The following is a 71,553-nucleotide window of genomic DNA, read 5'->3' on the forward strand; positions in this document are numbered from 1 at the left end:
AGCCACATGCTCACCGGTTTGTCACATGATGTAGGCCTATGGACTGAACAAGAAACCACCAAAAATTTTAACCAGACATCGTTCTCACAACACTGAGGACCAGTCATTCGAAATGACTTCTCCATGCATTTTATGCATTGGTAAAAGCACTATGATGAAAAGTGTGATATGTTTTCAGGTATCTCCTATACTAATAGAGCCATATGCTCACCGGTTTGCCACATGATGTAGGCCTATGGACTGAACAAGAAACCACCAAAAATTTTAACCAGTCATCGTTCTCACAACACTGAGGACCAATCATTCGAAATGACTTCTCCATGCATTTTATGCATTGGTAAAAGCACTATGATGAAAAGTGTGATATGTTTTCAGGTATCTCCTATACTAATAGAGCCATATGCTCACCGGTTTACCACATGATGTAGGCCTATGGACTGAACAAGAAACCACCAAAAATTTTAACCAGTCATCGTTCTCACAACACTGAGGACCAGTCATTCGAAATGACTTCTCCATGCATTTTAAGCATTGGTAAAAGCACTATGATGAAAAGTGTGATATGTTTTCAGGTATCTCCTATACTAATAGAGCCACTTGCTCACCGGTTTGCCACATGATGTAGGCCTATGGACTGAACAAGAAACCACCAAAAATTTTAACCAGTAATTGTTCTCACAACACTGAGGACCAGTCATTCGAAATGACTTCTCCATGCATTTTATGCATTGGTAAAAGCACTATGATGAAAAGTGTGATATGTTTTCAGGTATCTCCTATACTAATAGAGCCACATGCTCACCGGTTTGTCACATGATGTAGGCCTATGGACTGAACAAGAAACCACCAAAAATTTTAACCAGTCATCGTTCTCACAACACTGAGGACCAGTCATTCGAAATGACTTCTCCATGCATTTTATGCATTGGTAAAAGCACTATGATGAAAAGTGTGATATGTTTTCAGGTATCTCCTATACTAATAGAGCCATATGCTCACCGGTTTGCCACATGATGTAGGCCTATGGACTGAACAAGAAACCACCAAAAATTTTAACCAGTCATCGTTCTCACAACACTGAGGACCAGTCATTCGAAATGACTTCTCCATGCATTTTATGCATTGGTAAAAGCACTATGATGAAAAGTGTGATATGTTTTCAGGTATCTCCTATACTAATAGAGCCACATGCTCACCGGTTTGCCACATGATGTAGGCCTATGGACTGAACAAGAAACCACCAAAAATTTTAACCAGTCATTGTTCTCACAACACTGAGGACCAGTCATTCGAAATGACTTCTCCATGCATTTTATGCATTGGTAAAAGCACTATGATGAAAAGTGTGATATGTTTTCAGGTATCTCCTATACTAATAGAGCCACATGCTCACCGGTTTGCCACATGATGTAGGCCTATGGACTGAACAAGAAACCACCAAAAATTTTAACCAGTCATCGTTCTCACAACACTATACCCTACACTCTATACCCTACAATCTATACCCTACACTCTATACCCGACACTCTATACCCTACACTCTATACCCTACACTCTACACTCTATACCCTACACTATACACTCTATACCCTACACTCTATACCATACAATCTACACTCTATACCCTACACTATACACTCTATACCCTACACTCTACACTCTATACCATACACTCTATACCCTACACTCTATACCCTACACTATATACCCTACACTTTAGACCCTACACTTTAGACCCTACACTCTACACTCTATATCCTACACTCTACACCCTACACTCTATACCCTACACTCTATACCCTACACTCTATACCCTACACTCTGTACCCTACACTCTATACTATACACTCTACACCCTACACTCTATACCATACACTCTATACCCTACACTCTACACTCTGTACCCTACACTCTATACTATACACTCTACACCCTACACTCTATACCATACACTCTATACCCTACACTCTACACCATACACTCTATACTGTACACTCTATACCATACACTCTACACCCTACACTCTATACCATGCACTCTATACCCTACACTCTACACTCTATACCCTACACTCTATACCCTACAATCTATACCCTACACCCTACGCTCTATACCCTACTCTCTACACTCTATACCGTACACTATATTCCATACACTCTATTCCATACACTCTATACCCTGCACTCTATATCCTACACTATACACTCTATACCCTACACTCTACACCATACACTCTATACCCTATACTCTATACACTACACTCTACATTCTATACCCTACAATCTATACCCAACACTCTATACCCTACACTCTATACCCTACACTCTATACTGTATACCATACACTCTATACCCTACACTATATACCCTACACTCTATACCCTACACTCTATACCCTACACTCTATACCCTACACTCTATACCCTACACTCTATACCCTACACTCTATACCCTACACTCTACACTCTATACCCAACACTCTATACCATACACTCCATACCCTACACTCTACACTCTATACCCTACACTCTACTCTTTATACCCTACACTCTATACCCTACACTCTACACTCTATACCCTACACTCTATACCCTACTCTATACCATACACTCTATACCCTACACTCTATACCCTACACTCTACACTCTATACCCTACACTATATATCCTACACTATATACCCTACACTCTATACCCTAAACTCTATACCCTACACTCTGTACCCTACACTCTGTACCCTACACTCTACACCCTACACTCTATACCCTACACATTATACCATACACTTTATACCCTACACTCTATACCCTACACTCTACACCCTATACCCTACACTATATACTCTATACCCTACACTCTATACCCTACAATCTATACCCGACACTCTATACCCTACACTCTATATCCCAACACTCTATACCCTACACTCTATACACTCTATACCCTACACTCTATACCATACAATCTACACTCTATACCCTACACTCTACACTCTATACCCTACACACTATACCCTACTTTCTACACTCTATACCCTACACTCTACACTCTATACCATACACTCTATACCCTACACTCTATACCCTACACTATATACCCTACACTCTACACTCTATACCCTACACACTATACCCTACTTTCTACACTCTATACCCTACACTCTACACTCTATACTATACACTCTACACCCTACACTCTATGCCATACACTCTATACCCTACACTCTATACTGTACACTCTATACCATACACTCTACACCCTACACTCTATACCATGCACTCTATACACTACACTCTACACCCTACAATCTATACCCTACACCCTACTCTCTACACTCTATACCGTACACTATATTCCATACACTCTATTCCATACACTCTATACCCTACACTATACACTCTATACCCTACACTCTACACCATACACTCTATACCCTATACTCTATACCCTACACTATACACCATACACTCTATACCCTACACTCTATACCATACACTCTATACCCTACACTCTATACCCTACACTCTATACCCTACACTCTATACCCTACACTCTATACCCTACACTCTATACTGTATACCATACACTCTATACCCTACACTATATACCCTACACTCTATACCCTACACTCTATACCCTACACTCTATACCCTACACTCTATACCCTACACTCTATACCCTACACTCTACACTCTATACCCAACACTCTATACTCTACACTCTATACCCTACACTCTATACCATACACTCCATACCCTACACTCTACACCCTACACTCTACTCTTTATACCCTACACTCTATACCCTACACTCTACACTCTATACCCTACACTCTATGCCCTACTCTATACCCTACACTCTATACCCTACACTCTATACCCTACACTCTATACCCTACACTCTATACCCTACACTCTATACCCTACACTCTACACTCTATACCCTACACTCTGTACCCTACACTCTACACTCTATACCCTACACATTATACCATACACTCTATACCCTACACTCTACACTCTATACCCTACACTCTACACCCTACACTCTATACCCTACACTCTACACTCTATACCCTACACTCTACCCTCTACACTCTATACCATACACTCTATACCATACACTCTATACCCTACACTCTATACCCTACACTCTATACCCTACACTCTATACTCTATACCCTACACTCTATACCATATACTCTATACCCTACACTCTACACCATACACTCTATACCCTAAACTCTATACCCTACACTCTACACTCTATACCCTACACTCTATACCCTACACTCTATACCATACACTCTATACCCTACACTCTATACCCTACACTCTATACCCTACACTATACACTCTATACCCTACACTCTACACCATACACTCTATACCCTATACAATACACTCTATACCCTACACTGTACACTCTATACCGTACACTCTATACCATACACTCTATACCCTACACTCTATATCCTACACTCTACACTCTATACCCTACACTCTATACTATACACTCTACACCCTATACCACACACTCTATACCCTACACTCTACACTCTATACCCTACACTCTGTACCCTACACTCTATACTATACACTCTACACCCTACACTCTATACCATACACTCTATACCCTACACTCTACACTCTATACCATACACTCTATACTGTACACTCTATACCATACACTCTATACCATGCACTCTATACCCTACACTCTACACTCTATACCCTACACTCTATACCCTACAATCTATACCCTACACCCTACGCTCTATACCCTACACTCTATACCCTACTCTCTACACTCTATACCGTACACTATATTCCATACACTCTATTCCATACACTCTATACCCTGCACTATACACTCTATACCCTACACCATACACTCTATACCCTATACTCTATACACTACACTCTACATTCTATACCCTACAATCTATACCCAACACTCTATACCCTACACTCTATACCCTACACCCTACACTCTATACCCTACACTCTATACCCTACACTCTATACCCTACACTCTATACTGTATACCATACACTCTATACCCTACACTATATACCCTACACTCTATACCCTACACTCTACACCCAACACTCTATACCCTACACTCTACACTCTATACCCTACACTCTATACTCTACACTCTATATCCCAACACTCTATACCCTACACTCTATACTCTACACTATACACTCTATACCATACAATCTACACTCTATACCCTACACTCTATACCCTACACTCTACGCCCTACACACAATACCCTACTTTCTACACTCTATACCCTACACTCTACACTCTATACCCTACACTCTATACCCTACAATCTATACCATACACTCTATACCCTACACTCTATACCCTACACTCTACACTCTATACCCTACACTTTATACCCTGCAATCTATACCATACACTCTATACCATACACTCTATACCCTACACTCTACACTCTATACCCCACACTCTACACTCTATATCCTACACTCTACACCCTACACTCTATACCATGCACTCTATTCCATACACTCTATACCCTACATGCTATACCCTACACTCTACACTCTATACCTTACACTCTATACCAAACACTCTATACCCTACACTATATAACATACACTCTATATCATACGCTCTATACCGTACACTCTATACCCTACACTCTATACCCTACACTCTATATTCTACACTCTATACCATACAATCTATACCCTACACTCTATACTATACACTCTACACCCTACACTCTATACCATACACTCTATGCCCTACACTCTACACTCTATAACCTACACTCTATACCTTACACTGTACACCCTACACTCTATACCATACACTCTATACCCTACACTCTATACCCTACACTCTATACCCTACACCCTACGCTCTATACCCTACACTCTATACCCTACAGTCTTCACTCTATACCCTACACTCTATTCCATACACTCTATATCCTACACTCTAATCCCTACACTCTACACCCTACACTCTATACCCCACCCTCTATACCCTACACTCTATACCATACACTCTATACCCTACACTCTATACCCTAAACTCTATTCCATACACTCTATACCCTACACTCTATACCCTACACTCTAAACTCTATTCCATACACTCTATACCCTACACTCTATACCCTACACTATACACCCTACACTCTATACCCTTCAATCTATACCCTACACTCTACACTCTATACCATACACTCTATACTGTACACTCTATACCATACACTCTACACCCTACACTCTATACCACACACTCTATACCCTACACTCTGTACCCTACACTCTATACTATACACCCTACACTTTATACCATACACTCTACACTCTATACCATACACTCTATACCATACACTCTACACCCTACACTCTATACCATGCACTCTATACCCTACACTCTATACCCTACACCCTACACCCTACACTCTATACTATATACCCTACACTCTATACCCTGCACTCTATACCCTACACTCTATAACCTACACCCTATACCCTACACTCTACACCCTACACTCTACACCCTACACTCTATACTATACACTCTACACTCTATACCATACACTCTATACCCTACACTCTACACTCTATACCATACACTCTATACTGTACACTCTATACCATACACTCTACACCCTACACTCTACACTCTATACCCTAAACTCTATACCCTACAATCTATACCCTACACCCTACGCTCAATACCCTACACTCTATACCCTACACTCTATACCGTACACTATATTCCATACACTCTATTCCATACACTCTATACCCTGCACTCTATACCCTACACTATACACTCTATACCCTACACTCTATACCATACACTCTATACCCTACACTCCACACTCTATTCCCTACACTCTATACCATACGCTCTATACCCTACACTATACACTCTATACCCTACACTCTATACCATACTCTCTATACCCTAAACTCTATACCCTACACTCTACACTCTATACCCTACACTCTACACCCTACACTCTATATCATGCACTCTATACCCTACACTCTACACTCTATACCCTAAACTCTATACCCTACAATCTATACCCTACGCTCAATACCCTACACTCTATACCCTACACTCTATACCGTACACTATATTCCATACACTCTATTCCATACACTCTATACCCTGCACTCTATACCCTACACTATACACTCTATACCCTACACTCTATACCATACACTCTATACCCTACACTCCACACTCTATTCCCTACACTCTATACCATACGCTCTATACTCTATACCCTACACTCTATACCCTACACTCTATACCCTACACTCTATACCCTACACTCTATACCCTACACTCTATACTCTATACCCTACACCCTATACCCTAAACTCTATACCCTACAATCTATACCCTACACCCTACGCTCAATACCCTACACTCTATACCCTGCACTCTATACCGTACACTATATTCCATACACTCTATACCCTGCACTCTATACCCTACACTATACACTCTATACCCTACACTCTATACCATACACTCTATACCCTACACTCCACACTCTATTCCCTACACTCTATACCCTACACTATACACTCTATACCCTACACTCTATACCCTACACTCTATACCCTACACTCTATACCCTACACTCTATACCCTACACTCTATACCCTACACTCTATACCCTACACTCTATACTATACACTCTACACCCTACACTCTATACCATACACTATACCCTACACTCTACACCCTACACTCTATACCCTACATTCTACACTCTATACCCTACAATCTATACCCTACACTTTATACCCTACACTCTATACCCTACACTCTACACTCTATACCCTACACTCTATACCCTACACTCTATACCCTACACTCTATACCCTACACTCTATACCCTACACTCTATACCCTACACTCTATACCCTACACTCTATACCCTACACTCTATACCCTACACTCTATACCCTACACTCTATACCCTACACTCTATACCCTACACTCTATACCCTACACTCTATACCCTACACTCTATACCCTACACTCTATACCCTACACTCTATACCCTACACTCTATACCCTACACTCTATACCCTACACTCTATACCCTACACTCTATACCCTACACTCTACACTCTATACCCTACACTCTACACTCTACACTCAATACCCTACACTCTATACCCTACACTCTATACCCTACACTCTATACCCTACACTCTATACCCTACACTCTATACCCTACACTCTATACCCTACACTCTATACCCTACACTCTATACCCTACACTCTATACCCTACACTCTATACCCTACACTGTATACCCTACACTGTATACCCTATACTCTATACCCTACACTCTATAGCCCAACAATCTATACCGTACACTCTATACCCTACACTCTATACCCTACACTCTATACCCTACACTCTATACCCTACACTCTATACCCTACACTCTATACCCTACACTCTATACCCTACACTCTATACCATACACTCTATACCATACACTCTATACCATACACTCTACACTCTATATCCTACACTCTACACCCTACATTCTATACCCTACACTCTACACCCTACACTCTATACCCTACACTCTATACCCTACACTCTATACCCTACACTCTACACACTATACCCTACACTATATACTCTATACCCTACACTATATACTCTATACCCTACACTCTATACCCTACACTCTATACCCTACACTCTATACCCTACACTCTATACCCTACACTCTATACCCTACACTCTATACCCTACACTCTATACCCTACACTCTACACTCTACACCCTACACTCTATACCATACAATCTACACTCTATACCCTACACTCTATACCCTACAATCTATACCATACACTCTATACCCTACACCCTACACTCTACACTCTATACCCTACACTCTATACCCTATACTATATACTCTATACCCTACACTCTATACCCTACAATCTATACCCTACACTCTATACCCGACACTCTATATCCCAACACTCTATACCATACAATCTACACTCTATACCCTACACTATACACTCTATACCCTACACACTATACCCTACTTTCTACACTCTATACCCTACACTCTACACTATACCCTACACTCTATACCCTACACTCTATGCCCTACACTATATACCCTACACTCTATATCCTACACTCTACACTCTATACCCTACACTCTGTACCCTACACTCTATACTATACACTCTACACCCTACACTCTATACCATACACTCTATACCCTACACTCTACACTCTATACCCTACACTCTGTACCCTACACTCTATACTATACACTCTATACCATACACTCTATACCCTACACTCTATACTGTACACTCTATACCATACACTCTACACCCTACACTCTATACCATGCACTCTATACCCTACACTCTATACCCTACAATCTATACCCTACACCCTACGCTCTATACCCTACACTCTATACCCTACTCTCTACACTCTATACCGTACACTATATTCCATACACTCTATTCCATACACTCTATACCCTGCACTCTATATCCTACACCATACACTCTATACCCTATACTCTATACACTACACTCTACATTCTATACCCTACAATCTATACCCAACACTCTATACCCTACACTCTATACCATACACTCTATACCCTACACTCTATACCCTACACTCTATACCCTACACTCTATACCCTACACTCTATACCCTACACTCTATACCCTACACTATATACCCTACACTCTATACCATACACTCTATACCATACACTCCATACCCTACACTCTATACCATACACTCCATACCCTACACTCCATACCCTACACTCTACACCCTACACTCTACTCTTTATACCCTACACTCTATACCCTACACTCTACACTCTACACTCTATACCCTACACATCTATACCCTACACTCTACACTCTATACCCTACACTCTACACTCTATACCCTACACTATATACCCTACACTCTACACTCTGTACCCTACACTCTACACCCTACACTCTATACCCTACACTCTATACCCTACACTCTATACCCTACACTCTATACCCTACACTCTATACTCTATACCCTACACCCTATACCCTAAACTCTATACCCTACAATCTATACCCTACACCCTACGCTCAATACCCTACACTCTATACCCTACACTCTACACTCTATACCCTACACTCTGTACCCTACACTCTATACTATACACTCTGTACCCTACACTCTACACCCTACACTCTATACCCTACACATTATACCATACACTTTATACCCTACACTCTACACTCTATACCCTACACTCTACACCCTATACCCTACACTATATACTCTATACCCTACAATCTATACCCTACACTCTATACCCGACACTCTATACCCTACACTCTATATCCCAACACTCTATACCCTACACTCTATACCCTACACTCTACACTCTACACCCTACACTCTATACCCTACACTCTATACCCTACACACTATACCCTACTTTCTACACTCTATACCCTACACTCTACACTCTATACCATACACTCTATACCCTACACTCTATACCCTACACTATATACCCTACACTCTACACTCTATATCCTACACTCTATACCCTACACTCTATACCCTACACTCTACACCCTACTCTGTACCCTACACTCTATACTATACACTCTACACCCTACACTCTATACCATACACTCTATACCCTACACTCTACACTCTGTACCCTACACTCTATACTATACACTCTACACCCTAAACTCTATACCCTACACTCTATACTGTACACTCTATACCCTACACTCTATACCGTACACTCTATACCCTACACTCTATACCCTACACTCTATACTGTACACTCTATACCATACACTCTACACTCTATACCATGCACTCTATACACTACACTCTATACCCTACGCTCTATACCCTACACCATACACTCTATACCCTATACACTACACTCTACATTCTATACCCTACAATCTATACCCTACACTCTATACTGTATACCCTACACTCTATACCCTACACTCTATACCCTACACTCTATACCCTACACTCTATACCCTACACTCTATACCCTACACTCTATACCCTACACTCTATACCCTACACTCTATACCATACACTCTATACCATACACTCCATACCCTACACTCTATACCCTACACTCTACTCTTTATACCCTACACTCTATACCCTACACTCTATACTTTATACCCTACACTCTATACCCTACACTCTATACCCTACACTCTATACCCTACACTCTATACCCTACACTCTATACCCTACACTCTATACCCCAACACTCTATACCGTACACTCTATACCCTACACTCTATTCCCTACACTCTACACCATACACTCTATACCCTACACTCTACACCATACACTCTATACAATACACTCTATACCCTACAATCTATACCCTACACTGTACACTCTATACCCTACACTCTATACCCTACACTCTATACCCTACACTCTATACCCTACACTCTATACCCTACACTCTATACCCTACACTCTATACCCTACACTCTATACCATACACTCTATACCATACACTCTAAACCCTACACCCTACACTCTATACCCTAAACTCTACACTCTATACCCTACACTCTACACTTTATACCCTACACTGTATACCCTACACTCTATACCCTATACTCTATACCCTACACTCTATAGCCCAACACTCTATACCGTACACTCTACACTCTATACAATACACTCTATACCATACACTCTAAACCCTACACTCTATACCCTACACTCTATACCCTACACTCTACACCCTACACTCTATACCCTACACTATATAACCTACACCCTACACTCTATACCCTACACTCTATAACCTACACTCTATACCCTACACCCTACACTCTATACCCTACACTCTACACCCTACACTCTATACCATACACTCTATACCCTACACTCTATACCCTACACTCTATACCCTACACTCTATACCCTACACTCTATACCCTACACTCTATACCCTACACTCTACACCCTACACTCTACACTCTATTCCCTACACTCTATACCATACATTCTATACCCTACACTCTATACCCTACACTCTATACCCTACACTCTATACCCTACACTCTATAACATACACTCTATACCTTACACTCTCCACTCTACACCCTACACTCTATACCCCACACTCTATACCCCACACTCTATACCCTACACTCTATACCCTAAACTCTACACTCTATACCCTACACTATATACTCTATACCCTACACCCTACACTCTATACCCTAAAATCTATACACTACACTCTATACCCTACACTCTATATCCCAACACTCTATACCCTACACTCTATACTCTATACCCTACACTATACACTCTATACCCTACACTCTATACCCTACACTCTATACCCTACACTCTACACACTATACCCTACACTCTATACCCTACACTCTATAACATACACTCTAAACCCTACACTCTATACCCTACACTCTACACTCTATACCATACACTCTATACCCTACACTCTATATCCCAACACTCTATACCCTACACTCTATACCCTACACTATACACTCTATACCCTACACTCTATACCATACAATCTACACTCTATACCCTACACTCTACACTCTATACCCTACACACTATACCCTACACTATATACCCTACACTCTATATCCTACACTCTACACCCTACACTCTATAACATACACTCTAAACCCTACACTCTATACCCTACACTCTATACCCTACAATCTATACCCTACACTCTATACCATACAATCTACACCCTACACTCTACACCCTACACCCTACACCCTACACTCTACACTCTACACTCTACACTCTACACCCTACACTCTATACCCTACACTCTACACTCTATACCCTACACTCTATACCCTACACTCTATACCCTACACTCTATACCCTACACTCTATACCCTACACTCTATACCCTACACTCTATACCCTACACTCTATACCCTACACTCTATACCCTACACTCTACACTCTAAAATCTATACCCTACTCTCTACACTCTATACCCTACACTCTATACCCTACACTCTATACCCTACACTCTATACTATACACTCTACACCCTACACTCTATATCGTACACTCTATACCATACACTCTACACCCTACCCTCTATATCATGCACTCTATACCCTACACTCTATACCCTACAATCTATACCCTACACCATACGCTCTATACCCTACACCGTACACTATATTCCATACACTCTATACCATACATTCTATACCCTACACTCTACACTCTATTCCCTACACTCTATACCATACATTCTATACCCTACACTCTATACCCTGCACTCTATACCATGCACTCTACACCATACAATCTACACTCTATTCCCTACACTCTATACCATATGCTATATACCCTACACTCTATACCCTACACTCTACACTCTATACCCTACACTCTATACCCTGCAATCTATACCATACACTCTATACCCTACACTCTATATCATACACTCTACACCCCACACTCTACACCCTACACTCTATACCCTACACTCTACACATTATACCATACACTCTACACCCTACACCCTACACCCTACACTCTATACCCTACACTCTAGACTCTATAACATACACTCTATACCCTACACTCTATACCCTACACTCTATACCCTACACTCTATACCCTACACTCTATACCCTACACTCTATACCCTACACTCTATACCCTACACTCTACACTATATACTCTATACCCTACACTCTATAGCCTACACTCTATAGCCTACACTCTACACTATATACCCTACACTCTATACCCTACACTCTATACCATACAATCTACACTCTATACCCTACACTCTATACCCTACACACTATACCCTACTTTCTACACTCTATACCCTACACACTATACCCTACTTTCTACACTCTATACCCTACACACTATACCCTACTTTCTACACTCTATACCCTACACTCTATACCCTACACTCTATACCCTACACTATACACTCTATACCCTACACTCTATACCATACAATCTACACTCTATACCCTACACTCTATACCCTACACACTATACCCTACTTTCTACACTCTATACCCTACACACTATACCCTACTTTCTACACTCTATACCCTACACTCTATACCCTACACACTATACCCTACTTTCTACACTCTACACCCTACACTCTATACCCTACACTCTATACCCTACACTATACACTCTATACCCTACACTCTATACCATACAATCTACACTCTATACCCTACACTCTACACCCTACACTCTATACCCTACACACTATACCCTACTTTCTACACTCTATACCCTGCACTCTATACCCTGCACTCTATACCCTGCAATCTATACCCTATACACTCTATACCCTATACACTCTATACCCTACACTCTATACCCTACACTCTATACCCTACACTCTATACCCTACACTCTATACCCTACACTCTATACCCTACACTCTATACCCTACACTCTATACCCTACACTCTATACCCTACACTCTATACCCTACACTCTATACCCTACACTCTATACCCTACACTCTATACCCTACACTCTATACCCTACACTCTATACCCTACACTCTATACCCTACACTCTATACCCTACACTCTATACCCTACACTCTATACCCTACACTCTATACCCTACACTCTATACCCTACACTCTATACCCTACACTCTATACCCTACACTCTATACCCTACACTCTATACCCTACACTCTATACCCTACACTCTATACCCTACACTCTATACCCTACACTCTATACCCTACACTCTATACCCTACACTCTATACCCTACACTCTATACCCTACACTCTACTCTTTACACTCTATACTAAACACTCTATACCCTACACTCTACACCCTACACCCTAGACTCTATAACATACACTCTATAACATACACTCTATACCCTACACTCTCCACTCTATAACCTACACTCTATACCCTACACTATATACTCTATACCCTACACTCTATACCCTACAATCTATACCCTACACTCTATATCCCAACACTCTATACCCTACACTCTATACCATACAATCTACACTCTATACCCTACACTCTACAATCTTTACCCTACACTCTATACCCTACACTCTATATCCCAACACTCTATACCCTACACTCTATACCATACAATCTACACTCTATACCCTACTTTCTACACTCTATACCCTACACTCTACACTCTATACCCTACACTCTATACTCTATAACATACACTCTAAACCCTACACTCTATACCCTACACTTTATACCCTACACTCTACACTATACACTCTACACCCTACACTCTATACCATAAGCTAAGCTTAAAGCCGGGGCACAAGTGCGGGCTAAGCTTAAAGCCGGGGCACAAGTGCGGGCTAGGCTTAAGGCCTGGGCACAAGTGCGGGCTAGGCTTAGGGCCTGGGCACAAGTGCGGGCTAGGCTTAAGGCCTGGGCACAAGTGCAGGTTAGGCTTAAGGCCGGGGCACAAGTGCGGGCTAGGCTTAAGGCCGGGGCACAAGTGCAGGCTAGGCTTAAGGCCGGGGCACAAGTGCAGGCTAGGCTTAAGGCCTGGGCACAAGTGCAGTGCTGGCTAGGATCAAGGCAGGGGCCACAAGTGCCGGCTAGGCTTAAGGCATGGGCACAAGTGCGGGCTAGGCTTACGGCATGGGCACAAGTGCAGTGCTGGCCAGGATCAAGGCAGGGGGCACAAGTGCTGACTAGGCTTAAGGCATTCAGCTAACTCTTTGCATAAAGGGTTAGGCACCCATAGGGGTGAAGAGCTAGCTTTCACCCCTCTACTCTGTACTTGGACATTTAGGACTAGATCCTTTGTTGTACAGTGCGGAGCCTCTCCATAACCCCATGCTCCAAGCGACCAGGCACTTCTTGTCTGTCCTCCGTAAATGGGTAATGCCTTCTTCCCCAATTACAGTCTTGCATGCGCATTCAGACGGGACAAGAGCGAAGAGTGTAAAGCTGGCCCTATGTGCATAACCAACATGAAGCTGAAGACAAAAACAAACAAACAAGCATTCAAGGGGCTCAAAAGTGCAGGCTAGGCTTAAGGCCTGGGCACAAGTGCTGGCTAGGATCAAGGCAGGGGGCACAAGTGCTGGCTAGGATCAAGGCAGGGGGCACAAGTGCAGGCTAGGCTTAAGGCCTGGGCACAAGTGCGGGCTAGGCTTAAGGCCTGGGCACAAGTGCGGGCTAGGCTTAAGGCCTGGGCACAAGTGCGGGCTAGGCTTAAGGCCGGGGCACAAGTGCGGGCTAGGCTTAAGGCCGGGGCACAAGTGCGGGCTAGGCTTAAGGCCGGGGCACAAGTGCGGGCTAGGCTTAAGGCCGGGGCACAAGTGCGGGCTAGGCTTAAGGCCGGGGCACAAGTGCGGGCTAGGCTTAAGGCCGGGGCACAAGTGCGGGCTAGGCTTATGGCCTGAGGACAAGTGCGGGCTAGGCTTAAGGCCTGGGCACAAGTGCGGGCTAGGCTTAAGGCCGGGGCACAAGTGCGGGCTAGGCTTAAGGCCGGGGCACAAGTGCGGGCTAGGCTTAAGGCCTGGGCACAAGTGCGGGCTAGGCTTTAGGCCTGGGCACAAGTGCGGGCTAGGCTTAAGGCCTGGGCACAAGTGCGGGCTAGGCTTAAGGCCTGGGCACAAGTGCGGGCTAGGCTTAAGGCAGGGGCACAAGTGCGGGCTAGGCTTAAGGCAGGGGCACAAGTGCGGGCTTGGCTTAAGGCCTGGGCACAAGTGCGGGCTAGGCTTAAGGCCTGGGCACAAGTGCTGGCTAGGATCAAGGCAGGGGCACAAGTGCGGGCTAGGCTTAAGGCCGGGGCACAAGTGCGGGCTCGGCTTAAGGCCGGGGCACAAGTGCGGGCTCGGCTTAAGGCCTGGGCACAAGTGCGGGCTAGGCTTAAGGCCTGGGCACAAGTGCTGGCTCGGCTTAAGGCAGGGGCACAAGTGCGGGCTCGGCTTAAGGCCGGGGCACAAGTGCGGGCTCGGCTTAAGGCCTGGGCACAAGTGCGGGCTAGGCTTAAGGCCTGGGCACAAGTGCTGGCTAGGATCAAGGCAGGGGGCACAAGTGCGGGCTAGGCTTAAGGCCTGGGCACAAGTGCGGGCTAGGCTTAAGGCCTGGGCACAAGTGCGGGCTAGGCTTAAGGCCTGGGCACAAGTGCGGGCTAGGCTTAAGGCCTGGGCACAAGTGCGGGCTAGGCATAAGGCCTGGGCACAAGTGCGGGCTAGGCTTAAGGCCTGGGCACAAGTGCGGGCTAGGCTTAAGGCCTGGGCACAAGTGCGGGCTAGGCTTAAGGCCTGGGCACAAGTGCGGGCTAGGCTTAAGGCCTGGGCACAAGTGCGGGCTAGGCTTAAGGCCTGGGAACAAGTGCGGGCTAGGCTTAAGGCCTGGGAACAAGTGCGGGCTAGGCTTAAGGCCTGGGCACAAGTGCGGGCTAGGCTTTAGGCCTGGGCACAAGTGCGGGCTAGGCTTTAGGCAGGGGCACAAGTGCGGGCTAGGCTTAAGGCAGGGGCACAAGTGCGGGCTAGGCTTAAGGCCTGGGCACAAGTGCGGGCTAGGCTTAAGGCCTGGGCACAAGTGCGGGCTAGGCTTAAGGCAGGGGCACAAGTGCGGGCTCGGCTTAAGGCAGGGGCACAAGTGCGGGCTCGGCTTAAGGCAGGGGCACAAGTGCGGGCTCGGCTTAAGGCCGGGGCACAAGTGCGGGCTCGGCTTAAGGCCGGGGCACAAGTGCGGGCTCGGCTTAAGGCCGGGGCACAAGTGCGGGCTCGGCTTAAGGCCGGGGCACAAGTGCGGGCTCGGCTTAAGGCCGGGGCACAAGTGCGGGCTCGGCTTAAGGCCGGGGCACAAGTGCGGGCTAAGCTTAAAGCCGGGGCACAAGTGCGGGCTAAGCTTAAAGCCGGGGCACAAGTGCGGGCTAGGCTTAAGGCCTGGGCACAAGTGCGGGCTAGGCTTAAGGCCTGGGCACAAGTGCGGGTTAGGCTTAAGGCCGGGGCACAAGTGCGGGCTAGGCTTAAGGCCTGGGCACAAGTGCGGGCTAGGCTTAAGGCCTGGGCACAAGTGCGGGCTAGGCTTAAGGCCTGGACACAAGTGCGGGCTAGGCTTAAGGCCGGGGCACAAGTGCAGGCTAGGCTTAAGGCCTGGGCACAAGTGCAGTGCTGGCTAGGATCAAGGCAGGGGCCACAAGTGCCGGCTAGGCTTAAGGCATGGGCACAAGTGCCAGCCAGGCTTAAGGCATGGGCACAAGTGCAGTGCTGGCCAGGATCAAGGCAGGGGGCACAAGTGCTGGCTAGGCTTAAGGCATTCAGCTAACTCTTTGCACTCTTTGCATAAAGGGTTAGGCACCCATAGGGGTGAAGAGCTAGCTTTCACCCCTCTACTCTGTACTTGGACATTTAGGACTAGATCCTTTGTTGTACAGTGCGGAGCCTCTCCATAACCCCATGCTCCAAGCGACCAGGCACTTCTTGTCTGTCCTCCGTAAATGGGTAATGCCTTCTTCCCCAATTACAGTCGTGCATGCGCATTCAGACGGGACAAGAGCGAAGAGCGTAAAGCTGGCCCTATGTGCATAACCAACATGAAGCTGAAGACAAAAACAAACAAACAAGCATTCAAGGGGCTCAAAAGTACAGGCTAGGCTTAAGGCCTGGGCACAAGTGCGGGCTAGGCTTAAGGCCTGGGCACAAGTGCTGGCTAGGATCAAGGCAGGGGGCACAAGTGCGGGCTAGGCTTAAGGCCTGGGCACAAGTGCGGGCTAGGCTTAAGGCCTGGGCACAAGTGCGGGCTAGGCTTAAGGCCTGGGCACAAGTGCAGGCTAGGCTTAAGGCCTGGGCATAAGTGCAGTGCTGGCTAGGATCAAGGCAGGGGGCACAAGTGCGGGCTAGGCTTAAGGCCTGGGCACAAGTGCGGGCTAGGCTTAAGGCCTGGGCACAAGTGCTGGCTAGGATCAAGGCAGGGGCACAAGTGCGGGCTCGGCTTAAGGCCTGGGCACAAGTGCGGGCTAGGCTTAAGGCCTGGGCACAAGTGCAGGCTAGGCTTAAGGCCTGGGCATAAGTGCAGTGCTGGCTAGGATCAAGGCAGGGGGCACAAGTGCGGGCTAGGCTTAAGGCCTGGGCACAAGTGCGGGCTAGGCTTAAGGCCTGGGCACAAGTGCTGGCTAGGATCAAGGCAGGGGCACAAGTGCGGGCTCGGCTTAAGGCAGGGGCACAAGTGCGGGCTCGGCTTAAGGCCTGGGCACAAGTGCGGGCTCGGCTTAAGGCCTGGGCACAAGTGCGGGCTCGGCTTAAGGCCTGGGCACAAGTGCGGGCTAGGCTTAAGGCCTGGGCACAAGTGCGGGCTAGGCTTAAGGCCTGGGCACAAGTGCGGGCTAGGCTTAAGGCCTGGGCACAAGTGCGGGCTAGGCTTAAGGCCTGGGCACAAGTGCGGGCTAGGCTTAAGGCCTGGGCACAAGTGCGGGCTAGGCTTAAGGCCTGGGCACAAGTGCGGGCTAGGCTTAAGGCCTGGGCACAAGTGCGGGCTAGGCTTAAGGCCTGGGCACAAGTGCGGGCTAGGCTTAAGGCCTGGGCACAAGTGCGGGCTAGGCTTAAGGCCTGGGCACAAGTGCGGGCTAGGCTTAAGGCCTGGGCACAAGTGCGGGCTAGGCTTAAGGCCTGGGCACAAGTGCGGGCTAGGCTTAAGGCAGGGGCACAAGTGCGGACTAGGCTTAAGGCCTGGGCACAAGTGCGGGCTAGGCTTAAGGCAGGGGCACAAGTGCGGGCTCGGCTTAAGGCAGGGGCACAAGTGCGGGCTCGGCTTAAGGCAGGGGCACAAGTGCGGGCTCGGCTTAAGGCAGGGGCACAAGTGCGGGCTCGGCTTAAGGCCGGGGCACAAGTGCGGGCTCGGCTTAAGGCCGGGGCACAAGTGCGGGCTCGGCTTAAGGCCGGGGCACAAGTGCGGGCTCGGCTTAAGGCCGGGGCACAAGTGCGGGCTCGGCTTAAGGCCGGGGCACAAGTGCGGGCTCGGCTTAAGGCCGGGGCACAAGTGCGGGCTCGGCTTAAGGCCGGGGCACAAGTGCGGGCTAAGCTTAAAGCCGGGGCACAAGTGCGGTCTAGGCTTAAGGCCTGGGCACAAGTGCGGGCTAGGCTTAAGGCCTGGGCACAAGTGCGGGTTAGGCTTAAGGCCGGGGCACAAGTGCGGGCTAGGCTTAAGGCCTGGGCACAAGTGCGGGCTAGGTTAAGGCCTGGGCACAAGTGCGGGCTAGGCTTAAGGCCTGGGCACAAGTGCGGGCTAGGCTTAAGGCCTGGACACAAGTGCGGGCTAGGCTTAAGGCATGGGCACAAGTGCCAGCCAGGCTTAAGGCATGGGCACAAGTGCAGTGCTGGCCAGGATCAAGGCAGGGGGCACAAGTGCTGGCTAGGCTTAAGGCATTCAGCTAACTCTTTGCACTCTTTGCATAAAGGGTTAGGCACCCATAGGGGTGAAGAGCTAGCTTTCACCCCTCTACTCTGTACTTGGACATTTAGGACTAGATCCTTTGTTGTACAGTGCGGAGCCTCTCCATAACCCCATGCTCCAAGCGACCAGGCACTTCTTGTCTCTCCTCCGTAAATGGGTAATGCCTTCTTCCCCAATTACAGTCGTGCATGCGCATTCAGACGGGACAAGAGCGAAGAGCGTAAAGCTGGCCCTATGTGCATAACCAACATGAAGCTGAAGACAAAAACAAACAAACAAGCATTCAAGGGGCTCAAAAGTGCAGGCTAGGCTTAAGGCCTGGGCACAAGTGCGGGCTAGGCTTAAGGCCTGGGCACAAGTGCGGGCTAGGATCAAGGCAGGGGGCACAAGTGTGGGCTAGGCTTAAGGCCTGGGCACAAGTGCGGGCTAGGCTTAAGGCCGGGGCACAAGTGCGGGCTAGGCTTAAGGCCGGGGCACAAGTGCGGGCTAGGCTTAAGGCCGGGGCACAAGTGCGGGCTAGGCTTAAGGCCGGGGCACAAGTGCGGGCTAGGCTTAAGGCCGGGGCACAAGTGCGGGCTAGGCTTAAGGCCGGGGCACAAGTGCGGGCTAGGCTTATGGCCTGAGGACAAGTGCGGGCTAGGCTTAAGGCCTGGGCACAAGTGCGGGCTAGGCTTAAGGCCAGGGCACAAGTGCGGGCTAGGCTTAAGGCCAGGGCACAAGTGCGGGCTAGGCTTAAGGCCTGGGCACAAGTGCGGGCTAGGCTTAAGGCCTGTGCACAAGTGCGGGCTAGGCTTAAGGCCTGGGCACAAGTGCGGGCTAGGCTTAAGGCCTGGACACAAGTGTGGGCTAGGCTTAAGGCAGGGGCACAAGTGCGGGCTAGGCTTAAGGCAGGGGCACAAGTGCGGGCTTGGCTTAAGGCCTGGGCACAAGTGTGGGCTAGGCTTAAGGCAGGGGCACAAGTGCGGGCTAGGCTTAAGGCAGGGGCACAAGTGCGGGCTAGGCTTAAGGCCTGGGCACAAGTGCTGGCTAGGATCAAGGCAGGGGGCACAAGTGCGGGCTAGGCTTTAGGCCTGGGCACAAGTGCGGGCTAGGCTTTAGGCAGGGGCACAAGTGCGGGCTAGGCTTAAGGCAGGGGCACAAGTGCGGGCTAGGCTTAAGGCCTGGGCACAAGTGCGGGCTAGGCTTAAGGCCTGGGCACAAGTGCGGGCTAGGCTTAAGGCAGGGGCACAAGTGCGGGCTCGGCTTAAGGCAGGGGCACAAGTGCGGGCTCGGCTTAAGGCAGGGGCACAAGTGCGGGCTCGGCTTAAGGCAGGGGCACAAGTGCGGGCTCGGCTTAAGGCCGGGGCACAAGTGCGGGCTCGGCTTAAGGCCGGGGCACAAGTGCGGGCTCGGCTTAAGGCCGGGGCACAAGTGCGGGCTCGGCTTAAGGCCGGGGCACAAGTGCGGGCTCGGCTTAAGGCCGGGGCACAAGTGCGGGCTCGGCTTAAGGCCGGGGCACAAGTGCGGGCTAAGCTTAAAGCCGGGGCACAAGTGCGGGCTAAGCTTAAAGCCGGGGCACAAGTGCGGGCTAGGCTTAAGGCCTGGGCACAAGTGCGGGCAAGGCTTAAGGCCTGGGCACAAGTGCGGGTTAGGCTTAAGGCCGGGGCACAAGTGCGGGCTAGGCTTAAGGCCTGGGCACAAGTGCGGGCTAGGCTTAAGGCCTGGGCACAAGTGCGGGCTAGGCTTAAGGCCTGGACACAAGTGCGGGCTAGGCTTAAGGCCGGGGCACAAGTGCAGGCTAGGCTTAAGGCCTGGGCACAAGTGCAGTGCTGGCTAGGATCAAGGCAGGGGCCACAAGTGCCGGCTAGGCTTAAGGCATGGGCACAAGTGCCAGCCAGGCTTAAGGCATGGGCACAAGTGCAGTGCTGGCCAGGATCAAGGCAGGGGGCACAAGTGCTGGCTAGGCTTAAGGCATTCAGCTAACTCTTTGCACTCTTTGCATAAAGGGTTAGGCACCCATAGGGGTGAAGAGCTAGCTTTCACCCCTCTACTCTGTATTTGGACATTTAGGACTAGATCCTTTGTTGTACAGTGCGGAGCCTCTCCATAACCCCATGCTCCAAGCGACCAGGCACTTCTTGTCTGTCCTCCGTAAATGGGTAATGCCTTCTTCCCCAATTACAGTCGTGCATGCGCATTCAGACGGGACAAGAGCGAAGAGCGTAAAGCTGGCCCTATGTGCATAACCAACATGAAGCTGAAGACAAAAACAAACAAACAAGCATTCAAGGGGCTCAAAAGTGCAGGCTAGGCTTAAGGCCTGGGCACAAGTGCGGGCTAGGCTTAAGGCCTGGGCACAAGTGCTGGCTAGGATCAAGGCAGGGGGCACAAGTGCGGGCTAGGCTTAAGGCCTGGGCACAAGTGCGGGCTAGGCTTAAGGCCTGGGCACAAGTGCGGGCTAGGCTTAAGGCCTGGGCACAAGTGCAGGCTAGGCTTAAGGCCTGGGCATAAGTGCAGTGCTGGCTAGGATCAAGGCAGGGGGCACAAGTGCGGGCTAGGCTTAAGGCCTGGGCACAAGTGCGGGCTAGGCTTAAGGCCTGGGCACAAGTGCTGGCTAGGATCAAGGCAGGGGCACAAGTGCGGGCTCGGCTTAAGGCAGGGGCACAAGTGCGGGCTCGGCTTAAGGCAGGGGCACAAGTGCGGGCTCGGCTTAAGGCAGGGGCACAAGTGCGGGCTCGGCTTAAGGCCTGGGCACAAGTGCGGGCTCGGCTTAAGGCCTGGGCACAAGTGCGGGCTAGGCTTAAGGCCTGGGCACAAGTGCGGGCTAGGCTTAAGGCCTGGGCACAAGTGCGGGCTAGGCTTAAGGCCTGGGCACAAGTGCGGGCTAGGCTTAAGGCCTGGGCACAAGTGCGGGCTCGGCTTAAGGCCTGGGCACAAGTGCGGGCTAGGCTTAAGGCCTGGGCACAAGTGCGGGCTAGGCTTAAGGCCTGGGCACAAGTGCGGGCTAGGCTTAAGGCCTGGGCACAAGTGCGGGCTAGGCTTAAGGCCTGGGCACAAGTGCGGGCTAGGCTTAAGGCCTGGGCACAAGTGCGGGCTAGGCTTAAGGCCTGGGCACAAGTGCGGGCTAGGCTTAAGGCAGGGGCACAAGTGCGGACTAGGCTTAAGGCCTGGGCACAAGTGCGGGCTAGGCTTAAGGCAGGGGCACAAGTGCGGGCTCGGCTTAAGGCAGGGGCACAAGTGCGGGCTCGGCTTAAGGCAGGGGCACAAGTGCGGGCTCGGCTTAAGGCAGGGGCACAAGTGCGGGCTCGGCTTAAGGCCGGGGCACAAGTGCGGGCTCGGCTTAAGGCCGGGGCACAAGTGCGGGCTCGGCTTAAGGCCGGGGCACAAGTGCGGGCTCGGCTTAAGGCCGGGGCACAAGTGCGGGCTCGGCTTAAGGCCGGGGCACAAGTGCGGGCTCGGCTTAAGGCCTGGGCACAAGTGCGGGCTAAGCTTAAAGCCGGGGCACAAGTGCGGTCTAGGCTTAAGGCCTGGGCACAAGTGCGGGCTAGGCTTAAGGCCTGGGCACAAGTGCGGGCTAGGCTTAAGGCCTGGACACAAGTGCGGGCTAGGCTTAAGGCATGGGCACAAGTGCCAGCCAGGCTTAAGGCATGGGCACAAGTGCAGTGCTGGCCAGGATCAAGGCAGGGGGCACAAGTGCTGGCTAGGCTTAAGGCATTCAGCTAACTCTTTGCACTCTTTGCATAAAGGGTTAGGCACCCATAGGGGTGAAGAGCTAGCTTTCACCCCTCTACTCTGTACTTGGACATTTAGGACTAGATCCTTTGTTGTACAGTGCGGAGCCTCTCCATAACCCCATGCTCCAAGCGACCAGGCACTTCTTGTCTCTCCTCCGTAAATGGGTAATGCCTTCTTCCCCAATTACAGTCGTGCATGCGCATTCAGACGGGACAAGAGCGAAGAGCGTAAAGCTGGCCCTATGTGCATAACCAACATGAAGCTGAAGACAAAAACAAACAAACAAGCATTCAAGGGGCTCAAAAGTGCAGGCTAGGCTTAAGGCCTGGGCACAAGTGCGGGCTAGGCTTAAGGCCTGGGCACAAGTGCGGGCTAGGATCAAGGCAGGGGGCACAAGTGTGGGCTAGGCTTAAGGCCTGGGCACAAGTGCGGGCTAGGCTTAAGGCCGGGGCACAAGTGCGGGCTAGGCTTAAGGCCGGGGCACAAGTGCGGGCTAGGCTTAAGGCCGGGGCACAAGTGCGGGCTAGGCTTAAGGCCGGGGCACAAGTGCGGGCTAGGCTTAAGGCCGGGGCACAAGTGCGGGCTAGGCTTAAGGCCGGGGCACAAGTGCGGGCTAGGCTTAAGGCCGGGGCACAAGTGCGGGCTAGGCTTATGGCCTGAGGACAAGTGCGGGCTAGGCTTAAGGCCTGGGCACAAGTGCGGGCTAGGCTTAAGGCCAGGGCACAAGTGCGGGCTAGGCTTAAGGCCTGGGCACAAGTGCGGGCTAGGCTTAAGGCCTGGGCACAAGTGCGGGCTAGGCTTAAGGCCTGGGCACAAGTGCGGGCTAGGCTTAAGGCCTGGACACAAGTGTGGGCTCGGCTTAAGGCAGGGGCACAAGTGCGGGCTAGGCTTAAGGCCTGGGCACAAGTGCGGGCTAGGCTTAAGGCCTGGGCACAAGTGCGGGCTAGGCTTAAGGCAGGGGCACAAGTGCGGGCTCGGCTTAAGGCAGGGGCACAAGTGCGGGCTCGGCTTAAGGCAGGGGCACAAGTGCGGGCTCGGCTTAAGGCCGGGGCACAAGTGCGGGCTCGGCTTAAGGCCGGGGCACAAGTGCGGGCTAGGCTTAAGGCCTGGGCACAAGTGCGGGCTAAGCTTAAAGCCGGGGCACAAGTGCGGGCTAAGCTTAAAGCCGGGGCACAAGTGTGGGCTAGGCTTAAGGCCTGGGCACAAGTGCGGGCTAGGCTTAAGGCCTGGGCACAAGTGCGGGTTAGGCTTAAGGCCGGGGCACAAGTGCGGGCTAGGCTTAAGGCCGGGGCACAAGTGCAGGCTAGGCTTAAGGCCGGGGCACAAGTGCAGGCTAGGCTTAAGGCCGGGGCACAAGTGCAGTGCTGGCTAGGATCAAGGCAGGGGCCACAAGTGCCGGCTAGGCTTAAGGCATGGGCACAAGTGCCAGCCAGGCTTAAGGCCTGGGCACAAGTGCGGGCTAGGCTTACGGCATGGGCACAAGTGCAGTGCTGGCCAGGATCAAGGCAGGGGGCACAAGTGCTGGCTAGGCTTAAGGCATTCAGCTAACTCTTTGCACTCTTTGCATAAAGGGTTAGGCACCCATAGGGGTGAAGAGCTAGCTTTCACCCCTCTACTCTGTACTTGGACATTTAGGACTAGATCCTTTGTTGTACAGTGCGGAGCCTCTCCATAACCCCATGCTCCAAGCGACCAGGCACTTCTTGTCTGTCCTCCGTAAATGGGTAATGCCTTCTTCCCCAATTACAGTTGTGCATGCGCATTCAGACGGGACAAGAGCGAAGAGCGTAAAGCTGGCCCTATGTGCATAAAAAACATGAAGCTGAAGACAAAAACAAACAAACAAGCATTCAAGGGGCTCAAAAGTGCAGGCTAGGCTTAAGGCCTGGGCACAAGTGCGGGCTAGGCTTAAGGCCTTGGCACAAGTGCTGGCTAGGATCAAGGCAGGGGGCACAAGTGCAGGCTAGGCTTAAGGCCTGGGCACAAGTGCGGGCTAGGCTTAAGGCCTGGGCACAAGTGCGGGCTAGGCTTAAGGCCTGGGCACAAGTGCGGGCTAGGCTTAAGGCCGGGGCACAAGTGCGGGCTAGGCTTAAGGCCTGGGCACAAGTGCGGGCTAGGCTTTAGGCCTGGGCACAAGTGCGGGCTAGGCTTAAGGCCTGGGCACAAGTGCGGGCTAGGCTTAAGGCCTGGGCACAAGTGCGGGCTAGGCTTAAGGCAGGGGCACAAGTGCGGGCTAGGCTTAAGGCAGGGGCACAAGTGCGGGCTTGGCTTAAGGCCTGGGCTCAAGTGCGGGCTAGGCTTAAGGCCTGGGCACAAGTGCTGGCTAGGATCAAGGCAGGGGGCACAAGTGCTGGCTAGGCTTAAGGCCTGGGCACAAGTGCGGGCTAAGCTTAAGGCCTGGGCACAAGTGCGGGCTAGGCTTAAGGCCTGGGCACAAGTGCGGGCTAGGCTTAAGGCCTGGGCACAAGTGCGGGCTAGGCTTAAGGCCTGGGCACAAGTGCAGGCTAGGCTTAAGGCCTGGGCATAAGTGCAGTGCTGGCTAGGATCAAGGCAGGGGGCACAAGTGCGGGCTAGGCTTAAGGCCTGGGCACAAGTGCGGGCTAGGCTTAAGGCCTGGGCACAAGTGCTGGCTAGGATCAAGGCAGGGGGCACAAGTGCGGGCTAGGCTTAAGGCCTGGGCACAAGTGCGGGCTAGGCTTAAGGCCTGGGCACAAGTGCGGGCTAGGCTTAAGGCCTGGGCACAAGTGCGGGCTAGGCTTAAGGCCTGGGCACAAGTGCGGGCTAGGCTTAAGGCCTGGGCACAAGTGCAGTGCTGGCTAGGACCAAGGCAGGGGGCACAAGTGCGGGCTAGGCTTAAGGCCTGGGCACAAGTGCAGGCTAGGCTTAAGGCCTGGGAACAAGTGCAGGCTAGGCTTAAGGCCTGGGCACAAGTGCGGGCTAGGCTTAAGGCCTGGGCACAAGTGCGGGCTAGGCTTAAGGCCTGGGCACAAGTGCGGGCTAGGCTTAAGGCCTGGGCACAAGTGCGGGCTAGGCTTAAGGCCTGGGCACAAGTGCGGGCTAGGCTTAAGGCCTGGGCACAAGTGCGGGCTAGGCTTAAGGCCTGGGCACAAGTGCGGGCTAGGCTTAAGGCCTGGGCACAAGTGCGGGCTAGGCTTAAGGCCTGGGCACAAGTGCGGGCTAGGCTTAAGGCCTGGGCACAAGTGCAGGCTAGGCTTAAGGCCTGGGCACAAGTGCAGTGCTGGCTAGGATCAAGGCAGGGGGCACAAGTGCGGGCTAGGCTTAAGGCCTGGGCACAAGTGCGGGCTAGGCTTAAGGCCTGGGCACAAGTGCGGGTTAGGCTTAAGGCCGGGGCACAAGTGCGGGCTAGGCTTAAGGCCGGGGCACAAGTGCAGGCTAGGCTTAAGGCCGGGGCACAAGTGCAGGCTAGGCTTAAGGCCTGGGCACAAGTGCAGTGCTGGCTAGGATCAAGGCAGGGGCCACAAGTGCCGGCTAGGCTTAAGGCATGGGCACAAGTGCCAGCCAGGCTTAAGGCCTGGGCACAAGTGCGGGCTAGGCTTACGGCATGGGCACAAGTGCAGTGCTGGCCAGGATCAAGGCAGGGGGCACAAGTGCTGGCTAGGCTTAAGGCATTCAGCTAACTCTTTGCACTCTTTGCATAAAGGGTTAGGGGCACCCATAGGGGTGAAGAGCTAGCTTTCACCCCTCTACTCTGTACTTGGACATTTAGGACTAGATCCTTTGTTGTACAGTGCGGAGCCTCTCCATAACCCCATGCTCCAAGCGACCAGGCACTTCTTGTCTGTCCTCCGTAAATGGGTAATGCCTTCTTCCCCAATTACAGTCGTGCATGCGCATTCAGACGGGACAAGAGCGAAGAGCGTAAAGCTGGCCCTATGTGCATAACCAACATGAAGCTGAAGACAAAAACAAACAAACAAGCATTCAAGGGGCTCAAAAGTGCAGGCTAGGCTTAAGGCCTGGGCACAAGTGCGGGCTAGGCTTAAGGCCTGGGCACAAGTGCTGGCTAGGATCAAGGCAGGGGGCACAAGTGCAGGCTAGGCTTAAGGCCTGGGCACAAGTGCGGGCTAGGCTTAATGCCTGGGCACAAGTGCGGGCTAGGCTTAAGGCTTGGGCACAAGTGCGGGCTAGGCTTAAGGCCGGGGCACAAGTGCGGGCTAGGCTTAAGGCCGGGGCACAAGTGCGGGCTAGGCTTATGGCCTGAGGACAAGTGCGGGCTAGGCTTAAGGCCTGGGCACAAGTGCGGGCTAGGCTTAAGGCCGGGGCACAAGTGCGGGCTAGGCTTAAGGCCTGGGCACAAGTGCGGGCTAGGCTTTAGGCCTGGGCACAAGTGCGGGCCAGGCTTAAGGCCTGGGCACAAGTGCGGGCTAGGCTTAAGGCCTGGGCACAAGTGCGGGCTAGGCTTAAGGCAGGGGCACAAGTGCGGGCTACGCTTAAGGCAGGGGCACAAGTGCGGGCTTGGCTTAAGGCCTGGGCACAAGTGCGGGCTAGGATCAAGGCAGGGGCACAAGTGCGGGCTAGGCTTAAGTCCTGGGCACAAGTGCGGGCTAGGCTTAAGTCCTGGGCACAAGTGCGGGCTAGGCTTAAGGCCTGGGCACAAGTGCGGGCTAGGCTTAAGGCCTGGGCACAAGTGCGGGCTAGGCTTAAGGCCTGGGCACAAGTGCGGGCTAGGCTTAAGGCCTGGGCACAAGTGCGGGCTAGGCTTAAGGCCTGGGCACAAGTTCGGGCTAGGCTTAAGGCCTGGGCACAAGTTCGGGCTAGGCTTAAGGCCTGGGCACAAGTGCAGGCTAGGCTTAAGGCCTGGGCACAAGTGCAGTGCTGGCTAGGATCAAGGCAGGGGCCACAAGTGCCGGCTAGGCTTAAGGCCTGGGCACAAGTGCGGGCTAGTCTTAAGGCCTGGGCACAAGTGCGGGCTAGGCTTAAGGCCTGGGCACAAGTGCGGGCTAGGCTTAAGGCCTGGACACAAGTGCGGGCTAGGCTTAAGGCCGGAGCAAAAGTGCAGGCTAGGCTTAAGGCCTGGGCACAAGTGCAGTGCTGGCTAGGATCAAGGCAGGGGCCACAAGTGCCGGCTAGGCTTAAGGCATGGGCACAAGTGCCAGCCAGGCTTAAGGCATGGGCACAAGTGCAGTGCTGGCCAGGATCAAGGCAGGGGGCACAAGTGCTGGCTAGGCTTAAGGCATTCAGCTAACTCTTTGCACTCTTTGCATAAAGGGTTAGGCACCCATAGGGGTGAAGAGCTAGCTTTCACCCCTCTACTCTGTACTTGGACATTTAGGACTAGATCCTTTGTTGTACAGTGCGGAGCCTCTCCATAACCCCATGCTCCAAGCGACCAGGCACTTCTTGTCTGTCCTCCGTAAATGGGTAATGCCTTCTTCCCCAATTACAGTCGTGCATGCGCATTCAGACGGGACAAGAGCGAAGAGCGTAAAGCTGGCCCTATGTGCATAACCAACATGAAGCTGAAGACAAAAACAAACAAACAAGCATTCAAGGGGCTCAAAAGTGCAGGCTAGGCTTAAGGCCTGGGCACAAGTGCGGGCTAGGCTTAAGGCCTGGGCACAAGTGCGGGCTAGGCTTAAGGCCGGGGCACAAGTGCGGGCTAGGCTTAAGGCCGGGGCACAAGTGCGGGCTAGGCTTAAGGCCGGGGCACAAGTGCGGGCTAGGCTTATGGCCTGAGGACAAGTGCGGGCTAGGCTTAAGGCCTGGGCACAAGTGCGGGCTAGGCTTAAGGCCAGGGCACAAGTGCGGGCTAGGCTTAAGGCCAGGGCACAAGTGCGGGCTAGGCTTAAGGCCTGGGCACAAGTGCGGGCTAGGCTTAAGGCCTGGGCACAAGTGCGGGCTAGGCTTAAGGCCTGGGCACAAGTGCGGGCTAGGCTTAAGGCCTGGGCACAAGTGCGGGCTAGGCTTAAGGCCTGGACACAAGTGCGGGCTAGGCTTAAGGCAGGGGCACAAGTGCGGGCTAGGCTTAAGGCCTGGGCAAAAGTGCAGTGCTGGCTAGGATCAAGGCAGGGGCCACAAGTGCCGGCTAGGCTTAAGGCCTGGGCACAAGTGCGGGCTAGGCTTAAGGCCTGGGCACAAGTGCGGGCTAGGCTTAAGGCCTGGGCACAAGTGCGGGCTAGGCTTAAGGCCTGGACACAAGTGCAGGCTAGGCTTAAGGCCGGAGCACAAGTGCAGGCTAGGCTTAAGGCCTGGGCACAAGTGCAGTGCTGGCTAGGATCAAGGCAGGGGCCACAAGTGCCGGCTAGGCTTAAGGCATGGGCACAAGTGCCAGCCAGGCTTAAGGCATGGGCACAAGTGCAGTGCTGGCCAGGATCAAGGCAGGGGGCACAAGTGCTGGCTAGGCTTAAGGCATTCAGCTAACTCTTTGCACTCTTTGCATAAAGGGTTAGGCACCCATAGGGGTGAAGAGCTAGCTTTCACCCCTCTACTCTGTACTTGGACATTTAGGACTAGATCCTTTGTTGTACAGTGCGGAGCCTCTCCATAACCCCATGCTCCAAGCGACCAGGCACTTCTTGTCTGTCCTCCGTAAATGGGTAATGCCTTCTTCCCCAATTACAGTCGTGCATGCGCATTCAGACGGGACAAGAGCGAAGAGCGTAAAGCTGGCCCTATGTGCATAACCAACATGAAGCTGAAGACAAAAACAAACAAACAAGCATTCAAGGGGCTCAAAAGTGCAGGCTAGGCTTAAGGCCTGGGCACAAGTGCGGGCTAGGCTTAAGGCCTGGGCACAAGTGCGGGCTAGGCTTAAGGCCGGGGCACAAGTGCGGGCTAGGCTTAAGGCCGGGGCACAAGTGCGGGCTAGGCTTAAGGCCGGGGCACAAGTGCGGGCTAGGCTTAAGGCCGGGGCACAAGTGCGGGCTAGGCTTATGGCCTGAGGACAAGTGCGGGCTAGGCTTAAGGCCTGGGCACAAGTGCGGGCTAGGCTTAAGGCCAGGGCACAAGTGCGGGCTAGGCTTAAGGCCAGGGCACAAGTGCGGGCTAGGCTTAAGGCCTGGGCACAAGTGCGGGCTAGGCTTAAGGCCTGGGCACAAGTGCGGGCTAGGCTTAAGGCCTGGGCACAAGTGCGGGCTAGGCTTAAGGCCTGGGCACAAGTGCGGGCTAGGCTTAAGGCCTGGACACAAGTGCGGGCTAGGCTTAAGGCAGGGGCACAAGTGCGGGCTCGGCTTAAGGCAGGGGCACAAATGCGGGCTCGGCTTAAGGCAGGGGCACAAGTGCAGGCTAGGCTTAAGGCCGGGGCACAAGTGCAGGCTAGGCTTAAGGCCGGGGCACAAGTGCGGGCTAGGCTTATGGCCTGGGCACAAGTGCGGGCTCGGCTTAAGGCAGGGGCACAAGTGCGGGCTCGGCTTAAGGCAGGGGCACAAGTGCGGGCTCGGCTTAAGGCAGGGGCACAAGTGCGGGCTAGGCTTAAGGCCTGGGCACAAGTGCGGGCTAGGCTTAAGGCCTGGGCACAAGTGCGGGCTAGGCTTAAGGCAGGGGCACAAGTGCGGGCTCGGCTTAAGGCAGGGGCACAAGTGCGGGCTCGGCTTAAGGCAGGGGCACAAGTGCGGGCTCGGCTTAAGGCAGGGGCACAAGTGCGGGCTCGGCTTAAGGCAGGGGCACAAGTGCGGGCTCGGCTTAAGGCCGGGGCACAAGTGCGGGCTCGGCTTAAGGCCGGGGCACAAGTGCGGGCTAGGCTTAAGGCCTGGGCACAAGTGCGGGCTAAGCTTAAAGCCGGGGCACAAGTGTGGGCTAGGCTTAAGGCCTGGGCACAAGTGCGGGCTAGGCTTAAGGCCTGGGCACAAGTGCGGGTTAGGCTTAAGGCCGGGGCACAAGTGCGGGCTAGGCTTAAGGCCGGGGCACAAGTGCAGGCTAGGCTTAAGGCCGGGGCACAAGTGCAGGCTAGGCTTAAGGCCTGGGCACAAGTGCAGTGCTGGCTAGGATCAAGGCAGGGGCCACAAGTGCCGGCTAGGCTTAAGGCATGGGCACAAGTGCCAGCCAGGCTTAAGGCCTGGGCACAAGTGCGGGCTAGGCTTACGGCATGGGCACAAGTGCAGTGCTGGCCAGGATCAAGGCAGGGGGCACAAGTGCTGGCTAGGCTTAAGGCATTCAGCTAACTCTTTGCACTCTTTGCATAAAGGGTTAGGCACCCATAGGGGTGAAGAGCTAGCTTTCACCCCTCTACTCTGTACTTGGACATTTAGGACTAGATCCTTTGTTGTACAGTGCGGAGCCTCTCCATAACCCCATGCTCCAAGCGACCAGGCACTTCTTGTCTGTCCTCCGTAAATGGGTAATGCCTTCTTCCCCAATTACAGTCGTGCATGCGCATTCAGACGGGACAAGAGCGAAGAGCGTAAAGCTGGCCCTATGTGCATAACCAACATGAAGCTGAAGACAAAAACAAACAAACAAGCATTCAAGGGGCTCAAAAGTGCAGGCTGAGCTTAAGGCCTGGGCACAAGTGCGGGCTAGGCTTAAGGCCTTGGCACAAGTGCTGGCTAGGATCAAGGCAGGGGGCACAAGTGCTGGCTAGGCTTAAGGCCTGGGCACAAGTGCGGGCTAGGCTTAAGGCCTGGGCACAAGTGCGGGCTAGGCTTAAGGCCTGGGCACAAGTGCGGGCTAGGCTTAAGGCCGGGGCACAAGTGCGGGCTAGGCTTAAGGCCGGGGCACAAGTGCGGGCTAGGCTTAAGGCCGGGGCACAAGTGCGGGCTAGGCTTAAGGCCGGGGCACAAGTGCGGGCTAGGCTTAAGGCCAGGGCACAAGTGCGGGCTAGGCTTAAGGCCTGGGCACAAGTGCGGGCTAGGCTTTAGGCCTGGGCACAAGTGCGGGCTAGGCTTAAGGCCTGGGCACAAGTGCGGGCTAGGCTTAAGGCCTGGGCACAAGTGCGGGCTAGGCTTAAGGCAGGGGCACAAGTGCGGGCTAGGCTTAAGGCAGGGGCACAAGTGCGGGCTTGGCTTAAGGCCTGGGCTCAAGTGCGGGCTAGGCTTAAGGCCTGGGCACAAGTGCTGGCTAGGATCAAGGCAGGGGGCACAAGTGCTGGCTAGGCTTAAGGCCTGGGCACAAGTGCGGGCTAGGCTTAAGGCCTGGGCACAAGTGCGGGCTAGGCTTAAGGCCTGGGCACAACTGCGGGCTAGGCTTAAGGCCTGGGCACAAGTGCGGGCTAGGCTTAAGGCCTGGGCACAAGTGCAGGCTAGGCTTAAGGCCTGGGCATAAGTGCAGTGCTGGCTAGGATCAAGGCAGGGGGCACAAGTGCGGGCTAGGCTTAAGGCCTGGGCACAAGTGCGGGCTAGGCTTAAGGCCTGGGCACAAGTGCTGGCTAGGATCAAGGCAGGGGGCACAAGTGCGGGCTAGGCTTAAGGCCTGGGCACAAGTGCGGGCTAGGCTTAAGGCCTGGGCACAAGTGCGGGCTAGGCTTAAGGCCTGGGCACAAGTGCGGGCTAGGCTTAAGGCCTGGGCACAAGTGCAGGCTAGGCTTAAGGCCTGGGCACAAGTGCAGTGCTGGCTAGGACCAAGGCAGGGGGCACAAGTGCGGGCTAGGCTTAAGGCCTGGGCACAAGTGCAGGCTAGGCTTAAGGCCTGGGAACAAGTGCGGGCTAGGCTTAAGGCCTGGGCACAAGTGCGGGCTAGGCTTAAGGCCTGGGCACAAGTGCGGGCTAGGCTTAAGGCCTGGGCACAAGTGCGGGCTAGGCTTAAGGCCTGGGCACAAGTGCGGGCTAGGCTTAAGGCCTGGGCACAAGTGCGGGCTAGGCTTAAGGCCTGGGCACAAGTGCGGGCTAGGCTTAAGGCCTGGGCACAAGTGCGGGCTGGGCTTAAGGCCTGGGCACAAGTGCGGGCTAGGCTTAAGGCCTGGGCACAAGTGCGGGCTAGGCTTAAGGCAGGGGCACAAGTGCGGGCTAGGCTTAAGGCAGGGGCACAAGTGCGGGCTTGGCTTAAGGCCTGGGCACAAGTGCTGGCTAGGATCAAGGCAGGGGGCACAAGTGCGGGCTAGGCTTAAGGCCTGGGCACAAGTGCGGGCTAGGCTTAAGGCCTGGGCACAAGAGCGGGCTAGGCTTAAGGCCTGGGCACAAGAGCGGGCTAGGCTTAAGGCCTGGGCACAAGTGCGGGCTAGGCTTAAGGCCTGGGCACAAGTGCGGGCTAGGCTTTAGGTCTGGGCACAAGTGCGGGCTAGGCTTAAGGCAGGGGCACAAGTGCGGGCTAGGCTTAAGGCCTGGGCACAAGTGCGGGCTAGGCTTAAGGCAGGGGCACAAGTGCGGGCTAGGCTTAAGGCAGGGGCACAAGTGCGGGCTTGGCTTAAGGCCTGGGCACAAGTGCTGGCTAGGATCAAGGCAGGGGGCACAAGTGCGGGCTAGGCTTAAGGCAGGGGCACAAGTGCGGGCTAGGCTTAAGGCCTGGGCACAAGAGCGGGCTAGGCTTAAGGCCTGGGCACAAGAGCGGGCTAGGCTTAAGGCCTGGGCACAAGTGCGGGCTAGGCTTAAGGCCTGGGCACAAGTGCGGGCTAGGCTTTAGGTCTGGGCACAAGTGCGGGCTAGGCTTAAGGCAGGGGCACAAGTGCGGGCTAGGCTTAAGGCCTGGGCACAAGTGCGGGCTAGGCTTAAGGCAGGGGCACAAGTGCGGGCTCGGCTTAAGGCAGGGGCACAAGTGCGGGCTCGGCTTAAGGCAGGGGCACAAGTGCGGGCTCGGCTTAAGGCAGGGGCACAAGTGCGGGCTCGGCTTAAGGCAGGGGCACAAGTGCGGGCTCGACTTAAGGCAGGGGCACAAGTGCGGGCTCGGCTTAAGGCCGGGGCACAAGTGCGGGCTCGGCTTAAGGCCGGGGCACAAGTGCGGGCTCGGCTTAAGGCCGGGGCAAAAGTGCGGGCTAGGCTTAAGGCCTGGGCACAAGTGCGGGCTAAGCTTAAAGCCGGGGCACAAGTGCGGGCTAAGCTTAAAGCCGGGGCACAAGTGCGGGCTAGGCTTAAGGCCTGGGCACAAGTGCGGGCTAGGCTTAAGGCCTGGGCACAAGTGCGGGTTAGGCTTAAGGCCGGGGCACAAGTGCGGGCTAGGCTTAAGGCCGGGGCACAAGTGCGGGCTAGGCTTAAGGCCAGGGCACAAGTGCAGGCTAGGCTTAAGGCCTGGGCACAAGTGCTGGCTAGGATCAAGGCAGGGGGCACAAGTGCGGGCTAGGCTTAAGGCCTGGGCACAAGTGCGGGCTAGGCTTAAGGCCTGGGCACAAGTGCGGGCTAGGCTTAAGGCCTGGGCACAAGTGCGGGCTAGGCTTAAGGCCTGGGCACAAGTGCAGGCTAGGCTTAAGGCCTGGGCACAAGTGCAGTGCTGGCTAGGATCAAGGCAGGGGGCACAAGTGCGGGCTAGGCTTAAGGCCTGGGCACAAGTGCGGGCTAGGCTTAAGGCCTGGGCACAAGTGCGGGTTAGGCTTAAGGCCGGGGCACAAGTGCGGGCTAGGCTTAAGGCCGGGGCACAAGTGCAGGCTAGGCTTAAGGCCGGGGCACAAGTGCAGGCTAGGATTAAGGCCTGGGCACAAGTGCAGTGCTGGCTAGGATCAAGGCAGGGGCCACAAGTGCCGGCTAGGCTTAAGGCATGGGCACAAGTGCCAGCCAGGCTTAAGGCCTGGGCACAAGTGCGGGCTAGGCTTACGGCATGGGCACAAGTGCAGTGCTGGCCAGGATCAAGGCAGGGGGCACAAGTGCTGGCTAGGCTTAAGGCATTCAGCTAACTCTTTGCACTCTTTGCATAAAGGGTTAGGGGCACCCATAGGGGTGAAGAGCTAGCTTTCACCCCTCTACTCTGTACTTGGACATTTAGGACTAGATCCTTTGTTGTACAGTGCGGAGCCTCTCCATAACCCCATGCTCCAAGCGACCAGGCACTTCTTGTCTGTCCTCCGTACATGGGTAATGCCTTCTTCCCCAATTACAGTCGTGCATGCGCATTCAGACGGGACAAGAGCGAAGAGCGTAAAGCTGGCCCTATGTGCATAACCAACATGAAGCTGAAGACAAAAACAAACAAACAAGCATTCAAGGGGCTCAAAAGTGCAGGCTAGGCTTAAGGCCTGGGCACAAGTGCGGGCTAGGCTTAAGGCCTGGGCACAAGTGCTGGCTAGGATCAAGGCAGGGGGCACAAGTGCAGGCTAGGCTTAAGGCCTGGGCACAAGTGCGGGCTAGGCTTAAGGCCTGGGCACAAGTGCGGGCTAGGCTTAAGGCTTGGGCACAAGTGCGGGCTAGGCTTAAGGCCGGGGCACAAGTGTGGGCTAGGCTTAAGGCCGGGGCACAAGTGCGGGCTAGGCTTAAGGCCGGGGCACAAGTGCGGGCTAGGCTTATGGCCTGAGGACAAGTGCGGGCTAGGCTTAAGGCCTGGGCACAAGTGCGGGCTAGGCTTAAGGCCGGGGCACAAGTGCGGGCTAGGCTTAAGGCCTGGGCACAAGTGCGGGCTAGGCTTTAGGCCTGGGCACAAGTGCGGGCCAGGCTTAAGGCCTGGGCACAAGTGCGGGCTAGGCTTAAGGCCTGGGCACAAGTGCGGGCTAGGCTTAAGGCAGGGGCACAAGTGCGGGCTAGGCTTAAGGCAGGGGCACAAGTGCGGGCTTGGCTTAAGGCCTGGGCACAAGTGCGGGCTAGGCTTAAGGCCTGGGCACAAGTGCTGGCTAGGATCAAGGCAGGGGCACAAGTGCGGGCTAGGCTTAAGTCCTGGGCACAAGTGCGGGCTAGGCTTAAGGCCTGGGCACAAGTGCGGGCTAGGCTTAAGGCCTGGGCACAAGTGCGGGCTAGGCTTAAGGCCTGGGCACAAGTGCGGGCTAGGCTTAAGGCCTGGGCACAAGTGCGGGCTAGGCTTAAGGCCTGGGCACAAGTTCGGGCTAGGCTTAAGGCCTGGGCACAAGTGCAGGCTAGGCTTAAGGCCTGGGCAAAAGTGCAGTGCTGGCTAGGATCAAGGCAGGGGCCACAAGTGCCGGCTAGGCTTAAGGCCTGGGCACAAGTGCGGGCTAGGCTTAAGGCCTGGGCACAAGTGCGGGCTAGGCTTAAGGCCTGGGCACAAGTGCGGGCTAGGCTTAAGGCCTGGACACAAGTGCAGGCTAGGCTTAAGGCCGGAGCACAAGTGCAGGCTAGGCTTAAGGCCTGGGCACAAGTGCAGTGCTGGCTAGGATCAAGGCAGGGGCCACAAGTGCCGGCTAGGCTTAAGGCATGGGCACAAGTGCCAGCCAGGCTTAAGGCATGGGCACAAGTGCAGTGCTGGCCAGGATCAAGGCAGGGGGCACAAGTGCTGGCTAGGCTTAAGGCATTCAGCTAACTCTTTGCACTCTTTGCATAAAGGGTTAGGCACCCATAGGGGTGAAGAGCTAGCTTTCACCCCTCTACTCTGTACTTGGACATTTAGGACTAGATCCTTTGTTGTACAGTGCGGAGCCTCTCCATAACCCCATGCTCCAAGCGACCAGGCACTTCTTGTCTGTCCTCCGTAAATGGGTAATGCCTTCTTCCCCAATTACAGTCGTGCATGCGCATTCAGACGGGACAAGAGCGAAGAGCGTAAAGCTGGCCCTATGTGCATAACCAACATGAAGCTGAAGACAAAAACAAACAAACAAGCATTCAAGGGGCTCAAAAGTGCAGGCTAGGCTTAAGGCCTGGGCACAAGTGCGGGCTAGGCTTAAGGCCTGGGCACAAGTGCGGGCTAGGCTTAAGGCCGGGGCACAAGTGCGGGCTAGGCTTAAGGCCGGGGCACAAGTGCGGGCTAGGCTTAAGGCCGGGGCACAAGTGTGGGCTAGGCTTAAGGCCGGGGCACAAGTGCGGGCTAGGCTTATGGCCTGAGGACAAGTGCGGGCTAGGCTTAAGGCCTGGGCACAAGTGCGGGCTAGGCTTAAGGCCAGGGCACAAGTGCGGGCTAGGCTTAAGGCCAGGGCACAAGTGCGGGCTAGGCTTAAGGCCTGGGCACAAGTGCGGGCTAGGCTTAAGGCCTGGGCACAAGTGCGGGCTAGGCTTAAGGCCTGGGCACAAGTGCGGGCTAGGCTTAAGGCCTGGGCACAAGTGCGGGCTAGGCTTAAGGCCTGGACACAAGTGCGGGCTAGGCTTAAGGCAGGGGCACAAGTGCGGGCTCGGCTTAAGGCAGGGGCACAAGTGCGGGCTCGGCTTAAGGCAGGGGCACAAGTGCAGGCTAGGCTTAAGGCCGGGGCACAAGTGCGGGCTAGGCTTAAGGCCGGGGCACAAGTGCGGGCTAGGCTTATGGCCTGGGCACAAGTGCGGGCTCGGCTTAAGGCAGGGGCACAAGTGCGGGCTCGGCTTAAGGCAGGGGCACAAGTGCGGGCTCGGCTTAAGGCAGGGGCACAAGTGCGGGCTAGGCTTAAGGCCTGGGCACAAGTGCGGGCTAGGCTTAAGGCCTGGGCACAAGTGCGGGCTAGGCTTAAGGCAGGGGCACAAGTGCGGGCTCGGCTTAAGGCAGGGGCACAAGTGCGGGCTCGGCTTAAGGCAGGGGCACAAGTGCGGGCTCGGCTTAAGGCCGGGGCACAAGTGCGGGCTCGGCTTAAGGCCGGGGCACAAGTGCGGGCTCGGCTTAAGGCCGGGGCACAAGTGCGGGCTAGGCTTAAGGCCTGGGCACAAGTGCGGGCTAAGCTTAAAGCCGGGGCACAAGTGTGGGCTAGGCTTAAGGCCTGGGCACAAGTGCGGGCTAGGCTTAAGGCCTGGGCACAAGTGCGGGTTAGGCTTAAGGCCGGGGCACAAGTGCGGGCTAGGCTTAAGGCCGGGGCACAAGTGCAGGCTAGGCTTAAGGCCGGGGCACAAGTGCAGGCTAGGCTTAAGGCCTGGGCATAAGTGCAGTGCTGGCTAGGATCAAGGCAGGGGGCACAAGTGCGGGCTAGGCTTAAGGCCTGGGCACAAGTGCGGGCTAGGCTTAAGGCCTGGGCACAAGTGCTGGCTAGGATCAAGGCAGGGGCACAAGTGCGGGCTCGGCTTAAGGCAGGGGCACAAGTGCGGGCTCGGCTTAAGGCAGGGGCACAAGTGCGGGCTCGGCTTAAGGCAGGGGCACAAGTGCGGGCTAGGCTTAAGGCCTGGGCACAAGTGCGGGCTAGGCTTAAGGCCTGGGCACAAGTGCGGGTTAGGCTTAAGGCCTGGGCACAAGTGCGGGCTAGGCTTAAGGCCTGGGCACAAGTGCGGGCTAGGCTTAAGGCCTGGGCACAAGTGCGGGCTAGGCTTAAGGCCTGGGCACAAGTGCGGGCTAGGCTTAAGGCCTGGACACAAGTGCGGGCTAGGCTTAAGGCCGGGGCACAAGTGCAGGCTAGGCTTAAGGCCTGGGCACAAGTGCAGTGCTGGCTAGGATCAAGGCAGGGGCCACAAGTGCCGGCTAGGCTTAAGGCATGGGCACAAGTGCCAGCCAGGCTTAAGGCATGGGCACAAGTGCAGTGCTGGCCAGGATCAAGGCAGGGGGCACAAGTGCTGGCTAGGCTTAAGGCATTCAGCTAACTCTTTGCACTCTTTGCATAAAGGGTTAGGCACCCATAGGGGTGAAGAGCTAGCTTTCAACCCTCTACTCTGTACTTGGACATTTAGGACTAGATCCTTTGTTGTACAGTGCGGAGCCTCTCCATAACCCCATGCTCCAAGCGACCAGGCACTTCTTGTCTGTCCTCCGTAAATGGGTAATGCCTTCTTCCCCAATTACAGTCGTGCATGCGCATTCAGACGGGACAAGAGCGAAGAGCGTAAAGCTGGCCCTATGTGCATAACCAACATGAAGCTGAAGACAAAAACAAACAAGCATTCAAGGGGCTCAAAAGTGCAGGCTAGGCTTAAGGCCTGGGCACAAGTGCGGGCTAGGCTTAAGGCCTGGGCACAAGTGCGGGCTAGGCTTAAGGCCGGGGCACAAGTGCGGGCTAGGCTTAAGGCCGGGGCACAAGTGCGGGCTAGGCTTAAGGCCGGGGCACAAGTGCGGGCTAGGCTTAAGGCCGGGGCACAAGTGCGGGCTAGGCTTATGGCCTGAGGACAAGTGCGGGCTAGGCTTAAGGCCTGGGCACAAGTGCGGGCTAGGCTTAAGGCCAGGGCACAAGTGCGGGCTAGGCTTAAGGCCAGGGCACAAGTGCGGGCTAGGCTTAAGGCCTGGGCACAAGTGCGGGCTAGGCTTAAGGCCTGGGCACAAGTGCGGGCTAGGCTTAAGGCCTGGGCACAAGTGCGGGCTAGGCTTAAGGCCTGGGCACAAGTGCGGGCTAGGCTTAAGGCCTGGACACAAGTGCGGGCTAGGCTTAAGGCAGGGGCACAAGTGCGGGCTCGGCTTAAGGCAGGGGCACAAGTGCGGGCTCGGCTTAAGGCAGGGGCACAAGTGCAGGCTAGGCTTAAGGCCGGGGCACAAGTGCGGGCTAGGCTTAAGGCCGGGGCACAAGTGCGGGCTAGGCTTATGGCCTGGGCACAAGTGCGGGCTCGGCTTAAGGCAGGGGCACAAGTGCGGGCTCGGCTTAAGGCAGGGGCACAAGTGCGGGCTCGGCTTAAGGCAGGGGCACAAGTGCGGGCTAGGCTTAAGGCCTGGGCACAAGTGCGGGCTAGGCTTAAGGCCTGGGCACAAGTGCGGGCTAGGCTTAAGGCAGGGGCACAAGTGCGGGCTCGGCTTAAGGCAGGGGCACAAGTGCGGGCTCGGCTTAAGGCAGGGGCACAAGTGCGGGCTCGGCTTAAGGCCGGGGCACAAGTGCGGGCTCGGCTTAAGGCCGGGGCACAAGTGCGGGCTCGGCTTAAGGCCGGGGCACAAGTGCGGGCTAGGCTTAAGGCCTGGGCACAAGTGCGGGCTAAGCTTAAAGCCGGGGCACAAGTGTGGGCTAGGCTTAAGGCCTGGGCACAAGTGCGGGCTAGGCTTAAGGCCTGGGCACAAGTGCGGGTTAGGCTTAAGGCCGGGGCACAAGTGCGGGCTAGGCTTAAGGCCGGGGCACAAGTGCAGGCTAGGCTTAAGGCCGGGGCACAAGTGCAGGCTAGGCTTAAGGCCTGGGCATAAGTGCAGTGCTGGCTAGGATCAAGGCAGGGGGCACAAGTGCGGGCTAGGCTTAAGGCCTGGGCACAAGTGCGGGCTAGGCTTAAGGCCTGGGCACAAGTGCTGGCTAGGATCAAGGCAGGGGCACAAGTGCGGGCTCGGCTTAAGGCAGGGGCACAAGTGCGGGCTCGGCTTAAGGCAGGGGCACAAGTGCGGGCTCGGCTTAAGGCAGGGGCACAAGTGCGGGCTAGGCTTAAGGCCTGGGCACAAGTGCGGGCTAGGCTTAAGGCCTGGGCACAAGTGCGGGTTAGGCTTAAGGCCTGGGCACAAGTGCGGGCTAGGCTTAAGGCCTGGGCACAAGTGCGGGCTAGGCTTAAGGCCTGGGCACAAGTGCGGGCTAGGCTTAAGGCCTGGGCACAAGTGCGGGCTAGGCTTAAGGCCTGGACACAAGTGCGGGCTAGGCTTAAGGCCGGGGCACAAGTGCAGGCTAGGCTTAAGGCCTGGGCACAAGTGCAGTGCTGGCTAGGATCAAGGCAGGGGCCACAAGTGCCGGCTAGGCTTAAGGCATGGGCACAAGTGCCAGCCAGGCTTAAGGCATGGGCACAAGTGCAGTGCTGGCCAGGATCAAGGCAGGGGGCACAAGTGCTGGCTAGGCTTAAGGCATTCAGCTAACTCTTTGCACTCTTTGCATAAAGGGTTAGGCACCCATAGGGGTGAAGAGCTAGCTTTCAACCCTCTACTCTGTACTTGGACATTTAGGACTAGATCCTTTGTTGTACAGTGCGGAGCCTCTCCATAACCCCATGCTCCAAGCGACCAGGCACTTCTTGTCTGTCCTCCGTAAATGGGTAATGCCTTCTTCCCCAATTACAGTCGTGCATGCGCATTCAGACGGGACAAGAGCGAAGAGCGTAAAGCTGGCCCTATGTGCATAACCAACATGAAGCTGAAGACAAAAACAAACAAACAAGCATTCAAGGGGCTCAAAAGTGCAGGCTAGGCTTAAGGCCTGGGCACAAGTGCGGGCTAGGCTTAAGGCCTGGGCACAAGTGCGGGCTAGGCTTAAGGCCGGGGCACAAGTGCGGGCTAGGTTTAAGGCCGGGGCACAAGTGCGGGCTAGGCTTAAGGCCGGGGCACAAGTGCGGGCTAGGCTTATGGCCTGAGGACAAGTGCGGGCTAGGCTTAAGGCCTGGGCACAAGTGCGGGCTAGGCTTAAGGCCAGGGCACAAGTGCGGGCTAGGCTTAAGGCCAGGGCACAAGTGCGGGCTAGGCTTAAGGCCTGGGCACAAGTGCGGGCTAGGCTTAAGGCCTGGGCACAAGTGCGGGCTAGGCTTAAGGCCTGGGCACAAGTGCGGGCTAGGCTTAAGGCCTGGGCACAAGTGCGGGCTAGGCTTAAGGCCTGGACACAAGTGCGGGCTAGGCTTAAGGCAGGGGCACAAGTGCGGGCTAGGCTTAAGGCAGGGGCACAAGTGCGGGCTTGGCTTAAGGCCTGGGCACAAGTGCGGGCTAGGCTTAAGGCCTGGGCACAAGTGCTGGCTAGGATCAAGGCAGGGGGCACAAGTGCGGGCTAGGCTTAAGGCCTGGGCACAAGTGCGGGCTAGGCTTAAGGCCTGGGCACAAGTGCGGGCTAGGCTTAAGGCCTGGGCACAAGTGCGGGCTAGGCTTAAGGCCTGGGCACAAGTGCGGGCTAGGCTTAAGGCCTGGGCACAAGTGCGGGCTAGGCTTAAGGCCGGGGCACAAGTGCGGGCTAGGCTTAAGGCCGGGGCACAAGTGCGGGCTAGGCTTAAGGCCGGGGCACAAGTGCGGGCTAGGCTTAAGGCCTGGGCACAAGTGCGGGCTAGGCTTAAGGCCTGGGCACAAGTGCGGGCTAGGCTTAAGGCAGGGGCACAAGTGCGGGCTCGGCTTAAGGCAGGGGCACAAGTGCGGGCTCGGCTTAAGGCAGGGGCACAAGTGCGGGCTAGGCTTAAGGCCGGGGCACAAGTGCGGGCTAGGCTTAAGGCCGGGGCACAAGTGCGGGCTAGGCTTATGGCCTGAGGACAAGTGCGGGCTAGGCTTAAGGCCTGGGCACAAGTGCGGGCTAAGCTTAAGGCCGGGGCACAAGTGCGGGCTCGGCTTAAGGCCGGGGCACAAGTGCGGGCTCGGCTTAAGGCCGGGGCACAAGTGCGGGCTAGGCTTAAGGCCTGGGCACAAGTGCGGGCTAGGCTTAAGGCAGGGGCACAAGTGCGGGCTCGGCTTAAGGCAGGGGCACAAGTGCGGGCTCGGCTTAAGGCAGGGGCACAAGTGCGGGCTCGGCTTAAGGCAGGGGCACAAGTGCGGGCTCGGCTTAAGGCAGGGGCACAAGTGCGGGCTCGGCTTAAGGCAGGGGCACAAGTGCGGGCTCGGCTTAAGGCCGGGGCACAAGTGCGGGCTCGGCTTAAGGCCGGGGCACAAGTGCGGGCTCGGCTTAAGGCCGGGGCACAACTGCGGGCTCGGCTTAAGGCCGGGGCACAAGTGCGGGCTAAGCTTAAAGCCGGGGCACAAGTGTGGGCTAAGCTTAATGCCGGGGCACAAGTGTGGGCTAAGCTTAAGGCCTGGGCACAAGTGCGGGCTAGGCTTAAGGCCTGGGCACAAGTGCGGGTTAGGCTTAAGGCCGGGGCACAAGTGCGGGCTAGGCTTAAGGCCGGGGCACAAGTGCGGGCTAGGCTTAAGGCCGGGGCACAAGTGCAGGCTAGGCTTAAGGCCTGGGCACAAGTGCAGTGCTGGCTAGGATCAAGGCAGGGGCCACAAGTGCCGGCTAGGCTTAAGGCATGGGCACAAGTGCCAGCCAGGCTTAAGGCCTGGGCACAAGTGCGGGCTAGGCTTACGGCATGGGCACAAGTGCAGTGCTGGCCAGGATCAAGGCAGGGGGCACAAGTGCTGGCTAGGCTTAAGGCATTCAGCTAACTCTTTGCACTCTTTGCATAAAGGGTTAGGCACCCATAGGGGTGAAGAGCTAGCTTTCACCCCTCTACTCTGTACTTGGACATTTAGGACTAGATCCTTTGTTGTACAGTGCGGAGCCTCTCCATAACCCCATGCTCCAAGCGACCAGGCACTTCTTGTCTGTCCTCCGTAAATGGGTAATGCCTTCTTCCCCAATTACAGTCGTGCATGCGCATTCAGACGGGACAAGAGCGAAGAGCGTAAAGCTGGCCCTATGTGCATAACCAACATGAAGCTGAAGACAAAAACAAACAAACAAGCATTCAAGGGGCTCAAAAGTGCAGGCTAGGCTTAAGGCCTGGGCACAAGTGCGGGCTAGGCTTAAGGCCTTGGCACAAGTGCTGGCTAGGATCAAGGCAGGGGGCACAAGTGCAGGCTAGGCTTAAGGCCTGGGCACAAGTGCGGGCTAGGCTTAAGGCCTGGGCACAAGTGCGGGCTAGGCTTAAGGCCTGGGCACAAGTGCGGGCTAGGCTTAAGGCCTGGGCACAAGTGCGGGCTAGGCTTAAGGCCGGGGCACAAGTGCGGGCTAGGCTTAAGGCCTGGGCACAAGTGCGGGCTAGGCTTTAGGCCTGGGCACAAGTGCGGGCTAGGCTTAAGGCCTGGGCACAAGTGCGGGCTAGGCTTAAGGCCTGGGCACAAGTGCGGGCTAGGCTTAAGGCCTGGGCACAAGTGCGGGCTAGGCTTAAGGCCTGGGCACAAGTGCGGGCTAGGCTTAAGGCCGGGGCACAAGCGCGGGCTAGGCTTAAGGCCGGGGCACAAGCGCGGGCTAGGCTTAAGGCCGGGGCACAAGCGCGGGCTAGGCTTAAGGCCGGGGCACAAGCGCGGGCTAGGCTTAAGGCCGGGGCACAAGCGCGGGCTAGGCTTAAGGCCGGGGCACAAGTGCGGGCTAGGCTTAAGGCCAGGGCACAAGTGCGGGCTAGGCTTAAGGCCTGGGCACAAGTGCGGGCTAGGCTTTAGGCCTGGGCACAAGTGCGGGCTAGGCTTAAGGCCTGGGCACAAGTGCGGGCTAGGCTTAAGGCCTGGGCACAAGTGCGGGCTAGGCTTAAGGCAGGGGCACAAGTGCGGGCTAGGCTTAAGGCAGGGGCACAAGTGCGGGCTTGGCTTAAGGCCTGGGCTCAAGTGCGGGCTAGGCTTAAGGCCTGGGCACAAGTGCTGGCTAGGATCAAGGCAGGGGGCACAAGTGCGGGCTAGGCTTAAGGCCTGGGCTCAAGTGCGGGCTAGGCTTAAGGCCTGGGCACAAGTGCGGGCTAGGCTTAAGGCCTGGGCACAAGTGCGGGCTAGGCTTAAGGCCTGGGCACAAGTGCGGGCTAGGCTTAAGGCCTGGGCACAAGTGCGGGCTAGGCTTAAGGCCTGGGCACAAGTGCGGGCTAGGCTTAAGGCAGGGGCACAAGTGCGGGCTAGGCTTAAGGCCTGGGCACAAGTGCGGGCTAGGCTTAAGGCAGGGGCACAAGTGCGGGCTCGGCTTAAGGCAGGGGCACAAGTGCGGGCTCGGCTTAAGGCAGGGGCACAAGTGCGGGCTCGGCTTAAGGCAGGGGCACAAGTGCGGGCTCGGCTTAAGGCAGGGGCACAAGTGCGGGCTCGGCTTAAGGCAGGGGCACAAGTGCGGGCTCGGCTTAAGGCCGGGGCACAAGTGCGGGCTCGGCTTAAGGCCGGGGCATAAGTGCGGGCTCGGATTAAGGCCGGGGCACAAGTGCGGGCTCGGCTTAAGGCCGGGGCACAAGTGCGGGCTCGGCTTAAGGCCGGGGCACAAGTGCGGGCTCGGCTTAAGGCCGGGGCACAAGTGCGGGCTAGGCTTAAGGCCTGGGCACAAGTGCGGGCTAAGCTTAAAGCCGGGGCACAAGTGCGGGCTAAGCTTAAAGCCGGGGCACAAGTGCGGGCTAGGCTTAAGGCCTGGGCACAAGTGCGGGCTAGGCTTAAGGCCTGGGCACAAGTGCGGGTTAGGCTTAAGGCCGGGGCACAAGTGCGGGCTAGGCTTAAGGCCTGGGCACAAGTGCGGGCTAGGCTTAAGGCCTGGGCACAAGTGCGGGCTAGGCTTAAGGCCTGGGCACAAGTGCGGGCTAGGCTTAAAGCCTGGACACAAGTGCGGGCTAGGCTTAAGGCCGGGGCACAAGTGCAGGCTAGGCTTAAGGCCTGGGCACAAGTGCAGTGCTGGCTAGGATCAAGGCAGGGGCCACAAGTGCGGGCTAGGCTTAAGGCCTGGGCACAAGTGCGGGCTAGGCTTACGGCATGGGCACAAGTGCAGTGCTGGCCAGGATCAAGGCAGGGGGCACAAGTGCTGGCTAGGCTTAAGGCATTCAGCTAACTCTTTGCACTCTTTGCATAAAGGGTTAGGCACCCATAGGGGTGAGGAGCTAGCTTTCACCCCTCTACTCTGTACTTGGACATTTAGGACTAGATCCTTTGTTGTACAGTGCGGAGCCTCTCCATAACCCCATGCTCCAAGCGACCAGGCACTTCTTGTCTGTCCTCCGTAAATGGGTAATGCCTTCTTCCCCAATTACAGTCGTGCATGCGCATTCAGACGGGACAAGAGCGAAGAGCGTAAAGCTGGCCCTATGTGCATAACCAACATGAAGCTGAAGACAAAAACAAACAAACAAGCATTCAAGGGGCTCAAAAGTGCAGGCTAGGCTTAAGGCCTGGGCACAAGTGCAGGCTAGGCTTAGGGCCGGGGCACAAGTGCGGGCTAGGCTTATGGCCTGAGGACAAGTGCGGGCTAGGCTTAAGGCCTGGGCACAAGTGCGGGCTCGGCTTAAGGCCGGGGCACAAGTGCGGGCTCGGCTTAAGGCCGGGGCACAAGTGCGGGCTCGGCTTAAGGCCGGGGCACAAGTGCGGGCTCGGCTTAAGGCCGGGGCACAAGTGCGGGCTAGGCTTAAGGCCTGGGCACAAGTGCGGGCTAGGCTTAAGGCCTGGGCACAAGTGCGGGCTCGGCTTAAGGCAGGGGCACAAGTGCGGGCTCGGCTTAAGGCAGGGGCACAAGTGCGGGCTCGGCTTAAGGCAGGGGCACAAGTGCGGGCTAGGCTTAAGGCCTGGGCACAAGTGCGGGCTAGGCTTAAGGCCTGGGCACAAGTGCGGGCTAGGCTTAAGGCCTGGGCACAAGTGCGGGCTAGGCTTAAGGCAGGGGCACAAGTGCGGGCTCGGCTTAATGCTGGGGCACAAGTGCGGGCTCGGCTTAAGGCCGGGGCACAAGTGCGGGCTCGGCTTAAGGCCGGGGCACAAGTGCGGGCTAGGCTTAAGGCCTGGGCACAAGTGCGGGCTAAGCTTAAAGCCGGGGCACAAGTGCGGGCTAAGCTTAAAGCCGGGGCACAAGTGTGGGCTAGGCTTAATGCCTGGGCACAAGTGCGGGCTAGGCTTAAGGCCTGGGCACAAGTGCGGGTTAGGCTTAAGGCCGGGGCACAAGTGCGGGCTAGGCTTAAGGCCGGGGCACAAGTGCAGGCTAGGCTTAAGGCCGGGGCACAAGTGCAGGCTAGGCTTAAGGCCTGGGCACAAGTGCAGTGCTGGCTAGGATCAAGGCAGGGGCCACAAGTGCCGGCTAGGCTTAAGGCATGGGCACAAGTGCCAGCCAGGCTTAAGGCCTGGGCACAAGTGCGGGCTAGGCTTACGGCATGGGCACAAGTGCAGTGCTGGCCAGGATCAAGGCAGGGGGCACAAGTGCTGGCTAGGCTTAAGGCATTCAGCTAACTCTTTGCACTCTTTGCATAAAGGGTTAGGCACCCATAGGGGTGAAGAGCTAGCTTTCACCCCTCTACTCTGTACTTGGACATTTAGGACTAGATCCTTTGTTGTACAGTGCGGAGCCTCTCCATAACCCCATGCTCCAAGAGACCAGGCACTTCTTGTCTGTCCTCCGTAAATGGGTAATGCCTTCTTCCCCAATTACAGTCGTGCATGCGCATTCAGACGGGACAAGAGCGAAGAGCGTAAAGCTGGCCCTATGTGCATAACCAACATGAAGCTGAAGACAAAAACAAACAAACAAGCATTCAAGGGGCTCAAAAGTGCAGGCTAGGCTTAAGGCCTGGGCACAAGTGCGGGCTAGGCTTAAGGCCTTGGCACAAGTGCTGGCTAGGATCAAGGCAGGGGGCACAAGTGCAGGCTAGGCTTAAGGCCTGGGCACAAGTGCGGGCTAGGCTTAAGGCCTGGGCACAAGTGCGGGCTAGGCTTAAGGCCTGGGCACAAGTGCGGGCTAGGCTTAAGGCCGGGGCACAAGTGCGGGCTAGGCTTAAGGCCGGGGCACAAGTGCGGGCTAGGCTTAAGGCCGGGGCACAAGTGCGGGCTAGGCTTAAGGCCGGGGCACAAGCGCGGGCTAGGCTTAAGGCCGGGGCACAAGCGCGGGCTAGGCTTAAGGCCGGGGCACAAGCGCGGGCTAGGCTTAAGGCCAGGGCACAAGTGCGGGCTAGGCTTAAGGCCTGGGCACAAGTGCGGGCTAGGCTTTAGGCCTGGGCACAAGTGCGGGCTAGGCTTTAGGCCTGGGCACAAGTGCGGGCTAGGCTTAAGGCCTGGGCACAAGTGCGGGCTAGGCTTAAGGCCTGGGCACAAGTGCGGGCTAGGCTTAAGGCAGGGGCACAAGTGCGGGCTAGGCTTAAGGCAGGGGCACAAGTGCGGGCTTGGCTTAAGGCCTGGGCTCAAGTGCGGGCTAGGCTTAAGGCCTGGGCACAAGTGCTGGCTAGGATCAAGGCAGGGGGCACAAGTGCGGGCTAGGCTTAAGGCCTGGGCTCAAGTGCGGGCTAGGCTTAAGGCCTGGGCACAAGTGCGGGCTAGGCTTAAGGCCTGGGCACAAGTGCGGGCTAGGCTTAAGGCCTGGGCACAAGTGCGGGCTCGGCTTAAGGCCGGGGCACAAGTGCGGGCTCGGCTTAAGGCCGGGGCACAAGTGCGGGCTAGGCTTAAGGCCTGGGCACAAGTGCGGGCTAAGCTTAAAGCCGGGGCACAAGTGCGGGCTAAGCTTAAAGCCGGGGCACAAGTGTGGGCTAGGCTTAATGCCTGGGCACAAGTGCGGGCTAGGCTTAAGGCCTGGGCACAAGTGCGGGTTAGGCTTAAGGCCGGGGCACAAGTGCGGGCTAGGCTTAAGGCCGGGGCACAAGTGCAGGCTAGGCTTAAGGCCGGGGCACAAGTGCAGGCTAGGCTTAAGGCCTGGGCACAAGTGCAGTGCTGGCTAGGATCAAGGCAGGGGCCACAAGTGCCGGCTAGGCTTAAGGCATGGGCACAAGTGCCAGCCAGGCTTAAGGCCTGGGCACAAGTGCGGGCTAGGCTTACGGCATGGGCACAAGTGCAGTGCTGGCCAGGATCAAGGCAGGGGGCACAAGTGCTGGCTAGGCTTAAGGCATTCAGCTAACTCTTTGCACTCTTTGCATAAAGGGTTAGGCACCCATAGGGGTGAAGAGCTAGCTTTCACCCCTCTACTCTGTACTTGGACATTTAGGACTAGATCCTTTGTTGTACAGTGCGGAGCCTCTCCATAACCCCATGCTCCAAGAGACCAGGCACTTCTTGTCTGTCCTCCGTAAATGGGTAATGCCTTCTTCCCCAATTACAGTCGTGCATGCGCATTCAGACGGGACAAGAGCGAAGAGCGTAAAGCTGGCCCTATGTGCATAACCAACATGAAGCTGAAGACAAAAACAAACAAACAAGCATTCAAGGGGCTCAAAAGTGCAGGCTAGGCTTAAGGCCTGGGCACAAGTGCGGGCTAGGCTTAAGGCCTTGGCACAAGTGCTGGCTAGGATCAAGGCAGGGGGCACAAGTGCAGGCTAGGCTTAAGGCCTGGGCACAAGTGCGGGCTAGGCTTAAGGCCTGGGCACAAGTGCGGGCTAGGCTTAAGGCCTGGGCACAAGTGCGGGCTAGGCTTAAGGCCGGGGCACAAGTGCGGGCTAGGCTTAAGGCCGGGGCACAAGTGCGGGCTAGGCTTAAGGCCGGGGCACAAGTGCGGGCTAGGCTTAAGGCCGGGGCACAAGCGCGGGCTAGGCTTAAGGCCGGGGCACAAGCGCGGGCTAGGCTTAAGGCCGGGGCACAAGCGCGGGCTAGGCTTAAGGCCAGGGCACAAGTGCGGGCTAGGCTTAAGGCCTGGGCACAAGTGCGGGCTAGGCTTTAGGCCTGGGCACAAGTGCGGGCTAGGCTTTAGGCCTGGGCACAAGTGCGGGCTAGGCTTAAGGCCTGGGCACAAGTGCGGGCTAGGCTTAAGGCCTGGGCACAAGTGCGGGCTAGGCTTAAGGCAGGGGCACAAGTGCGGGCTAGGCTTAAGGCAGGGGCACAAGTGCGGGCTTGGCTTAAGGCCTGGGCTCAAGTGCGGGCTAGGCTTAAGGCCTGGGCACAAGTGCTGGCTAGGATCAAGGCAGGGGGCACAAGTGCGGGCTAGGCTTAAGGCCTGGGCTCAAGTGCGGGCTAGGCTTAAGGCCTGGGCACAAGTGCGGGCTAGGCTTAAGGCCTGGGCACAAGTGCGGGCTAGGCTTAAGGCCTGGGCACAAGTGCGGGCTAGGCTTAAGGCCTGGGCACAAGTGCAGGCTAGGCTTAAGGCCTGGGCATAAGTGCAGTGCTGGCTAGGATCAAGGCAGGGGGCACAAGTGCGGGCTAGGCTTAAGGCCTGGGCACAAGTGCGGGCTAGGCTTAAGGCCTGGGCACAAGTGCTGGCTAGGATCAAGGCAGGGGGCACAAGTGCGGGCTAGGCTTAAGGCCTGGGCACAAGTGCGGGCTAGGCTTAAGGCCTGGGCACAAGTGCGGGCTAGGCTTAAGGCCTGGGCACAAGTGCGGGCTAGGCTTAAGGCCTGGGCACAAGTGCAGGCTAGGCTTAAGGCCTGGGCACAAGTGCAGTGCTGGCTAGGATCAAGGCAGGGGGCACAAGTGCGGGCTAGGCTTAAGGCCTGGGCACAAGTGCGGGCTAGGCTTAAGGCCTGGGCACAAGTGCGGGCTAGGCTTAAGGCCTGGGCACAAGTGCGGGCTAGGCTTAAGGCCTGGGCACAAGTGCAGGCTAGGCTTAAGGCCTGGGAACAAGTGCAGGCTAGGCTTAAGGCCTGGGCACAAGTGCGGGCTAGGCTTAAGGCCTGGGCACAAGTGCGGGCTAGGCTTAAGGCCTGGGCACAAGTGCGGGCTAGGCTTAAGGCCTGGGCACAAGTGCGGGCTAGGCTTAAGGCCTGGGCACAAGTGCGGGCTGGGCTTAAGGCCTGGGCACAAGTGCGGGCTAGGCTTAAGGCCTGGGCACAAGTGCGGGCTAGGCTTAAGGCAGGGGCACAAGTGCGGGCTAGGCTTAAGGCAGGGGCACAAGTGCGGGCTTGGCTTAAGGCCTGGGCACAAGTGCTGGCTAGGATCAAGGCAGGGGGCACAAGTGCGGGCTAGGCTTAAGGCCTGGGCACAAGTGCGGGCTAGGCTTAAGGCCTGGGCACAAGAGCGGGCTAGGCTTAAGGCCTGGGCACAAGTGCGGGCTAGGCTTAAGGCCTGGGCACAAGTGCGGGCTAGGCTTAAGGCCTGGGCACAAGTGCGGGCTAGGCTTTAGGTCTGGGCACAAGTGCGGGCTAGGCTTAAGGCAGGGGCACAAGTGCGGGCTAGGCTTAAGGCAGGGGCACAAGTGCGGGCTCGACTTAAGGCAGGGGCACAAGTGCGGGCTCGGCTTAAGGCCGGGGCACAAGTGCGGGCTCGGCTTAAGGCCGGGGCACAAGTGCGGGCTAGGCTTACGGCATGGGCACAAGTGCAGTGCTGGCCAGGATCAAGGCAGGGGGCACAAGTGCTGGCTAGGCTTAAGGCATTCAGCTAACTCTTTGCACTCTTTGCATAAAGGGTTAGGCACCCATAGGGGTGAAGAGCTAGCTTTCACCCCTCTACTCTGTACTTGGACATTTAGGACTAGATCCTTTGTTGTACAGTGCGGAGCCTCTCCATAACCCCATGCTCCAAGCGACCAGGCACTTCTTGTCTGTCCTCCGTAAATGGGTAATGCCTTCTTCCCCAATTACAGTCGTGCATGCGCATTCAGACGGGACAAGAGCGAAGAGCGTAAAGCTGGCCCTATGTGCATAACCAACATGAAGCTGAAGACAAAAACAAACAAACAAGCATTCAAGGGGCTCAAAAGTGCAGGCTAGGCTTAAGGCCTGGGCACAAGTGCGGGCTAGGCTTAAGGCCTGGGCACAAGTGCTGGCTAGGATCAAGGCAGGGGGCACAAGTGCAGGCTAGGCTTAAGGCCTGGGCACAAGTGCGGGCTAGGCTTAAGGCCTGGGCACAAGTGCGGGCTAGGCTTAAGGCCTGGGCACAAGTGCGGGCTAGGCTTAAGGCCGGGGCACAAGTGCGGGCTAGGCTTAAGGCCGGGGCACAAGTGCGGGCTAGGCTTAAGGCCGGGGCACAAGTGCGGGCTAGGCTTATGGCCTGAGGACAAGTGCGGGCTAGGCTTAAGGCCTGGGCACAAGTGCGGGCTAGGCTTAAGGCCGGGGCACAAGTGCGGGCTAGGCTTACGGCATGGGCACAAGTGCAGTGCTGGCCAGGATCAAGGCAGGGGGCACAAGTGCTGGCTAGGCTTAAGGCATTCAGCTAACTCTTTCCACTCTTTGCATAAAGGGTTAGGCACCCATAGGGGTGAAGAGCTAGCTTTCACCCCTCTACTCTGTACTTGGACATTTAGGACTAGATCCTTTGTTGTACAGTGCAGAGCCTCTCCATAACCCCATGCTCCAAGAGACCAGGCACTTCTTGTCTGTCCTCCGTAAATGGGTAATGCCTTCTTCCCCAATTACAGTCGTGCATGCGCATTCAGACGGGACAAGAGCGAAGAGCGTAAAGCTGGCCCTATGTGCATAACCAACATGAAGCTGAAGACAAAAACAAACAAACAAGCATTCAAGGGGCTCAAAAGTGCAGGCTAGGCTTAAGGCCTGGGCACAAGTGCGGGCTAGGCTTAAGGCCTTGGCACAAGTGCTGGCTAGGATCAAGGCAGGGGGCACAAGTGCAGGCTAGGCTTAAGGCCTGGGCACAAGTGCGGGCTAGGCTTAAGGCCTGGGCACAAGTGCGGGCTAGGCTTAAGGCCTGGGCACAAGTGCGGGCTAGGCTTAAGGCCGGGGCACAAGTGCGGGCTAGGCTTAAGGCCGGGGCACAAGTGCGGGCTAGGCTTAAGGCCGGGGCACAAGTGCGGGCTAGGCTTAAGGCCGGGGCACAAGCGCGGGCTAGGCTTAAGGCCGGGGCACAAGCGCGGGCTAGGCTTAAGGCCAGGGCACAAGCGCGGGCTAGGCTTAAGGCCAGGGCACAAGTGCGGGCTAGGCTTAAGGCCTGGGCACAAGTGCGGGCTAGGCTTTAGGCCTGGGCACAAGTGCGGGCTAGGCTTAAGGCCTGGGCACAAGTGCGGGCTAGGCTTAAGGCCTGGGCACAAGTGCGGGCTAGGCTTAAGGCAGGGGCACAAGTGCGGGCTAGGCTTAAGGCAGGGGCACAAGTGCGGGCTTGGCTTAAGGCCTGGGCTCAAGTGCGGGCTAGGCTTAAGGCCTGGGCACAAGTGCTGGCTAGGATCAAGGCAGGGGGCACAAGTGCGGGCTAGGCTTAAGGCCTGGGCTCAAGTGCGGGCTAGGCTTAAGGCCTGGGCACAAGTGCGGGCTAGGCTTAAGGCCTGGGCACAAGTGCGGGCTAGGCTTAAGGCCTGGGCACAAGTGCGGGCTAGGCTTAAGGCCTGGGCACAAGTGCGGGCTAGGCTTAAGGCCTGGGCACAAGTGCAGGCTAGGCTTAAGGCCTGGGAACAAGTGCAGGCTAGGCTTAAGGCCTGGGCACAAGTGCGGGCTAGGCTTAAGGCCTGGGCACAAGTGCGGGCTAGGCTTAAGGCCTGGGCACAAGTGCGGGCTAGGCTTAAGGCCTGGGCACAAGTGCGGGCTGGGCTTAAGGCCTGGGCACAAGTGCGGGCTGGGCTTAAGGCCTGGGCACAAGTGCGGGCTAGGCTTAAGGCCTGGGCACAAGTGCGGGCTAGGCTTAAGGCAGGGGCACAAGTGCGGGCTAGGCTTAAGGCAGGGGCACAAGTGCGGGCTTGGCTTAAGGCCTGGGCACAAGTGCTGGCTAGGATCAAGGCAGGGGGCACAAGTGCGGGCTAGGCTTAAGGCCTGGGCACAAGTGCGGGCTAGGCTTAAGGCCTGGGCACAAGAGCGGGCTAGGCTTAAGGCCTGGGCACAAGTGCGGGCTAGGCTTAAGGCCTGGGCACAAGTGCGGGCTAGGCTTAAGGCCTGGGCACAAGTGCGGGCTAGGCTTTAGGTCTGGGCACAAGTGCGGGCTAGGCTTAAGGCAGGGGCACAAGTGCGGGCTAGGCTTAAGGCAGGGGCACAAGTGCGGGCTCGGCTTAAGGCCGGGGCACAAGTGCGGGCTCGGCTTAAGGCCGGGGCACAAGTGCGGGCTCGGCTTAAGGCCGGGGCACAAGTGCGGGCTCGGCTTAAGGCCGGGGCACAAGTGCGGGCTCGGCTTAAGGCCGGGGCACAAGTGCGGGCTAGGCTTAAGGCCTGGGCACAAGTGCGGGCTAAGCTTAAAGCCGGGGCACAAGAGCGGGCTAAGCTTAAAGCCGGGGCACAAGTGCGGGCTAGGCTTAAGGCCTGGGCACAAGTGCGGGCTAGGCTTAAGGCCTGGGCACAAGTGCGGGTTAGGCTTAAGGCCGGGGCACAAGTGCGGGCTAAGCTTAAGGCCGGGGCACAAGTGCGGGCTAGGCTTAAGGCCAGGGCACAAGTGCAGGCTAGGCTTAAGGCCTGGGCACAAGTGCTGGCTAGGATCAAGGCAGGGGGCACAAGTGCGGGCTAGGCTTAAGGCCTGGGCACAAGTGCGGGCTAGGCTTAAGGCCTGGGCACAAGTGCGGGCTAGGCTTAAGGCCTGGGCACAAGTGCGGGCTAGGCTTAAGGCCTGGGCACAAGTGCAGGCTAGGCTTAAGGCCTGGGCACAAGTGCAGTGCTGGCTAGGATCAAGGCAGGGGGCACAAGTGCGGGCTAGGCTTAAGGCCTGGGCACAAGTGCGGGCTAGGCTTAAGGCCTGGGCACAAGTGCGGGCTAGGCTTAAGGCCGGGGCACAAGTGCGGGCTAGGCTTAAGGCCGGGGCACAAGTGCAGGCTAGGCTTAAGGCCGGGGCACAAGTGCAGTGCTGGCTAGGATCAAGGCAGGGGCCACAAGTGCCGGCTAGGCTTAAGGCATGGGCACAAGTGCCAGCCAGGCTTAAGGCCTGGGCACAAGTGCGGGCTAGGCTTACGGCATGGGCACAAGTGCAGTGCTGGCCAGGATCAAGGCAGGGGGCACAAGTGCTGGCTAGGCTTAAGGCATTCAGCTAACTCTTTGCACTCTTTGCATAAAGGGTTAGGCACCCATAGGGGTGAAGAGCTAGCTTTCACCCCTCTACTCTGTACTTGGACATTTAGGACTAGATCCTTTGTTGTACAGTGCGGAGCCTCTCCATAACCCCATGCTCCAAGCGACCAGGCACTTCTTGTCTATCCTCCGTAAATGGGTAATGCCTTCTTCCCCAATTACAGTCGTGCATGCGCATTCAGACGGGACAAGAGCGAAGAGCGTAAAGCTGGCCCTATGTGCATAACCAACATGAAGCTGAAGACAAAAACAAACAAACAAGCATTCAAGGGGCTCAAAAGTGCAGGCTAGGCTTAAGGCCTGGGCACAAGTGCGGGCTAGGCTTAAGGCCTTGGCACAAGTGCTGGCTAGGATCAAGGCAGGGGGCACAAGTGCAGGCTAGGCTTAAGGCCTGGGCACAAGTGCGGGCTAGGCTTAAGGCCTGGGCACAAGTGCGGGCTAGGCTTAAGGCCTGGGCACAAGTGCGGGCTAGGCTTAAGGCCTGGGCACAAGTGCGGGCTAGGCTTAAGGCCGGGGCACAAGTGCGGGCTAGGCTTAAGGCCGGGGCACAAGTGCGGGCTAGGCTTAAGGCCGGGGCACAAGTGCGGGCTAGGCTTAAGGCCGGGGCACAAGTGCGGGCTAGGCTTATGGCCTGAGGACAAGTGCGGGCTAGGCTTAAGGCCTGGGCACAAGTGCGGGCTAGGCTTAAGGCCGGGGCACAAGTGCGGGCTAGGCTTAAGGCCGGGGCACAAGTGCGGGCTAGGCTTAAGGCCGGGGCACAAGTGCGGGCTAGGCTTTAGGCCTGGGCACAAGTGCGGGCTAGGCTTAAGGCCTGGGCACAAGTGCGGGCTAGGCTTAAGGCCTGGGCACAAGTGCGGGCTAGGCTTAAGGCCTGGGCACAAGTGCGGGCTAGGCTTAAGGCCTGGGCACAAGTGCGGGCTAGGATCAAGGCAGGGGGCACAAGTGCGGGCTAGGCTTAAGGCCTGGGCACAAGTGCGGGCTAGGCTTAAGGCCTGGGCACAAGTGCGGGCTAGGCTTAAGGCCTGGGCACAAGTGCGGGCTAGGCTTAAGGCCTGGGCACAAGTGCTGGCTAGGATCAAGGCAGGGGGCACAAGTGCAGGCTAGGCTTAAGGCCTGGGCACAAGTGCGGGCTAGGCTTAAGGCCTGGGCACAAGTGCGGGCTAGGCTTAAGGCCTGGGCACAAGTGCGGGCTAGGCTTAAGGCCGGGGCACAAGTGCGGGCTAGGCTTAAGGCCGGGGCACAAGTGCGGGCTAGGCTTAAGGCCGGGGCACAAGTGCGGGCTAGGCTTATGGCCTGAGGACAAGTGCGGGCTAGGCTTAAGGCCTGGGCACAAGTGCGGGCTAGGCTTAAGGCCGGGGCACAAGTGCGGGCTAGGCTTACGGCATGGGCACAAGTGCAGTGCTGGCCAGGATCAAGGCAGGGGGCACAAGTGCTGGCTAGGCTTAAGGCATTCAGCTAACTCTTTCCACTCTTTGCATAAAGGGTTAGGCACCCATAGGGGTGAAGAGCTAGCTTTCACCCCTCTACTCTGTACTTGGACATTTAGGACTAGATCCTTTGTTGTACAGTGCGGAGCCTCTCCATAACCCCATGCTCCAAGAGACCAGGCACTTCTTGTCTGTCCTCCGTAAATGGGTAATGCCTTCTTCCCCAATTACAGTCGTGCATGCGCATTCAGACGGGACAAGAGCGAAGAGCGTAAAGCTGGCCCTATGTGCATAACCAACATGAAGCTGAAGACAAAAACAAACAAACAAGCATTCAAGGGGCTCAAAAGTGCAGGCTAGGCTTAAGGCCTGGGCACAAGTGCGGGCTAGGCTTAAGGCCTTGGCACAAGTGCTGGCTAGGATCAAGGCAGGGGGCACAAGTGCAGGCTAGGCTTAAGGCCTGGGCACAAGTGCGGGCTAGGCTTAAGGCCTGGGCACAAGTGCGGGCTAGGCTTAAGGCCTGGGCACAAGTGCGGGCTAGGCTTAAGGCCGGGGCACAAGTGCGGGCTAGGCTTAAGGCCAGGGCACAAGTGCGGGCTAGGCTTAAGGCCGGGGCACAAGTGCGGGCTAGGCTTAAGGCCGGGGCACAAGCGCGGGCTAGGCTTAAGGCCGGGGCACAAGCGCGGGCTAGGCTTAAGGCCAGGGCACAAGCGCGGGCTAGGCTTAAGGCCAGGGCACAAGTGCGGGCTAGGCTTAAGGCCTGGGCACAAGTGCGGGCTAGGCATTAGGCCTGGGCACAAGTGCGGGCTAGGCTTAAGGCCTGGGCACAAGTGCGGGCTAGGCTTAAGGCCTGGGCACAAGTGCGGGCTAGGCTTAAGGCAGGGGCACAAGTGCGGGCTAGGCTTAAGGCAGGGGCACAAGTGCGGGCTTGGCTTAAGGCCTGGGCTCAAGTGCGGGCTAGGCTTAAGGCCTGGGCACAAGTGCTGGCTAGGATCAAGGCAGGGGGCACAAGTGCGGGCTAGGCTTAAGGCCTGGGCTCAAGTGCGGGCTAGGCTTAAGGCCTGGGCACAAGTGCGGGCTAGGCTTAAGGCCTGGGCACAAGTGCGGGCTAGGCTTAAGGCCTGGGCACAAGTGCGGGCTAGGCTTAAGGCCTGGGCACAAGTGCAGGCTAGGCTTAAGGCCTGGGCATAAGTGCAGTGCTGGCTAGGATCAAGGCAGAGGGCACAAGTGCGGGCTAGGCTTAAGGCCTGGGCACAAGTGCGGGCTAGGCTTAAGGCCTGGGCACAAGTGCTGGCTAGGATCAAGGCAGGGGGCACAAGTGCGGGCTAGGCTTAAGGCCTGGGCACAAGTGCGGGCTAGGCTTAAGGCCTGGGCACAAGTGCGGGCTAGGCTTAAGGCCTGGGCACAAGTGCGGGCTAGGCTTAAGGCCTGGGCACAAGTGCGGGCTAGGCATAAGGCCTGGGCACAAGTGCAGTGCTGGCTAGGATCAAGGCAGGGGGCACAAGTGCGGGCTAGGCTTAAGGCCTGGGCACAAGTGCGGGCTAGGCTTAAGGCCTGGGCACAAGTGCGGGCTAGGCTTAAGGCCTGGGCACAAGTGCGGGCTAGGCTTAAGGCCTGGGCACAAGTGCAGGCTAGGCTTAAGGCCTGGGAACAAGTGCAGGCTAGGCTTAAGGCCTGGGCACAAGTGCGGGCTAGGCTTAAGGCCTGGGCACAAGTGCGGGCTAGGCTTAAGGCCTGGGCACAAGTGCGGGCTAGGCTTAAGGCCTGGGCACAAGTGCGGGCTGGGCTTAAGGCCTGGGCACAAGTGCGGGCTGGGCTTAAGGCCTGGGCACAAGTGCGGGCTAGGCTTAAGGCCTGGGCACAAGTGCGGGCTAGGCTTAAGGCAGGGGCACAAGTGCGGGCTAGGCTTAAGGCAGGGGCACAAGTGCGGGCTTGGCTTAAGGCCTGGGCACAAGTGCTGGCTAGGATCAAGGCAGGGGGCACAAGTGCGGGCTAGGCTTAAGGCCTGGGCACAAGTGCGGGCTAGGCTTAAGGCCTGGGCACAAGAGCGGGCTAGGCTTAAGGCCTGGGCACAAGTGCGGGCTAGGCTTAAGGCCTGGGCACAAGTGCGGGCTAGGCTTAAGGCCTGGGCACAAGTGCGGGCTAGGCTTTAGGTCTGGGCACAAGTGCGGGCTAGGCTTAAGGCAGGGGCACAAGTGCGGGCTAGGCTTAAGGCAGGGGCACAAGTGCGGGCTCGGCTTAAGGCCGGGGCACAAGTGCGGGCTCGGCTTAAGGCCGGGGCACAAGTGCGGGCTCGGCTTAAGGCCGGGGCACAAGTGCGGGCTCGGCTTAAGGCCGGGGCACAAGTGCGGGCTCGGCTTAAGGCCGGGGCACAAGTGCGGGCTAGGCTTAAGGCCTGGGCACAAGTGCGGGCTAAGCTTAAAGCCGGGGCACAAGTGCGGGCTAAGCTTAAAGCCGGGGCACAAGAGCGGGCTAAGCTTAAAGCCGGGGCACAAGTGCGGGCTAGGCTTAAGGCCTGGGCACAAGTGCGGGTTAGGCTTAAGGCCGGGGCACAAGTGCGGGCTAGGCTTAAGGCCGGGGCACAAGTGCGGGCTAGGCTTAAGGACAGGGCACAAGTGCAGGCTAGGCTTAAGGCCTGGGCACAAGTGCTGGCTAGGATCAAGGCAGGGGGCACAAGTGCGGGCTAGGCTTAAGGCCTGGGCACAAGTGCGGGCTAGGCTTAAGGCCTGGGCACAAGTGCGGGCTAGGCTTAAGGCCGGGGCACAAGTGCGGGCTAGGCTTAAGGCCGGGGCACAAGTGCAGGCTAGGCTTAAGGCCGGGGCACAAGTGCAGTGCTGGCTAGGATCAAGGCAGGGGCCACAAGTGCCGGCTAGGCTTAAGGCATGGGCACAAGTGCCAGCCAGGCTTAAGGCCTGGGCACAAGTGCGGGCTAGGCTTACGGCATGGGCACAAGTGCAGTGCTGGCCAGGATCAAGGCAGGGGGCACAAGTGCTGGCTAGGCTTAAGGCATTCAGCTAACTCTTTGCACTCTTTGCATAAAGGGTTAGGCACCCATAGGGGTGAAGAGCTAGCTTTCACCCCTCTACTCTGTACTTGGACATTTAGGACTAGATCCTTTGTTGTACAGTGCGGAGCCTCTCCATAACCCCATGCTCCAAGCGACCAGGCACTTCTTGTCTATCCTCCGTAAATGGGTAATGCCTTCTTCCCCAATTACAGTCGTGCATGCGCATTCAGACGGGACAAGAGCGAAGAGCGTAAAGCTGGCCCTATGTGCATAACCAACATGAAGCTGAAGACAAAAACAAACAAACAAGCATTCAAGGGGCTCAAAAGTGCAGGCTAGGCTTAAGGCCTGGGCACAAGTGCGGGCTAGGCTTAAGGCCTTGGCACAAGTGCTGGCTAGGATCAAGGCAGGGGGCACAAGTGCAGGCTAGGCTTAAGGCCTGGGCACAAGTGCGGGCTAGGCTTAAGGCCTGGGCACAAGTGCGGGCTAGGCTTAAGGCCTGGGCACAAGTGCGGGCTAGGCTTAAGGCCGGGGCACAAGTGCGGGCTAGGCTTAAGGCCGGGGCACAAGTGCGGGCTAGGCTTAAGGCCGGGGCACAAGTGCGGGCTAGGCTTATGGCCTGAGGACAAGTGCGGGCTAGGCTTAAGGCCTGGGCACAAGTGCGGGCTAGGCTTAAGGCCGGGGCACAAGTGCGGGCTAGGCTTAAGGCCGGGGCACAAGTGCGGGCTAGGCTTAAGGCCGGGGCACAAGTGCGGGCTAGGCTTAAGGCCTGGGCACAAGTGCGGGCTAGGCTTAAGGCCTGGGCACAAGTGCGGGCTAGGCTTAAGGCCTGGGCACAAGTGCGGGCTAGGCTTAAGGCCTGGGCACAAGTGCGGGCTAGGCTTAAGGCCTGGGCACAAGTGCGGGCTAGGATCAAGGCAGGGGGCACAAGTGCGGGCTAGGCTTAAGGCCTGGGCACAAGTGCGGGCTAGGCTTAAGGCCTGGGCACAAGTGCGGGCTAGGCTTAAGGCCTGGGCACAAGTGCGGGCTAGGCTTAAGGCCTGGGCACAAGTGCGGGCTAGGCTTAAGGCCTGGGCACAAGTGCGGGCTAGGCTTAAGGCCTGGGCACAAGTGCGGGCTAGGCTTAAGGCCTGGGCACAAGTGCGGGCTAGGCTTAAGGCCTGGGCACAAGTGCGGGCTAGGCTTAAGGCCTGGGCACAAGTGCGGGCTAGGCTTAAGGCCTGGGCACAAGTGCGGGCTAGGCTTAAGGCCTGGGCACAAGTGCGGGCTAGGCTTTAGGCCTGGGCACAAGTGCGGGCTAGGCTTTAGGCAGGGGCACAAGTGCGGGCTAGGCTTAAGGCAGGGGCACAAGTGCGGGCTAGGCTTAAGGCCTGGGCACAAGTGCGGGCTAGGGTTAAGGCCTGGGCACAAGTGCGGGCTAGGCTTAAGGCAGGGGCACAAGTGCGGGCTCGGCTTAAGGCAGGGGCACAAGTGCGGGCTCGGCTTAAGGCAAGGGCACAAGTGCGGGCTCGGCTTAAGGCCGGGGCACAAGTGCGGGCTCGGCTTAAGGCCGGGGCACAAGTGCGGGCTCGGCTTAAGGCCGGGGCACAAGTGCGGGCTCGGCTTAAGGCCGGGGCACAAGTGCGGGCTCGGCTTAAGGCCGGGGCACAAGTGCGGGCTCGGCTTAAGGCCGGGGCACAAGTGCGGGCTAAGCTTAAAGCCGGGGCACAAGTGCGGGCTAAGCTTAAAGCCGGGGCACAAGTGCGGGCTAGGCTTAAGGCCTGGGCACAAGTGCGGGCTAGGCTTAAGGCCTGGGCACAAGTGCGGGCTAGGCTTAAGGCCGGGGCACAAGTGCGGGCTAGGCTTAAGGCCTGGGCACAAGTGCGGGCTAGGCTTTAGGCCTGGGCACAAGTGCGGGCTAGGCTTAAGGCCTGGGCACAAGTGCGGGCTAGGCTTAAGGCCTGGGCACAAGTGCGGGCTAGGCTTAAGGCAGGGGCACAAGTGCGGGCTAGGCTTAAGGCAGGGGCACAAGTGCGGGCTTGGCTTAAGGCCTGGGCTCAAGTGCGGGCTAGGCTTAAGGCCTGGGCACAAGTGCTGGCTAGGATCAAGGCAGGGGGCACAAGTGCGGGCTAGGCTTAAGGCCTGGGCACAAGTGCGGGCTAGGCTTAAGGCCTGGGCACAAGTGCGGGCTAGGCTTAAGGCCTGGGCACAAGTGCGGGCTAGGCTTAAGGCCTGGGCACAAGTGCGGGCTAGGCTTAAGGCCTGGGCACAAGTGCGGGCTAGGCTTAAGGCCTGGGCACAAGTGCGGGCTAGGCTTAAGGCCTGGGCACAAGTGCAGGCTAGGCTTAAGGCCTGGGAACAAGTGCAGGCTAGGCTTAAGGCCTGGGCACAAGTGCAGGCTAGGCTTAAGGCCTGGGAACAAGTGCAGGCTAGGCTTAAGGCCTGGGCACAAGTGCAGTGCTGGCTAGGATCAAGGCAGGGGGCACAAGTGCGGGCTAGGCTTAAGGCCGGGGCACAAGTGCGGGCTAGGCTTAAGGCCGGGGCACAAGTGCGGGCTAGGCTTAAGGCCAGGGCACAAGTGCGGGCTAGGCTTAAGGCCTGGGCACAAGTGCGGGCTAGGCTTAAGGCCTGGGCACAAGTGCGGGCTAGGCTTAAGGCCTGGGCACAAGTGCGGGCTAGGCTTAAGGCCTGGGCACAAGTGCGGGCTAGGCTTAAGGCAGGGGCACAAGTGCGGGCTAGGCTTAAGGCAGGGGCACAAGTGCGGGCTTGGCTTAAGGCCTGGGCTCAAGTGCGGGCTAGGCTTAAGGCCTGGGCACAAGTGCTGGCTAGGATCAAGGCAGGGGGCACAAGTGCGGGCTAGGCTTAAGGCCTGGGCACAAGTGCGGGCTAGGCTTAAGGCCTGGGCACAAGTGCTGGCTAGGATCAAGGCAGGGGGCACAAGTGCGGGCTAGGCTTAAGGCCTGGGCACAAGTGCGGGCTAGGCTTAAGGCCGGGGCACAAGTGCGGGCTAGGCTTAAGGCCAGGGCACAAGTGCAGGCTAGGCTTAAGGCCTGGGCACAAGTGCTGGCTAGGATCAAGGCAGGGGGCACAAGTGCGGGCTAGGCTTAAGGCCTGGGCACAAGTGCGGGCTAGGCTTAAGGCCTGGGCACAAGTGCGGGCTAGGCTTAAGGCCTGGGCACAAGTGCGGGCTAGGCTTAAGGCCTGGGCACAAGTGCGGGCTAGGCTTAAGGCCTGGGCACAAGTGCAGGCTAGGCTTAAGGCCTGGGCACAAGTGCAGGCTAGGCTTAAGGCCTGGGCACAAGTGCAGTGCTGGCTAGGATCAAGGCAGGGGGCACAAGTGCGGGCTAGGCTTAAGGCCTGGGCACAAGTGCGGGCTAGGCTTAAGGCCTGGGCACAAGTGCTGGCTAGGATCAAGGCAGGGGGCACAAGTGCAGGCTAGGCTTAAGGCCTGGGCACAAGTGCGGGCTAGGCTTAAGGCCTGGGCACAAGTGCGGGCTAGGCTTAAGGCCTGGGCACAAGTGCGGGCTAGGCTTAAGGCCGGGGCACAAGTGCGGGCTAGGCTTAAGGCCGGGGCACAAGTGCGGGCTAGGCTTAAGGCCGGGGCACAAGTGCGGGCTAGGCTTATGGCCTGAGGACAAGTGCGGGCTAGGCTTAAGGCCTGGGCACAAGTGCGGGCTAGGCTTAAGGCCGGGGCACAAGTGCGGGCTAGGCTTACGGCATGGGCACAAGTGCAGTGCTGGCCAGGATCAAGGCAGGGGGCACAAGTGCTGGCTAGGCTTAAGGCATTCAGCTAACTCTTTCCACTCTTTGCATAAAGGGTTAGGCACCCATAGGGGTGAAGAGCTAGCTTTCACCCCTCTACTCTGTACTTGGACATTTAGGACTAGATCCTTTGTTGTACAGTGCGGAGCCTCTCCATAACCCCATGCTCCAAGAGACCAGGCACTTCTTGTCTGTCCTCCGTAAATGGGTAATGCCTTCTTCCCCAATTACAGTCGTGCATGCGCATTCAGACGGGACAAGAGCGAAGAGCGTAAAGCTGGCCCTATGTGCATAACCAACATGAAGCTGAAGACAAAAACAAACAAACAAGCATTCAAGGGGCTCAAAAGTGCAGGCTAGGCTTAAGGCCTGGGCACAAGTGCGGGCTAGGCTTAAGGCCTTGGCACAAGTGCTGGCTAGGATCAAGGCAGGGGGCACAAGTGCAGGCTAGGCTTAAGGCATGGGCACAAGTGCGGGCTAGGCTTAAGGCCTGGGCACAAGTGCGGGCTAGGCTTAAGGCCTGGGCACAAGTGCGGGCTAGGCTTAAGGCCGGGGCACAAGTGCGGGCTAGGCTTAAGGCCAGGGCACAAGTGCGGGCTAGGCTTAAGGCCGGGGCACAAGTGCGGGCTAGGCTTAAGGCCGGGGCACAAGCGCGGGCTAGGCTTAAGGCCGGGGCACAAGCGCGGGCTAGGCTTAAGGCCAGGGCACAAGTGCGGGCTAGGCTTAAGGCCTGGGCACAAGTGCGGGCTAGGCATTAGGCCTGGGCACAAGTGCGGGCTAGGCTTAAGGCCTGGGCACAAGTGCGGGCTAGGCTTAAGGCCTGGGCACAAGTGCGGGCTAGGCTTAAGGCAGGGGCACAAGTGCGGGCTAGGCTTAAGGCAGGGGCACAAGTGCGGGCTTGGCTTAAGGCCTGGGCTCAAGTGCGGGCTAGGCTTAAGGCCTGGGCACAAGTGCTGGCTAGGATCAAGGCAGGGGGCACAAGTGCGGGCTAGGCTTAAGGCCTGGGCTCAAGTGCGGGCTAGGCTTAAGGCCTGGGCACAAGTGCGGGCTAGGCTTAAGGCCTGGGCACAAGTGCGGGCTAGGCTTAAGGCCTGGGCACAAGTGCGGGCTAGGCTTAAGGCCTGGGCACAAGTGCAGGCTAGGCTTAAGGCCTGGGCATAAGTGCAGTGCTGGCTAGGATCAAGGCAGAGGGCACAAGTGCGGGCTAGGCATAAGGCCTGGGCACAAGTGCGGGCTAGGCTTAAGGCCTGGGCACAAGTGCTGGCTAGGATCAAGGCAGGGGGCACAAGTGCGGGCTAGGCTTAAGGCCTGGGCACAAGTGCGGGCTAGGCTTAAGGCCTGGGCACAAGTGCGGGCTAGGCTTAAGGCCTGGGCACAAGTGCGGGCTAGGCTTAAGGCCTGGGCACAAGTGCGGGCTAGGCATAAGGCCTGGGCACAAGTGCAGTGCTGGCTAGGATCAAGGCAGGGGGCACAAGTGCGGGCTAGGCTTAAGGCCTGGGCACAAGTGCGGGCTAGGCTTAAGGCCTGGGCACAAGAGCGGGCTAGGCTTAAGGCCTGGGCACAAGTGCGGGCTAGGCTTAAGGCCTGGGCACAAGTGCGGGCTAGGCTTAAGGCCTGGGCACAAGTGCGGGCTAGGCTTTAGGTCTGGGCACAAGTGCGGGCTAGGCTTAAGGCAGGGGCACAAGTGCGGGCTAGGCTTAAGGCAGGGGCACAAGTGCGGGCTCGGCTTAAGGCCGGGGCACAAGTGCGGGCTCGGCTTAAGGCCGGGGCACAAGTGCGGGCTCGGCTTAAGGCCGGGGCACAAGTGCGGGCTCGGCTTAAGGCCGGGGCACAAGTGCGGGCTCGGCTTAAGGCCGGGGCACAAGTGCGGGCTAGGCTTAAGGCCTGGGCACAAGTGCGGGCTAAGCTTAAAGCCGGGGCACAAGAGCGGGCTAAGCTTAAAGCCGGGGCACAAGTGCGGGCTAGGCTTAAGGCCTGGGCACAAGTGCGGGTTAGGCTTAAGGCCGGGGCACAAGTGCGGGCTAGGCTTAAGGCCGGGGCACAAGTGCGGGCTAGGCTTAAGGACAGGGCACAAGTGCAGGCTAGGCTTAAGGCCTGGGCACAAGTGCTGGCTAGGATCAAGGCAGGGGGCACAAGTGCGGGCTAGGCTTAAGGCCTGGGCACAAGTGCGGGCTAGGCTTAAGGCCTGGGCACAAGTGCGGGCTAGGCTTAAGGCCGGGGCACAAGTGCGGGCTAGGCTTAAGGCCGGGGCACAAGTGCAGGCTAGGCTTAAGGCCGGGGCACAAGTGCAGTGCTGGCTAGGATCAAGGCAGGGGCCACAAGTGCCGGCTAGGCTTAAGGCATGGGCACAAGTGCCAGCCAGGCTTAAGGCCTGGGCACAAGTGCGGGCTAGGCTTACGGCATGGGCACAAGTGCAGTGCTGGCCAGGATCAAGGCAGGGGGCACAAGTGCTGGCTAGGCTTAAGGCATTCAGCTAACTCTTTGCACTCTTTGCATAAAGGGTTAGGCACCCATAGGGGTGAAGAGCTAGCTTTCACCCCTCTACTCTGTACTTGGACATTTAGGACTAGATCCTTTGTTGTACAGTGCGGAGCCTCTCCATAACCCCATGCTCCAAGCGACCAGGCACTTCTTGTCTATCCTCCGTAAATGGGTAATGCCTTCTTCCCCAATTACAGTCGTGCATGCGCATTCAGACGGGACAAGAGCGAAGAGCGTAAAGCTGGCCCTATGTGCATAACCAACATGAAGCTGAAGACAAAAACAAACAAACAAGCATTCAAGGGGCTCAAAAGTGCAGGCTAGGCTTAAGGCCTGGGCACAAGTGCGGGCTAGGCTTAAGGCCTTGGCACAAGTGCTGGCTAGGATCAAGGCAGGGGGCACAAGTGCAGGCTAGGCTTAAGGCCTGGGCACAAGTGCGGGCTAGGCTTAAGGCCTGGGCACAAGTGCGGGCTAGGCTTAAGGCCTGGGCACAAGTGCGGGCTAGGCTTAAGGCCGGGGCACAAGTGCGGGCTAGGCTTAAGGCCGGGGCACAAGTGCGGGCTAGGCTTAAGGCCGGGGCACAAGTGCGGGCTAGGCTTATGGCCTGAGGACAAGTGCGGGCTAGGCTTAAGGCCTGGGCACAAGTGCGGGCTAGGCTTAAGGCCGGGGCACAAGTGCGGGCTAGGCTTAAGGCCGGGGCACAAGTGCGGGCTAGGCTTAAGGCCGGGGCACAAGTGCGGGCTAGGCTTAAGGCCGGGGCACAAGTGCGGGCTAGGCTTAAGGCCTGGGCACAAGTGCGGGCTAGGCTTAAGGCCTGGGCACAAGTGCGGGCTAGGCTTAAGGCCTGGGCACAAGTGCGGGCTAGGCTTAAGGCCTGGGCACAAGTGCGGGCTAGGCTTAAGGCCTGGGCACAAGTGCGGGCTAGGATCAAGGCAGGGGGCACAAGTGCGGGCTAGGCTTAAGGCCTGGGCACAAGTGCGGGCTAGGCTTAAGGCCTGGGCACAAGTGCGGGCTAGGCTTAAGGCCTGGGCACAAGTGCGGGCTAGGCTTAAGGCCTGGGCACAAGTGCGGGCTAGGCTTAAGGCCTGGGCACAAGTGCGGGCTAGGCTTAAGGCCTGGGCACAAGTGCGGGCTAGGCTTAAGGCCTGGGCACAAGTGCGGGCTAGGCTTAAGGCCTGGGCACAAGTGCGGGCTAGGCTTAAGGCCTGGGCACAAGTGCGGGCTAGGCTTAAGGCCTGGGCACAAGTGCGGGCTAGGCTTAAGGCCTGGGCACAAGTGCGGGCTAGGCTTTAGGCCTGGGCACAAGTGCGGGCTAGGCTTTAGGCAGGGGCACAAGTGCGGGCTAGGCTTAAGGCAGGGGCACAAGTGCGGGCTAGGCTTAAGGCCTGGGCACAAGTGCGGGCTAGGGTTAAGGCCTGGGCACAAGTGCGGGCTAGGCTTAAGGCAGGGGCACAAGTGCGGGCTCGGCTTAAGGCAGGGGCACAAGTGCGGGCTCGGCTTAAGGCAAGGGCACAAGTGCGGGCTCGGCTTAAGGCCGGGGCACAAGTGCGGGCTCGGCTTAAGGCCGGGGCACAAGTGCGGGCTCGGCTTAAGGCCGGGGCACAAGTGCGGGCTCGGCTTAAGGCCGGGGCACAAGTGCGGGCTCGGCTTAAGGCCGGGGCACAAGTGCGGGCTCGGCTTAAGGCCGGGGCACAAGTGCGGGCTCGGCTTAAGGCCGGGGCACAAGTGCGGGCTAAGCTTAAAGCCGGGGCACAAGTGCGGGCTAAGCTTAAAGCCGGGGCACAAGTGCGGGCTAGGCTTAAGGCCTGGGCACAAGTGCGGGCTAGGCTTAAGGCCTGGGCACAAGTGCGGGCTAGGCTTAAGGCCGGGGCACAAGTGCGGGCTAGGCTTAAGGCCTGGGCACAAGTGCGGGCTAGGCTTTAGGCCTGGGCACAAGTGCGGGCTAGGCTTAAGGCCTGGGCACAAGTGCGGGCTAGGCTTAAGGCCTGGGCACAAGTGCGGGCTAGGCTTAAGGCAGGGGCACAAGTGCGGGCTAGGCTTAAGGCAGGGGCACAAGTGCGGGCTTGGCTTAAGGCCTGGGCTCAAGTGCGGGCTAGGCTTAAGGCCTGGGCACAAGTGCTGGCTAGGATCAAGGCAGGGGGCACAAGTGCGGGCTAGGCTTAAGGCCTGGGCACAAGTGCGGGCTAGGCTTAAGGCCTGGGCACAAGTGCGGGCTAGGCTTAAGGCCTGGGCACAAGTGCGGGCTAGGCTTAAGGCCTGGGCACAAGTGCGGGCTAGGCTTAAGGCCTGGGCACAAGTGCGGGCTAGGCTTAAGGCCTGGGCACAAGTGCGGGCTAGGCTTAAGGCCTGGGCACAAGTGCAGGCTAGGCTTAAGGCCTGGGAACAAGTGCAGGCTAGGCTTAAGGCCTGGGCACAAGTGCAGGCTAGGCTTAAGGCCTGGGAACAAGTGCAGGCTAGGCTTAAGGCCTGGGCACAAGTGCAGTGCTGGCTAGGATCAAGGCAGGGGGCACAAGTGCGGGCTAGGCTTAAGGCCGGGGCACAAGTGCGGGCTAGGCTTAAGGCCGGGGCACAAGTGCGGGCTAGGCTTAAGGCCAGGGCACAAGTGCGGGCTAGGCTTAAGGCCTGGGCACAAGTGCGGGCTAGGCTTAAGGCCTGGGCACAAGTGCGGGCTAGGCTTAAGGCCTGGGCACAAGTGCGGGCTAGGCTTAAGGCCTGGGCACAAGTGCGGGCTAGGCTTAAGGCAGGGGCACAAGTGCGGGCTAGGCTTAAGGCAGGGGCACAAGTGCGGGCTTGGCTTAAGGCCTGGGCTCAAGTGCGGGCTAGGCTTAAGGCCTGGGCACAAGTGCTGGCTAGGATCAAGGCAGGGGGCACAAGTGCGGGCTAGGCTTAAGGCCTGGGCACAAGTGCGGGCTAGGCTTAAGGCCTGGGCACAAGTGCTGGCTAGGATCAAGGCAGGGGGCACAAGTGCGGGCTAGGCTTAAGGCCTGGGCACAAGTGCGGGCTAGGCTTAAGGCCGGGGCACAAGTGCGGGCTAGGCTTAAGGCCAGGGCACAAGTGCAGGCTAGGCTTAAGGCCTGGGCACAAGTGCTGGCTAGGATCAAGGCAGGGGGCACAAGTGCGGGCTAGGCTTAAGGCCTGGGCACAAGTGCGGGCTAGGCTTAAGGCCTGGGCACAAGTGCGGGCTAGGCTTAAGGCCTGGGCACAAGTGCGGGCTAGGCTTAAGGCCTGGGCACAAGTGCGGGCTAGGCTTAAGGCCTGGGCACAAGTGCAGGCTAGGCTTAAGGCCTGGGCACAAGTGCAGGCTAGGCTTAAGGCCTGGGCACAAGTGCAGTGCTGGCTAGGATCAAGGCAGGGGGCACAAGTGCGGGCTAGGCTTAAGGCCTGGGCACAAGTGCGGGCTAGGCTTAAGGCCTGGGCACAAGTGCGGGTTAGGCTTAAGGCCGGGGCACAAGTGCGGGCTAGGCTTAAGGCCGGGGCACAAGTGCAGGCTAGGCTTAAGGCCTGGGCACAAGTGCAGTGCTGGCTAGGATCAAGGCAGGGGCCACAAGTGCCGGCTAGGCTTAAGGCATGGGCACAAGTGCCAGCCAGGCTTAAGGCCTGGGCACAAGTGCGGGCTAGGCTTACGGCATGGGCACAAGTGCAGTGCTGGCCAGGATCAAGGCAGGGGGCACAAGTGCTGGCTAGGCTTAAGGCATTCAGCTAACTCTTTGCACTCTTTGCATAAAGGGTTAGGCACCCATAGGGGTGAAGAGCTAGCTTTCACCCCTCTACTCTGTACTTGGACATTTAGGACTAGATCCTTTGTTGTACAGTGCGGAGCCTCTCCATAACCCCATGCTCCAAGCGACCAGGCACTTCTTGTCTGTCCTCCGTAAATGGGTAATGCCTTCTTCCCCAATTACAGTCGTGCATGCGCATTCAGACGGGACAAGAGCGAAGAGCGTAAAGCTGGCCCTATGTGCATAACCAACATGAAGCTGAAGACAAAAACAAACAAACAAGCATTCAAGGGGCTCAAAAGTGCAGGCTAGGCTTAAGGCCTGGGCACAAGTGCGGGCTAGGCTTAAGGCCTGGGCACAAGTGCAGGCTAGGCTTAAGGCCTGGGCATAAGTGCAGTGCTGGCTAGGATCAAGGCAGGGGGCACAAGTGCGGGCTAGGCTTAAGGCCTGGGCACAAGTGCGGGCTAGGCTTAAGGCCTGGGCACAAGTGCGGGCTAGGCTTAAGGCCTGGGCACAAGTGCGGGCTAGGCTTAAGGCCTGGGCACAAGTGCGGGCTAGGCTTAAGGCCTGGGCACAAGTGCGGGCTAGGCTTAAGGCCTGGGCACAAGTGCAGGCTAGGCTTAAGGCCTGGGAACAAGTGCAGGCTAGGCTTAAGGCCTGGGCACAAGTGCAGGCTAGGCTTAAGGCCTGGGAACAAGTGCAGGCTAGGCTTAAGGCCTGGGCACAAGTGCAGTGCTGGCTAGGATCAAGGCAGGGGGCACAAGTGCGGGCTAGGCTTAAGGCCGGGGCACAAGTGCGGGCTAGGCTTAAGGCCGGGGCACAAGTGCGGGCTAGGCTTAAGGCCAGGGCACAAGTGCGGGCTAGGCTTAAGGCCTGGGCACAAGTGCGGGCTAGGCTTAAGGCCTGGGCACAAGTGCGGGCTAGGCTTAAGGCCTGGGCACAAGTGCAGGCTAGGCTTAAGGCCTGGGCATAAGTGCAGTGCTGGCTAGGATCAAGGCAGGGGGCACAAGTGCGGGCTAGGCTTAAGGCCTGGGCACAAGTGCGGGCTAGGCTTAAGGCCTGGGCACAAGTGCGGGCTAGGCTTAAGGCCTGGGCACAAGTGCGGGCTAGGCTTAAGGCAGGGGCACAAGTGCGGGCTAGGCTTAAGGCCTGGGCACAAGTGCGGGCTAGGCTTAAGGCCGGGGCACAAGTGCGGGCTAGGCTTAAGGCCAGGGCACAAGTGCAGGCTAGGCTTAAGGCCTGGGCACAAGTGCTGGCTAGGATCAAGGCAGGGGGCACAAGTGCGGGCTAGGCTTAAGGCCTGGGCACAAGTGCGGGCTAGGCTTAAGGCCTGGGCACAAGTGCGGGCTAGGCTTAAGGCCTGGGCACAAGTGCGGGCTAGGCTTAAGGCCTGGGCACAAGTGCGGGCTAGGCTTAAGGCCTGGGCACAAGTGCAGGCTAGGCTTAAGGCCTGGGCACAAGTGCAGGCTAGGCTTAAGGCCTGGGCACAAGTGCAGTGCTGGCTAGGATCAAGGCAGGGGGCACAAGTGCGGGCTAGGCTTAAGGCCTGGGCACAAGTGCGGGCTAGGCTTAAGGCCTGGGCACAAGTGCTGGCTAGGATCAAGGCAGGGGGCACAAGTGCAGGCTAGGCTTAAGGCCTGGGCACAAGTGCGGGCTAGGCTTAAGGCCTGGGCACAAGTGCGGGCTAGGCTTAAGGCCTGGGCACAAGTGCGGGCTAGGCTTAAGGCCGGGGCACAAGTGCGGGCTAGGCTTAAGGCCGGGGCACAAGT

The sequence above is a fragment of the Ranitomeya imitator genome, unplaced genomic scaffold (genome assembly GCF_032444005.1).
Source record: "Ranitomeya imitator isolate aRanImi1 unplaced genomic scaffold, aRanImi1.pri SCAFFOLD_182, whole genome shotgun sequence".
NCBI lineage: Eukaryota > Metazoa > Chordata > Amphibia > Anura > Dendrobatidae > Ranitomeya > Ranitomeya imitator.